Genomic DNA, 71,523 nt, shown 5'->3' on the forward strand with positions numbered 1-71,523 from the left:
TGCTGATGTTCAGAAAGGAAACACCAGTTGTCCTTAAATAGTCAAGCATTGTTCTCTGACTTCCTGCAATAATCTCTGCCTTTTTACCCAAAAAGATTCCTAACTCTGTGGGTCCAATACTTCTCTAGTGTCTGCCCGCTGTGTGTTTGCAACATTTGTGATTTTTATCCTTTTTCTTTGAACAATCCTGTGCCTAATACATGGCACGTGGCATTTGGTGGCTCTGGAGGGTATGGAGTGGATATTCCATGTCACCTCCAGGATAAAATATCCATGAGGTGATACCTGTCTCTAAAGTTTGGTGTCACCAGTCTGGTGAGTGCCAGGGAGACACAGGAAATAAAGAGCTGCCCCAGGAATGGGGCCCAGGGCAATGTGTGGCCACATCAACAGTGACTGATGGGATGGTGAGGACAACTGGGGACTTCTCTCTTTAATCAGCAGTGCCTGAGCACTCACAGCAGCCACTCTTGGGGAAATCTAGGTGATAAAACCGTGGAGGTGTGATTAAGAGGGCAGAGCAGCCCAGAAACACTTGGAGTGAGGTCCAGCGTGGCTGGGCATGGAGGCTTCAGCTGAAGGTGACCTGCAAAAGCTGCTCAAAATCTTCAGAGCTTTTTAAAATAGGGAATATTGCTGTGGCTGGAGGATGGGGCTGGCAGATCTTGTACCTGATGAGAAGATGTTGCCAGCAAAGGGGAGGCTGAGCCATGGCTGGAGACACCATGATGATGGGAGATGATGGTCTGGAACCTGCCAGGGTGAGCATCCAGCACCACAGCACAGTATTCATTGTTCTCTAGAGCTGTCTGGGAGAGAGGAGAAAAAACAAAGTAAAGCAAGAGGGAATCCTGTGTTCCAATCTGCCACCTGTATTTTTCTCCTAGGAATTGTGGCGTATTTTCCCATTTTAATTATCCTCTTTCCATCTAGATCTTGTTCTTCTGTAAATTAGTGACTGGCATAAAAAGGGGAGGTGACAGACACAACCCAATTAACTTTTGCTGGTGATTCATCCTTAAAAGTCTCTGCACATTCACAGGGCTGTGATGGGACATAGGCATGGAATCCTTTCCCCAACACCTGGCCAACTTGGGTGTTAAACGTGCACACCTTTTTGTGGCACCTGATCCCTTGCTGAAGAAGAGTTCATCCTGCACATTTCATTTCTGCTGAGGAGCACTGACCCAAACCTGTCCTGTGAGATATCACAGGACCTGTGATATCTGGTTCTCCTCAGTCTTGAAGAACTTCCCTGTGTGGAGTCCAGGGACACAGGCAGTGGCAGGTAACAATGGATGTGCATTACTGATAAACTGAAGAATCTGCCACCAAAATATATTTGGAGGCCAATTTGACATTTTACTGATGGGTTGTCCAACCTGCATATTTTATTTAAGTTATGCTTACAAATACGCCGTGACCTCTGAACACTTCAGTAATGGGTTTGAGCCAGGAGTGAGTTTTGTTTCACTGAAGTAATTATTTATTCACTTAATGGGGACTGATGGTTCTGCTCAGCTGGGAGCTGTACATAATTAAAACCATGGTCCCTGCCCCAGGAGGCTTCCAGTCTGAAAGATGAAGCAAAAGCTGTGCCAGCAGAAATTGCAGGAGTCCTGTGTGCTCAGACTGCAGGTTCAAAAAATTACATTTAAAAAAGAGAACCCAAATGTCAGCTCTTCTCATACAACTTGAGACAGGGCATTTGGAGCTAGCATGTATTTAACAGAGGTTTCTGCTTGTATGGCTGCAACACTGAGAAAGAGATGATTGCTATAGGTCAGAGGTGCTCCCAAAGGCTGTAAGATAAATTCAAACTTGGAGAAAAAAAATGTATATATATATATACATTTCCCAAACCAGAGCTGCCCCCCTTAAACCTGGCCCAGGAAAGTGTGGCAGCCAGTGCCAGACACCTTGCCCCAGGCAGAGCAGTGTTGATCAAAGAGACCTGGGCCAGAGCAATCCTGACATACAGCTGTTGTGCAGTTGCCAGGAGCCACTGCCTTTCCCCAGACCCAAAGAAGGGCTCTTGTTCCTGAAAGCTCCACTAGTTTTTCACTAATTATATAAATTGGCTTAATAAAAGCTGTTACTTCTCCATACAAATCTTGTGTCTCTTTGAATAGGTTGGCACATTTCCTAATAGAACCAGAAACTGCTTCTTAAACAGAAATTTGACCATTATTGTTATTAAAATAGGAAAGGAAATGGAGGCTCGTTCACAACAAAGTGATATTTATTGCTCAGTTTAATTGCCTAACCTAAAGCACATGACTGGGGATTTGAAGGGGCTGATTTGCAGTTTGGTCATCCTTTGAAACAAAGCACTCAGGGTGAAATTGCATGTTGGAGCTCACTGACTGAAATGGCTCAGGCAGCTGAGAGAGGAGCAGAACTGTTACCTAAGCACCAGCAAGACTCCTCAAACATCTCACACTGGGACTTCATGGCTCAGTCTCTGGGACATGTGCAGGTTTTATGGCATTAAGACACAAAGGGAACAACTCAAACAAGCATTTTCTGCCCAGCCCCTCCGCAGCAAGCACTGAACCCAACATTTTCCAGGAGTGATTCAGCAGCATTCTGCAGGGGGTGGGAGCTGCCCTGCTCCAAGGTCTGTCAACTTGCCATAAATCCAGCATGATGGCAATGAAATGATTTTTCTTCTGGATGCCTGGAAAGCTGCTTTCAGAAGTGGCTATACGGACAGCATGACCTCAGGGGCTGGGAAGGTTTGACTCTTGGGCACAGGAGCTCGTGGCTGTGGGAATTCACCAGAGGGACACCCTCTGCCCACAGTGATGGCCAGGAAAGATGCCCATGTGAACCAGAACCCCATACTTCAAACAAAAAAAAGTCTAAAGTCCTTTTCCTATCATTGAGAGCAAGGATTTTCCCTAAAGTCTCCCTGAATGTCACCAATACCCTGCCATGCCAAGGGCTCCCAGCACAGCTCCTCTGCGGCCAGGTGGGTGGGACCCGAGGGCTCTCCAACAGCACCGTGCTTTTCCTTAAGTGGCATCTTGTTTATTATAATGTAACTGTGAGGCTCTGAGCTATTCCCATAGCACTTTTAGTAATCAGCCCTGGTATGTTGAAGGGCATATTTGTCATGTCTCAGCCAGTCTCTCAGAGAAACAGTCACGGGTCATGTTAGTTACCTAATTTATATGTCAGGGCTGGAGGAATGAATCAACAGCATTTTTTTGTATTTTTCCAGACAGTAGCTTGATATTCCCGGCATGCTGAACCCTAGGAGTTCCCTTGCTTTTGTGATCATTTGCAGTCCCTCCTCATTTGGCTGATGTGGCAGTAATTCAAGCAGAAAAATGTGCTATGAGCACAGAGAGACAGCATCTCCCTCCCAGCTGACCCTCCAGGGCAGCTCCTGTGTGTGCAGCCCGTGCTGTGAGAGTGTCCAGGCACCACTTTGGGGGATCATCCCAAAGGCCAGGAGCAGCACCCCGTTCCCATGCAGAGAGGGGTTATGGAGTGGGCAGAAGCAGTGCTGGGAGGCTCTGTCAGCTCACTCTGCTGCTGCACACACAGCCATGGTGCAATTCCTTCAGTGCAAATGCCACTCCTGTGCTTGAAACAGGTGAGGAAATTTTGGCCATGGAAAACAGAATCTGCCAGAGCTGGACCATGCTGCCAGGGCAGTGGTGGGGTCACCATCCCTGGAGGTGCTCAGATGTGTACATGTGGCACTGGGGGACACAGCTTAGTGGTGGGCTTGGCAGTGGGGCTGGGTTGATGGTGGGAGTCGATGATCTCAGAGGTCTTTTTCCAATATTAATGATTCCATGATCCTTATTCCATTAGAGCTCTCAGGGGGTGGCCACAATGAAAGCAGGGAGCTGAGGCAAGAGGCCAACACATCCAGCCCATCCCAGTGCTGGGGCCAGGGGCTGCCCAGCACTTCCACATGGATATTCATGCTGGGACTGAACACAATCCCATCTGAGAGGCAGGTCCTCTCCAGCAATGAATCTGGGTTTGTTTATTCCTATCTGGCCGTGTCTGGGGAGATGGATATAGGAAACTGTTCCTGATGGAAGCAATATCTGCAACACAAAGCAGTGGCTGTGCAATTCCCTAAATCCCACGGGATCCCTGTACATCCAGCAGGGAAGGGGACCCTGGCTGCAGTCTGCAAAGCAAAGAGCAAATGTTTCAGTGCTCCTGGGGCTTGAGACAGCTTTGCCCAGGCTCAGGGCTGTGGGGTGACCCAGGGCTCCCCACACTCCTTTAGGGGTGTCCCTGCATTCCCAGAGGGCTTAACCTGGGATGTGAGGAGGGGAGCAGGGCAGGGATCACAAAGCCAAGAGGAAGATGTTTTACAAAGATCCGGTTTGCTCCAGGCTGGCGGTGAAATAAAGCACAAGGCTGTGTCCCCAGGGGCCGTGGGAAACACGGGCAGGTGGGGAGGGGAGAAATAAATCCCAACAGGCACAGCCTGCCTAATGGGGAAACGCAGAGGAGCAAATTATTACCTTGGGGTTTTTTTGGTTTGGTTTTTTTTTGCTTTTTTTTTTTTTTTTTTTTTTTTTTTTTTTTTTTTTTTTTTGCAAGACGAAAGATCACCCATTAACTGTTTCTGGAAAATGCTTTCCAAAGCCTTTTGTGCAGTAATTTTTCTTAGAAGGGCTGTCCCAGCTCCCCAGGCATCCCGGGCGCTGCCAGGGGAACGCCCCTGAACTTGAACTCGTTTATTTAGCTTCGACTTTTCTCTTGATGGAGTACCTGGACTTAGCCCAAACCTCAAGAGTAAGTTATAGCCAAATATTTTTGAGGTTGGTAATGAGATACCAAAGCTTTACTTTTTGAAGGAAAGAGCCCTGTCCCGAATTCCCCCGCACATGTGGGGCCGATGCTCCGGGGGCAGGGCTGGGTATGGCCGGGCTCTCCCCCAGGGGAACCCAGCACTCACAGATCTCACTGCAGAGCAAACATCTGGCCATTTCTGTGCTCACACACCCACAGCTCGGGGTTAATTGCCACAGATCGTGGCCTTCCCTACCCTAAATTCCTACTTGGCTCCTGAAGTCTCCCACTTTCCAGCAGCCTAGAAAGATGGTGTGACCTGCAAAGACTCTGTATTTGTGCGAAATCCTGAGAAAGGATAAGTGCCTTGAGATCTTCAGGCTCTGGTGCAAAGCAGCATTATAAAAATCTGCAGCTTCCCTGGGAGAATAGTCAATTAGCAGCCAGATGCCCCCCCCCAGCAAGGGAAAAGGTAAATTGCTTTGGTTTCCCCCTGGTACTTATGGTTAGTGCCAATCAGATCTGGGATGGTAAGAATAAAATATGATTGAAACTTCTGGCTCTTGCAAAAAGCGTATGTTTTAATTAAATTGAGAACTAGCTGGTTAATCAGCGCAAGGACTAATGGTCTGATTAGCAGGAAATGCCTGGTGAAAAATAGACCCTCTGTTCTGCTGGGCTGGGGGGAGATCCATGGGCTGGGGACACAGCCCAGAGCCGGGGGGGCTGTCAGGGCTTTGCAAAGGGCATCCAGGCTCCATGGGAGGACCCCCGGGAGCAGGCACATCCCCGACCCCCAAAAACGCCTCTGGTGGGGAGGCGAGCAGGGAAGGATGTCCTGCTCCCCCTCAAGCGTGTCCCTGATGAACGCCCAGCTGCTGAAAGCCTTTTCAGGGTTTCAGGGGATGAGGGGATGCCAGGGGGGCAAGTGAAACTTCTGGCCTCAATTACCTTTGAAAGGGAGAGTGTAAGGATGGGGGAGACAGGACTGCAAAATCAATTTGAAATTTACTGTGCCAAGCGGGTAGGAAAAGCCAAAACAACAACAAAAACAACAACAACAAAAAAAAGCGCCCAGCACCATGCAAGAAATAAAGTTTTAAAATTAAAGAATCAATGGAGAAACGTCCTTCTGGCCACCCCTTCCCCCACAGTGCAAAGCACAGGCTTCCTTCTGATTAAAGCTCCGCCTGGAGCATTTTCGGTGGCAGGAGGCCAGGAGAAAGCTTAAGGTGCTCTCTGCAGTTTAAGGTGGAGCTGTGTCCTTCGCCTTCCCCAGCAGCATCAGGAGATGGCACGGCGGAGCAGCATCCTCGTGTTGACACGGTGTCACCCCGGGCACGGTGACACCCCAGACATGCCATGGGGGCCCTGCTTTGCACCCCAACCTGAGCAAGGACAGGCTCCCTCTGGAAGAGGAGCCTCGCTGGGGTTTTGATCTGCTCTCAGCTGCCTGCCATGGCTTTCACCAAAAAACGAAACGGGGTGTGAGGTGAGAGGGAGGGGGTGCAGCAGTAAGACCTGCCCCACTGCTAGGAAGAAGTGTTTGGGATGGTCCTGCTGATGCTCTCACGCTGGGGTTTGCTCAGAGCGCTGGGATTCAGCCCCAAACCCTGCAGAAGCTTTGTCCATGGTGGTCCCCAACACCCCTGCTCTCACAAGGGCCAAACCCCCAGCACGGCCCCTGGGGATCAGCGCTGGGGCATGAACACCCCAAGAAACCCCTGGAGGAGGAGAGCTCTCACCTCTGTGTCAGAACAGGCTGGGGAGCAGGAAAGGGGAACTGACCCTGCCCCAACACAGAGGGGCTCCAGACACCGGGACCAGCACAAGCAGCCCATGCAGAGACCTGTCCCTGCTGCAGGGGCTATGGTGCCTGCTCCATGCCCTTCCTGTACGCAAGAGGATGCCTCAGTGAAAGGTCTGATGCACACCAGAAAGGCTTTATCCCACCCAGCATCCCCATCCTTGCCAGTGAGGGAAGGAGCTCTGGACAGCCTTGTCCCAAAACCACACGGGTGTCTCTTTCCAAAGACAACTGCAATTTTGGGAGAAGGCTCAGCTGGGGCTGCCTGTGGATTTGAGCTGCCCTTGGATCAGCCAAGCCCCTGGGGACTCCCCCCTGTCTCCACAGAAGGACAGAGGGGAGGGAGGTGCTTCTCCTGCTCTGGAAGGAAGCAACAGCGCCGTGAGGTTAAGAAATAACACACAGAGGTGATGCAAGTGCCAGCAGGATTTTCAAAATGGTCAATCCCAGCACTGAGCCCTCTAAACATGCACAGTGCCACCAAACCTTCAGTGTCACCCCCCCCAGTTAAAGGTGTCGTTCAGCATGTTGGCAGCATGGCAGTGTCTCCCATTTGAGGCTAAATACGTGAAATTAGACCTGGTCAGATCTGAACCAGGCTTTAAAATGGCACGTGCAGTTTTTAAATTGTGCCTGCTACAGAATACATTTTACAGAGATTTTTTTTTGAGATTGCATAGAGTAATATAATATTAATATAATAGAATCTTATAGAGATTTTGTTTTGGTTTTTTTTAACGTAATGTGAGGAACCAGGTGAAAAATGCTGTGCAGCTCTCAGAAAGCCCCAGATCCATCTGCATGGAGCCACCATTGAGACTGGAGAGCTGCCAAGTGCAGAATGTATAAATCATGAATCGAGCCCCCCCATTCCCCTCCCTAAATCACAATTGTTTTAAAAAGAAATAAAACATATTGGTTCTTTTAATTTGCCTTTTGGAGCCTGTGCCTGTAGGCACATTTTCCAGCTTTTCAAAAACACAAAGACTAGAAACTTCTCATTTCTCAGTGAAAGCTGAGCCTCACTTAATTACTTGCATCCAAGAGCCACAGCTTTATGAAAAATTCCAAATATCAGAAGATTGGTATTAAAATCACGGGGGCTGGCAATGCTGAGATTCCAGTCAGATGCAGGATATTCCTTTTATGGGTGTCCAAGAGGAGTAGGCACCAATGGGATGCTTTTCAAGAGTGACAAATATAATGAGTTTTGGTCAACTGACATAGAAGATAGACCCAATGTCTATGTTCCTTTGTCAGGTTTATCCTTGTTTCACAGTGACACTCAGCCCTCACTGGCTTTTAGTCATGGTGACAGTGGTAATGCACACAGGGATTTAACTGGGAACAGGGCAAAGGTGGCTGGCATTTGCACAAGGGTTTTGGCAGCCACAAAGCAAAGCACCTGGCAAGGGTGACTGGGAAACAGGGAGGTGCCAAGGGGAGTTTGGGGCTTAGAAAAGAAAAGCTGAGGCTCAGCCAGCTCTTCAGAGAAGCAGCCTGGTGAAATTATGTGGTATTTGAAACATCTTCAGGTCTCAACCTGCACCCCTATCAAAGCACTTCCATTCACCTGGGCTGCTCTCCAGGCTTTGGGTTTAACATTGCAGCCCTGACCCCAAGAAGCATCTTGGGATCTCAGAATCATTTAGGTGAAAAGACCTCCAGGATCATTGAGTCCAGCCATTACTCCAGCCCTGACAAGTCCATCATCATCTCCTTAAATGCCATCTATGTGGTTTTTTAACCTCTCCAGGGTTAGTGACTCTACCACTTTCTTTACCAGTTTGCTCCAATGCTTGAACACTCTTTCCATGAAGAAATTTCTTCTAATATCCCATCTAAACCTCCCCTGGCACACCTTGAGGACATTTCCCCTTGTCCCATTGCTTGTTACGTGGGAGAAGACCCACGTTACCCCTCACCTTACATCCTGTCCTGCCTTGGGGTTTCTCCTTGGGCTTTCAGTACTCTCTGTGGCAGTGTGGTTTCTTCTGGATTTCCTTCAGTGGCCATGTCCTCCCAGGCAGGCTTGGTGTCCCAGCAGCACAAGCACATTTCGTGTTGCTATTCATGGGAATGATGAGATAATGGCCTGAAATCTTGGTTCCTCTAACACAATTGAAAATGGAGCAAAACTGCAACTCTAAAAAGGAAGTCTAAATTAGGTTGCAGAAGAGAAAAGGATATTTGACAGCAGGAGCAGGCTCTGGAAATGCAGTCATTGTTTCTACTTATGGGTTTTGAAATGTAAATAATTTAACACCCAGCTAAGCAGAGGAAAATCTGCTATTTTTGGTTTATTCTGAACAAAGACAGCTGTGTATTCTAAAACATACAGTTCAGCATTAAAATAATAATAATACAGAAATAATGCTGTCGAGAATGTCTTTAGGTATTTACAACCCAGTGCCAGGGTCTGGGCTGGCTGTGCCTCGCATTACACTGGAACATTTGCAGCGACCTCGAGTCTCACCAGGTCATCAGCATGAACCCATAAATAAATGACTTGGTTGGGCTAATTCTGAGGCTTCATTAAAAATTTCAGCTGAGGGATAAAAGCACAGGGAGAGGTTACAAAGGCAGCCCTCAGTGAGATGGCAGCCTGACTCAGCCAGGCTGATTCCCAGTTGGGTGATGGATCTGGACTCAGAGATGGATCCTGCTCTCATTAACGAGGTTCCCACGGCTGCAGCGAGGCACCAGCTCTGTTCAGTCCAAAGCAGCACGGAGAACTGGATTGCAATTCAAATCCTGGTCCCCATTAAAATAACAACAGCTGAAGCAGGCACACAGACGTGGTTCTGGGAGCCAAAGATGAAGCCTCTTCCTTCAGAAACCTTATCTGACTTTCTGTTTGGGAATTGGTGCAATTAGTCCTGGTTTGCTTTTCTGTCCTCTCAGCTCTCTCAAATACACATTTTTTAAATAACTTGCTGAAGAAAGGGTTAAAACCCTCCCAGCTGTATAAAACCTCCTGCAAATGTCACTGCCTTTCCAGCTGTGCTTGCTGCCTGCTGATAGACTCAGCAACAATTTGATGAGATTTTGGTGGGATTCGCTCCTGTTTTTCTGCTGGGTGAAACCAGATGTGATGATGAAACCCCATCCACTGCCACAACAAGAGTAACCACAATATTGGGAGTAGCTGCTGCCCTTCCTTCAGTGTTCACTTGGCCTGGCCACATGAGACTGGGAATATTGTGCTTAGACAGGAAATCTTTGTAGTTCAGAGATGTACTGCTGGGTCCCTCCTCCTGGTCCAGGCTCTGCAGAGAGGACACAGGGATCAGGGAGGAAATTTTCCCCAGCACAAGGGCTGAGTGCCCACAGTGAGCAAGGGCTGCAGCTTTGTGGGCACATCCACCTTCCAGCATTCCTGCAAAGGAGGGCAGGTCTCTCCTGGGGGTGCTGATCACTTCATCCCCATCCCATCCCCATCCCCAGCTGGTGATGGTGGTGCAGTCTGGGCTCTCCCAACAACAAGGCTTCACAGGCCTGGCTGGGGAGGTGAAACCTGTGCTGGCACCTGCTCTGGCAGTGCCTCAGACATCTGGGCACAGCTGGGATGAGCCAGGTGGCATCTCCTCTGCCACGGATGGAAAGGTAGATGAAACTCCTTTAGAAATAAACAGGTATATCTTGGGTGGCCAGGGTTTCCTACACAGCACAGAAAATCTCCCTGCCATTGCCAGGCTGCCTGGCTGTAAACACATTGTCGAGCTGGAGGGCAAAACATAGTGGTGCTGATTCTTCTTGGAAAACCTGACTCTGGGTGTGGGGAGCACCTGGAAATCTTCCTCCCAGCCCTTATGTCAGTCCAGCCTCACTGGAGCTGCTGAGGCTCATTGAAATTCAGGGGGAGTCTTCCCATTGAGCTTTGAATAAGGTCATTTTTCTCTTCAATGTTCTTTTCTTTTTTCTTCTTTTTCTTTTTTTTTTAAACCTATGCTCAGTCTGGGGGAAAATGTATTTAAGCACAGAAGGGCTGCATTTGCAGCCGCGCTGCTGCTGTCTCCCCAGCAGCCATGTGGCTCTGGGAGAGGCTCCATTCCCACAGGGAGCCTGTCAGAGGGGATAACCTCCAGTGCAAAGCTCCTCAAGCACATTTCACCTCACTCCAAACACACCCAGACCTTGTGGGTCCAGCTGGGTTGATGTGGAATCAAATGCTGCTTGGGATGAGCTTGTTTTGCGTGTAAGAGATAGTGAGGGGAAGAGGTGGGCTGATGTGTCTAGGATAAGGTTTTTCTTGGTTTGGGGGTTGGTCTGGCTCCTTTCAGTGCATGCTTTTTATCTGTGTACCAAAATAGTAAGTTAGGAGTTATATAAAACATGTTATCCAGGGGATTTGGAGCACCTCTCAAAAAAGAGTGGTTATTCCCAATTTACAGATGGAAATGAGACTTACCCAGCGCTGCACACAGCGGTGGTGACTGAGCTGAGACTGTCCCCAGATGTGTTTGGTTCTCTCTCCTCAGGGCCACCACACCTGTGCTATTCAGTCAGCACAAACCACAAAATCAGACCTCCTTTGATCCCAGACCATCTCCCCTTCCACTTGACTCCAGGCATAAAAGGGGCCAGCAATTAATGCCCATCAGCCATACTCCAAAATGTCTGATTTTTGGGATAAAAGTCCTTTTTGCCACTAATTTTCCCTGACTTTCCTGAGATTGGAAAGGGTGAAAGGTCCATGGAGAAGCCACAAAGCAAAAAACTTCACCATTTCTCCCCCAGCCCTCTTGGCAGCTTTATCAGCCTTGCCTGCTTTGCCCTGGGAGATCTTTGGGCTAAACAGGCAAGCTTTGAGTGCTTCCTATTTCATCCCCTTTCCTGCTGAGCATCCCTGCACCTCCCATCCCTCCCTAGCACCGAGACTGCCAACACAAAGGTGGGTGAGTGAGGAACAACGAGTGCTCCAGATATGAAGCAGATGGGATTGAGGAGTCTGGTACAAATTGTGTCTTTTTTAATTCATTGAAACTCTTGTAATCCTCCCATCCCCCCAAGATTTCTCCCCGCACGCTTCATTAGAGAGCTGAAAATGAAGCTGCTCCTTTGGAATCCAGGATTTTGTGGTATCAGCCATAGGTGTGACTTTGCCCCACGTTATTAATAAAGGTGGTGAATATAGCAAATGGTTTCCTGTCAATGTGGGCTTGGATGCTGGAATTATTTCACTGGGTGAATTCCTCTCCTTTCTTCATGCTCCACCTTTCTTTGAGTGTTCATAGAGTGCATCAACCGGAATTAATGTCTGCAAAAATTGACTTTTGTAACGGGATGAAAATCAATAGAAATTTTCAGTTTCTCTTTTCAGGTTGAATCAGATGAACATTTTGAGCCAAAGTACCAGAATGTGTCACGGGTTGAAGAGAAATGGTCAATGAAAATTATCCAAAATCCATGTTTTGACATTTTCCATTGTAGTGAACTTATCAGGTCTTGCTAAATCTTGTTTCCTTTGACTATGAATCACAACACATAAGATTTCATTTCCAGTTACTTCTATAATGAATGTGTGTAGGGTCCTACAGGGCTTTTCAGGCTGCTGGCAGCTGAATGCATTTGCTCCCCTTTTCCCTGCAGGATAAATTCCTTGGTTTTCCTATTTTTGGTAATAAGACTTGCATAATACACCACAGGCTGGAGGGTCTTTTTGACTTATGCGAGATTTCCACAGAATAAAATTATAGATTTTGCAGTAGCTTATTTTGCTAAAAAAATGTATTTTTATGGAAAATTCCCAAGTTGCTCCTGAGCTGTGATATTCACAGAAACGCAAATTGGGGTTCATGGAATGTACTTTTAAAGCATATACCGATTTTTATTGATTTCAGCCACATTTTGACACCTGAGCCAGGAGGTAAATCTCAAATCCTGTGATCTATATTGATTAACCATCTAGCTCAAAAAAGTAACACTGAAAAACCAGACTCAATCATGAGCATAATGAGTTAAAAACATTTCAGATAATACCCAGCTCTGGTGAAGTAACAACCTGCTTGCAGAGACTCCACAAGGAGAAAGAAAATCTAAATTCATTGGATAAATTATTTGTTGCAAATTATTTCTTCAGCTCTAATTAGTAATCTTCATTTTACACAGTAGGCCTCTAATGACCTGCTTGACAACTATGATGTCTGATAGACAGTGGGGATTTGCATGAAAATGAGTTTTGTTTTCTCCCATCCCAGCCATAAAATGACAACGGCGAGGCAGCTCGGCTTTACTGTGCAAAAAGGGAATACCCAGGCACCCAAGCTCTGGGTAAGAGAAGATAATTCTGCTATATTTTGGGAAATAGAAGGGAAGAAACCCAGGAAGCACTAATTCAAACAAAACCAGGAGGCACTAATTCAAACAAAAAAATAATAGCACCCGGCATACAAAGACTAATCAGATGCAGTTGCTAAGCGGAGTCATGTGAAGAGCAGATGATGGAGCAAAAGCAGAAGATCCTGCTCTCAATAAAAACGTGGTGACCCAGCTCTGAAAGGTCTTGCACTGCTGTTTTCTGGGATTGAATAATCCTTTGCCTTTTTATGGCAAGGGTTTTGAAATGTTGGACATATTTCAGGAGCATTATCATCTCCTGTCTGCTGAAAATTGACAAGATTTGGATCTTTCTCTGGCTTGTGTATCTTGAGCCCAGACAGATTCAGGCAGAAGATGATCTCTTGCCAGTCACGAGCAGCTCAAATAAGGTTAAAACAGAGCAAGAGAAAACCAGGGTAAGGCAACAAAGCTGATGCCCCTCCTGGAGCTCCAAGGATTTCTTTCTCTGGGATTTGCAGTATTTTTTTTTGTTATTTCAGCAATGTTATTCCCAGCCCAGTTCAGCACATCTTGTGCTTTGACAGCTCACTGCACCTGGAAATTATTATTTGATAAAAACTGGCAACCTCTCTCATTTTGAAAGGGTTTTTTTTTGGAAATGGGACTTTATTCTTACCTGCCTCCTGAATTTCTGTTGGTGTAAAAGGATGTTGATGTAAAGTGGTGTGAGAAGCACTGCAATCCTGCCTGCACAACATTCATTCAGAGCCCTGATCTGGGGGTGCAGGCAGGGAAAAGGTTGATGGGTTGTATTTTGGCAAGTAGGCACTTGCACATACATAGTCTGTCACATACAGACAAGCTGCCACCAGAGTCCTGTCCACTTATTTGATGGAAAATGTGAACATGATGGCTTGAATTGCTACAGTAAATCAATGAGTAACTGAATCCAGAATCTGACCTCAACAGCAATCTCATCCAATTTTTCTCTAGTGCTTTTTTTAAAATTATTTTTTCAAAATAATATTGTAACTATATAAATTTGTTAAGAAAAATGCAGTTTTTAGTTGTGATCATGCCATTTACTCGATTCTTTCCTTTAATGATTTGTCAAATTATCTCCCAACAAAAAAAAAAAAAAAAAAAAGAGATAAAAGATGTAATAAACTGCTTTCAGCCACTTCTCTGTAAATTGATCCTGCTCCTTCTTCATGTATTGTTGATCTTCTAATTTAATCACTTGTCCAGAGGGCACATGCAATTTTTTAGGAAGTAAAAATGTCACACAAGAAGAAAGAAGGAGGATGAGAGTGGAAATATCTTCCCTTGCCAGGCTGTGTGTCTTTCAGGGGAGGCATCACCCAGCACAGGCACTGCCTTGGGCTGGGAACTGAAGTGATGAAGAGGAGCCTGCCTTCATCCTGCCAGCATCAATGTCACCAAGCTTGGACAGGGGAAGCATAAATCATTCAAGGGCCAATGGACAGGCAGCCAGGAATACATCAACACAGCCAGAATGATTGCAAGAGTTTTATTTCACCAGAAAAAACAACCTAAAAGTAGTCTGGGGAGGGAAGGGGGGTGCTCTGTGCCAGCAGCCCTGGCCAGCAGTGCCACCTCTGCAGGGCAGCAGCAAAAGTGATTTTCCACAAGTGAGGAAGTGAGTGTGGGCAGTGCTGAGTCACAGGAGCAAGGACTGGCCACAATCTGCAGCCTTTAGCTGCTTGGCCATGGCAACCTCTGGCTTTCATGTACCCAGAATGGCAGAAGCTCAAGGGTGAGGCATGGCTGTGCTTGTGGATGCAGCACTTTAATGATTTATTGAATTCTTTTGTGTGTAGGTTGGGTTTGTTTTGGGTTTTTTTTAGGGTCAGGAGTTGCTGCTTTAAAATGCTCTGTAAAAAGCAGATGTGTAAATTGATTAACTTTTAAAGTGCATTTTCACAGGTGGCATGACACCTGCTCAGCTCTGGTGCCAGCCCAAAGCTGCAGCCCCCATGGTCACCCCACAAAGGTGATCAGCCCTTCAAAGCTTCCCCTGTGAAACTCAGCCACCTCTGTGGGAGCTCTGTACTGGGATTCCCCAGCCACAGTCTGTGTGGAGGGGACAGAGCACAGCTCCTCACTCTCAGTCCCCAGGGTCCCTCTGCCAAGGGACCAGAGAAGATCTGCATCCATGGGAGAGGGGATTCCAGGGGATCCTGGAATCTCTTCAATTTCTGCACGTGGATGCAGGGGGAGCAGCTGTGGGGTGGCCAAGGAAGGGATGGAGAGCTGCAACATGCAGCAGTTTGGAACAGGCAGTGCAGGAGGAGAAGTGGCCAAGAAAGTCGTTTCTAGGGAGTTTCCATGAACATCTGCAATGTGCAAAGCCAAGCTGGGACACATGCCCACAGCCCGATGTACAGACATCATCCAAATCTACTCCAAATCTTCTCCAGGCTTAGCTGGGCTGATCCAGGCTGCAACATCTGACAGTTTGTGTCCCAAGACCAGCAGAGAATGGGGATGTCCTCGGGTTTTCCTAACCTGGGACTGCTCCTTGTCCCCATGTCCTCCCCAGGTCTCTCCTGGGCACAGGCTGAAGCAGCGAGTGGGGCTGGGACTAAAATAGAAAGTGCCTAGAAAGTGATGGTGGCCAGGGTCTGAGTCTGTCTCCACAGGGTTTAAAAAAAGTCATGTCTCCTGGGGTTTAAAAAAAGAAACAGGCTGTGACTGCAGGCCAAGTCCTCTGTTGGTATAAATGGCCACAGTCCCCCTCAGCAGAGTTCAATCTATTTATACCAGTGAAGAATTTGGACCATCAGATGGAAGAAATCCTGTACTCTGCTTTGGCTTTCTGAGTTTCTGCCCTGCAGAGCCACAAGGCTGTGTGTCCACAGAAAGGAACAATAAAAGGGAGCCTTTCCACTAGCACTGCTTCTCAAAAATTGTGGATACAGGGAAAGTCAGAGTTTTCATAGGAACACACCCATCCTGATTGGACTTTCTTTGGAAACTGTTTTTCAGCAGGCTTGTACCATAAAATTCTCCCCAGCAAAATTTGTCCCCTGCTGAAGCAAACAGCTGAGTTCAAACCACGCAGAGCACCAGGGATGGGAAAAATGAAGGGCAAGAAACCCAAATTCCAGCTCTCACTCTGCCTGTGGGACTTTCACCAGCAGGGAAACATCTTACTAAAGAGTGATTTGCTCATCCAGGGTGTTCCTCTCTCCATGAGGGTGGAGAGGGAATTTGATTTGCTTGTTTGCTTTAGAAAAGCTTTGAAAATCTTTGGCTTCCTCTCAAATTCAGGGCAAGAGCTGCAAAAATCTAAAAAAAACCAAAAAAACAAACCCTAACCCCAAAACCTTCTTGCGTTTTGAAAGCTTTTTCCTACCCTGTTCCAGAAGGGACCATTAATTGTAGAGCATTTCAATTGCAGAAAGTCTGACTATTGAGTCAAAGAGTCTTTTTGAGCCTAACCAGATGTGTGGGGCTTTTGTAAGTCGCTCTCAACATCACAGCAGCTCAATATAGTTAGCATTGCTCCGAATTTTCATTGCCTGTGGCTGTAAATATGTCTGTATGCATTTCATTGTAGAGACCCCTGCAAGCATCTAGGAACCAGAACTTTCCCTCCACACCCCAGCCACCAAAATGAGATTATGCACTGATTGCATAATTACTGTATAACAAGGTTTGCTCAGCCCCTCCGTGCACAATGCCTGTTTTCATAGCATTTAATAGGAGAGACATAATGGGCACCAGCTTGAATAGCCGCATGCCAGCGAGGCATTGCATTTCCCAAAGCAGCTTGAGTCTGCAAAATCTGGTCCAGCTGCTCAGCACACAGAAGGGTGACAAGAGAGCGACTCCCAGCCCATGCTGGGACAGGAATTGGGGTGTGCATGGGGGAAAACCCCCCTTCCCCAGACTGAGGTGGGCTGGCTGGCTTGTAGCACTGGCTGGGCTCTTTCTTCAGGCCACCACAAGCCAGCAGCATTAATGCTGTGGCCTTCACATGTGTTTTGCCTGCACCAGCATTTACAAATCTGGACTGATAATGCTCTCACTAATTTTGCTCCGTCTGCTGCTGCTCTGGTCTTTCCTCTTTGCTCTGAGTGAATGATTTAAAATGGCTCAAATCCCACACAAGGCTTGTTTTTGTAATGAGTTAGGCAGCAAATTTGCTCATGTATTCAGCCCTGGCTTCACCCTGAGTGGTATGGATCTGGAACAGCCCATAAACAGCAATTTGCTCATCTTTTAAGCTCTATTGTTTAGGCAATGGGTTTTACTCGGATGGTTGAAGGCCAGCCCTCTCTTAGCACAAAATGTTTTCCCTGCTCCAACAATAACTACAACCCTTTCTTTCTGCTTTGCATTTATTTGCAATTAAAATAAATGGACCAAATGCTACCAGATGAAATGAGGACGACATTCCTTGTTGACTCACCCACAGCTCCAACAGGTCCCCTGGCCCTGAGGTCGGCCACTGCTGGTCCTCTCCACCCCTTGCAAATTGCTGATGTCTTGGCTCTCCTCTCTGACTGGGTCTTTCCTCAGGCTGTCTCTGGAAGGGGCATGTTGGTGGTGCACAGTTTTTACAGCAGGGTGGTGTCCAGTTCTGCACACACAGGCTTCTTCTGGGGAATGTGAATGGGGAATGAGAACTCTGTCACTCTGTCACCCTGTGACAGAAGAGCTGTCTGTAAGTGTCTGCCTGTTCAAAGAGAGTGGCAAAGCAAAGATTATGGGCCTGAGCTGATTGAAGGTAATTTTTTTAAGGGTTGGGTTGAAACCCTTAGGTTTCAGCTGCTGTCTGGGGAAAAAAAAAAAAAAAAAAAAAGTGAAGCATTTAGAGAAAAGTTCAGGCTCTTTAATGTCAGACACATACACTTTGGGGAAAGAGGTTTTCCTTATCCACCATCTCCTCCAACTCATGGCTCAAGGTCACTCAGACCATGCTCCTTGGTTTGCCAGCCTGCAGAGCTGTGATTTGTCTCTGGTTTGGCAAGTGCCTGGGGAAGTGCCCAGAGCAGCTGCTGCCCCCAGCACCAGCTGGGCTGGCAGTGGAGCAGGACAGGACAGGACAAACTCAGGGTGGTACAGACATGCTTGTGCCACGCTGAAGAAATCCACCTTCCTCACCATTTTCTTTAAGTGATATAACCAGCAGAAAGCTATTTGGAGAAAGGCTTTCTAAGTCTGAAGTGTGCTAAGGAAGGCACTCAGGCTGTTGGGAAGGTAATGCCCCTGTTGAAATTCTTTACCCTTTCTTACTATGCTCGCTCACTGCCATAAATTGATGAGCAGCTTTCATGGAAAGGTTGGCAAAGAGCTTTTCTGGTGTATGAGCTTTACGAGCTATGCCAAAACCCTCAGCTGCACTGAGCCACTCTGGGATGGAGAGCAGTGGAGATGAGATGGATTTGGGATGGATAGCCCTGGAGATGGATCTGGGATGGAAAGCAATGAGGTCCCAGTCAGCAAACACATGGATGACTCCCAGGCAGACCTTCATGCCGAGTATGCCACTGGGCCTTTCATATCCCCACAGAGCAGATATTTTCAAAGTTTTTGCTAGACATTAGAAAAAAATCAGATTTTTAAGGTCCTTCTAGAGGGATGTGCTGAGCAGAAGAGGAGTGTGGCCATTTAGGTCGGCCTCTGTGCCACCGGGGTGCTGGCAGGCTGCATTACCAGGTCAGCCCCATCCCAAACAAGCCGAACATCCCAGGCAAGAGTGGTCACGGTGTTTCTAATTCATCTGTTTTTATCAGAACACATGGGTGGCTTTGAGCATGGATGCATTTGGCACCCAGGCGTACCAACCCCGTGATTGCTCCCAGCTGCAGGCACAGCCCGTGCCCCAGCCACGCTGAGAGGGCAGGGGAAAAGCCACAGCCAGACGAGGAGCTGGCTGCACAGAAAATGGACATTTTGACAGGCTCCCATCTCATACTGGAAATGTTTTGATTTCGTTTCCTCTGCAGAACATAAACAGATTTTGAAACCTCAGAAGCTGCCATGAGACAAAACCCGCTGTTTCCTGGCCAGCTCTAATTGCGGCTTGCGACCAGCCCTTGCCTATTGAAGTCAGAAGTTACACAAGGGAGGATCCTGGCTCAGCACAGATTTGTGTGGAGAAATGTGATTTGTCACTATCTCTTTAAGCAAAGTTAACTCTTCAGTTAAAGATTTCTTTGCCTCTCTCTTTACTACCAGCAGATAGCTGCAGAAAGTGTCCTGCAGGCTGTGGGGATGGGGAGGGCTGGTGTGAAGGTGGCATGTGATGTTAGTGTGGCAATGCCCTGCTTTTATCCCCTGGAGACTGGGATCTGAGTACAGCCATGGGGCAAAAATCCTCATACCCCAGCACAGCACAGCCACCCCAAGGATCCAGCTGAGCCTGAAGCAACATCATCGCCTTCCTCACGTGGGAAGGGTGCTTCCTTCTCCCTGTCCTCTAAATCCACAGGCTGAGACTTTTTGAGTTGTCTTGGAGATTTTAATGTCAGCAGAAGAGCAGGAAAAAAAAGGAAAGCAAAAGGAAAAAAAAGAAGAAGAAATGAGCCACTCAATTCCTGCAGACAGCTTTGAAAATATCAACCTTGACAGCTTTGAAAATATCAGCCTTGTATTTCTGGGCAGCTCATGAGCTCAGGAGTGCTGACAAAGTGGCCAGAATTAGGGAAGAGCAAGAAAAATGATGAAGTGCTTGGCCAGAGGGGCTTGGCCACAGTGGGAGGAGGCAATGAGGGTTGCATGGCTGCATTGGAAAAGGAAAATATCCATGGGGCAAAAGGGGGGCTGGATAGAGGTGGTTGGTGTTGAGAAAAAGCCAACGGTGGCAGCACACCAGAAAACCTTTCCTCAGTCTGAACTTCAACCCATTGTGAAACCTTCCCTCTGGGGAAATGCTGGAAACCCCCGAGGTCATGTCAACAGCAGTGGGGCTGGCTGGGGCCAAAGGAGGAAATGCAGCTCTGGAGAGAGCTGGATTACCTGGGCTCTTCTGATTTATCTGATCACATCAAAGCAACCCATCCTGCAGTGCAGGCAGGGACTTGACTGGCAGCCAGGTTTGGCAGAGCAGGCATGGGAAAAGCCAGTTTTGCAACTGGTTGGTAAGTTACAACAGGAGTGCACAGACCCACTGCCTGTACAGGCACTAAATCTACAGGCCAATGGTTTTTTTAGGATCAGGGTTTCATCTGAGAAATTCCTAATTTCACTGTCTGGTACCAAATAAGTTGATAGCACTGCCAAGGATTTATAAATATAGGACTTCTTTCAAAATAATCCGCACTGCTCTTGACCTGAATTCAGGCTGTTAGTGTTTTCATCCACTCTCATGACAATTTTATTTTATCATCCCCATCACTACACAGATTTTTCTGCGATGACTAATTTTGAAGATGGTAAGCTCACTGCTGAAAAGCAGCATCAGAAATGTGTGGTTATCTGGAGCAATGGGTGCCAAAGGCACAAATCTTACAGCTGTGTGAGGGGAAGTGACAACAGTCATCTGAATACAGAATTATTTGCATCCCATCTTTGTCCTAGTGCCTCTGTAAAAGAAAAACATTCCTTTTTTGTTGTTTTTTTTTTGAAATGTCTGAGGAATAACAACATAAACCAAAAAATCCCTCCAACTTACTGTTAAATATCCTTTGTGGTGTCTGTAGCAATCCCTTAAAGGGTTAGCTCTGAGCACTTCTTAATTTTACAAGGATAACACAGGAAATGACTGCAACTGTGTTGGGTAAGTACACAGATTGTTTTCTCAATGAATTCTTTGTGTCTTTGATTTCCATTTATACTTCTGCATTCTGGTGCACCTAAGAAAATATTTCTGGGAGGAGCCAGGGAAAACTGAATTTTTTTCTCAGAACTGACATTTTGAATATTTCCAGGCAGCTTTCAAGTTGACTGAAAAATGAGGGTCATTGTTTGGGAGAAAAATTACCTGGTTTATTCCACATTTTCCCAATATTCAAATTTAAAATTTCCATGGTGTTTAGGATCTCCAAGGTGTTTATTTCTTGCCTGGGCCCTGCAGTGCTCATCTGTGCTGCTCTTGAGGAAGGATGAGAGTTATGTGATGTATCAGATCCATTGTGAATGAAATTATCTGAGAAATCATTGCAGACCCTTTTTTTATTGCAAGAAAAATGGAATTCTTCCCTGCCAGAAGGCAAATAGAGCTATCATGTTTTGACCACAGCAAATCTTCAAACAGGGAAAGAAGAAATCACGATCCGTGATCGCTTTTTCACGTGCCATTGATTGCCAGGGTAATCCCATTGCCAAATCCTTCGGTATCTGAAAGCCCGGGCAATTGTTATTTTTAAAGCTTTAAACCACAGACTGTGCCTCCTGAAACCCTCAATATTGACTGTGCCAGCTCTTAGGTTTCACTTTTGAACGTTTATGGAGATTTGGGGAGTTTCCAGCCCAGCAAGCAGCAGGGCTTGTTCAACTTAAGGCAGACACTTCCAAATCTCAGTGGGAGCAGGGCACACATGTTTGCAATTATCATATAAGAATAAAAAAAACACCCAAAACATTCTTAGAGGTTTCCAGACTTAGGCCTAAGTGTTTACAAAACTGGTTTCAGCTTTTAAGAATGTATTTCCTGGCTTTGAAGCGGATGCCCTTGACTTCATGGGACGTTGGATGTGATCCCTGAGTGCTCCTGGAGCTCCAGGGTGGGTCAGAGCAGGGGCTGATACCCAAAGCTCCAAAGGCTGTGCCAGGGACAGGAGGGCTGTCCCAGCCTGCCAGCCCCATGGACTGCAGTACTTTTTTAAGGGTTGTTTGGGGGTTTTTTTATTCCATTCCGTAGGATACAAAATGCTGCGCTATTTTCCAGTCTCTGGGGAGGTTTTGGCCAGCCCCAGTTAGGAGGCACTTTTGTATTCAGTGGTGTAAGAACTGAAAACTTCAGAGTATCCTCAAAATCACAGTGGGGAAGCAGAGACAGTGTCCTCTCTTGGGACACCAGTGCTGGATCACTCCCTGATGTGCCTTTCTCCATGTTTTTTCCATAGCCATTATAAACACCATAAACAAGCACCAGTCCAATCAGTCTAGATAGACTTTATTGTATATTAACGTTTGTATATTAACGTTTTAAATATATATTATGTCCTTTTTGCCCTCTGTTTTTTTTCTTCTTCCATTAGCAGAGAAAACTGCCGTTATATTTTATTTCCCTTCACTCCAGTACTTGATGTACCTCCACAAAAACCTGCAGTTATTCCATAAAATCAGTCACTGAGGTAAATAATAACAATCTTATCCCATAAACCTGCTGAAACTGTTGAAATACAGCAAAAGATTAGAGCAATCATTATTAATATAAACTATAAGAAAACAGAACATTAGTTAAATCTGTTACAAAAAAGGATTTTTTTTTTTTTCCAAGATGGTTTTAATTTCGAATAAATAACAGAAATATTTTTTCTGGGAACATGAAGGATAGCTTTATAGCCTCAGTCTATCAGAAATAATGCCCCACTGGCTCTGTTCTCTGCTGCACACGCTGAAGAGCTCAGACTCCAAAGCACCAGCTTATCTTCTTCAGATACAGGCTGAAAATACTGATAATGAACATTTCATAAAAGCACAAAGACCTTTATCAAAGGGAAGAATGCATAATGCATTTTCAGCATTTTTATTATTATTATAGCACTTGCCTTTACACAGTTATTATTTGATGTTTAGGTTTGCTTGAGAGGAACATCTGAAAAAGATCTTCTAAGTCAAATCCAATGCTTTTAAAAGGCACTTAATGAATTTTTCTTGCTGTGTTTATGTTAGAGGTTATTTGTTTGGAGATCATCTGTCATTTTTTAGTACAAAACATTTGAATTTTTTAAGTCTATTAGTGAGATTACTTGTGCAATGGGTGTATTTTTCCCCAGACTTGCAGGAGTCTCCTAGATGTTGATTTAGTGCTTTTGAAACCTGCCTGGCTGCTCTGGACACCATTTTTTTTCTAAATTGGTGGAGATAAAGACCCAGTTTTTGCAGAACATGCCTGATGTGTGTGTACACACCAGCACAAGGACCTGGGCATCCTCAGCCCCTCTGTGCTGCTGGGACATGGAGAAGTTTGCAAAATCCCCATGGGAACAGAGGTTTTGACCTCTCCATGGGCTTCTTTTGAATTAACCCACTGTGATTAGATGGAGCCTCCCAAAATACCCATCATCTGGGCTGTGGAGAGCAAGATTCTGGTTTTTTCACGGTAATACTAAAAATCATTTTTTTTTCCCCTTACTATTGATTCCACCCTATAATTTCCTGAGGAATTCCTGTAAGATTTCCCTGAGGAGCTGCACAAGGGAGTGGACAATCATTTTCAGGTCAACTCAAATACATCATCTTAATTATATACAGCAAATTTTCATGCCCACTAGTCTCACCTCATGATGTGAGAGGCAGGAGGCTGACACAGCACCGGAGCCACTCCACCTGTCATGCTTCTCCTGCACATGGGGGAAGTAAATAAAAGCAATGCTGGGATCAGGAAGGGTTCTGTGCTTCCCTCAGCCTTCCCAAGCTGGTGCCCTGCTGGTCCATCACTGCAGGGTGAGGTCTGGGAAAACCACTGGGAAGGGTGGATCGTTTTCCACCGGGGGATTCAGTTCAGGCACTCTTCTACATCACCCTGACAATTGAATTTAACTGACAGAATACTAAACCATGTCACATTTGTATTAAAATTAAATAGTAAGGACCAGACATCTGAAAATCAGGCAGGGGTTTATTATTTTTTCTCCCTTTTTAGTGTCTCTTTTAACATTACAAAGGCTGCCAGAACCTGAGTGGTTTCAACACAGAAAACGTCACTTTAAATAGAGAAGTTTATCACTTCAGCTCTCCTTTGCCTCCCTTCTCTGACCAGTGGGTGTCTGGCAGCACAACTTCATCTCTCATTAGCACCGAGGCAAGAGATGAGGCCGTGCTTGGGCGATCTGACAGTTCAGGCCCTTGTTTTTACAGATTGCTTTCAGCAGCTGAACTTGTCAGACATTTTAGGTAGAAAGAGCAGAAATGAGTAATGGAAGTATCTGATTATAGCCATAAAATTCACCCAACCCCAGAAGGACGCATAGCTGCTCCAGAAAAACCCAGGCAGGTATTTGAAGGTGTTTGCAGACTCTGGGGCTGCCAAGGTTGCTGCCAGCAGTAATAAACTCCCATGATCCGATGCCAGCGTATGCCCAGCCCAGCCCAGCCAGCTGTATTAGCTGGGAGAGGTGTGGAGGGCAGAAATTCCCTTTGTTGATTTTCACTCCCAATGGCAGGGTCTGCACAGAAACCAAATAATCCAGGGCTGTCACTAAATCTTAATTCTATTGCTGTTCCCTTGGGGAATTGGCGTGAGTGGGGTTTTCAGCACTCCTCGGGGTCTCTCTGGGGAACAACTGTGTTCTGAATCCCCATTGCATTGCTATACCAGATAAAGCACTTAGACCTCTGCCTTTGGCAACCAGGAGAAGCAGAAGTGGCCAGAAAACCACAGAATCATAGAATAACCTGAGGTGGAAGGGATTTACAAAGATCATTGAGGCCAGCTCCTGCCACTGCACAGGACAACCCCAGGAATCACACCCTGTGCCTCAGAGTATTGTCCAAATGCCTTTTGAACTCTGGTAGAGTTGAAGATGTGACCACATCCCTGGGGAACTGTTCTAGTGCTCCACCACCCTCTGGGTGAAAAACCTTTCCCTAATACCCAACCTAAACACAGGGAAGCCTCTGCAGCACTGGCCCATCTGTTCCTCTGTCATCTGAGCCAGCTTGGTTTCACTCCTCAAGGTGTGGGAGTTCAGGAAGCAGAGGCTTTTCTCTTTCCTGGCCTGAATTTTACCTTTTTCTCACATTTTGACAGCACTGACAACACCTCTGCATTTTGCTGTGTTTCTGCAACAGACAAATGGGGATGGTTTCAGTCTAGGATTGAAGCAGGAGGGATTTCTCCTCCAATGCTCAAACTCCTAAAAGTGGGTATGTGTGTCCTGGAAGGAGAAGGATGGTCTGATCATGGTGCATGGACACGTAGAGGAATGTCATGAAGCCAGACAGCACTGGACTGCCTCCAAATGCTGCTCTCAGTTTCTTCCCCAAGTTAATAGGCGAGTGGCCACATCTCCAGCCAGAGGTCAGACTGACCTTGGAAAATGTAGGCAATGCAGCTCACCCGGTTTGTAAACTGAGTCCAACACCAGGAGCTGTAAGATGAGGTGGCCCAAGACAGAAACCTCAACCCCATGACCTGACTTGGTCAGCCCTCCATGACCCTGAGACAACTAAACCCACACTTTATCATGAAACAGCAGATCCTGTGTGCTTTTGTGGTCATCCCAGCCAAGGTCAAACTGGCACAAGGGGTTTAATGCTGAGGCTGATTGAAAAATTTCTGTTTGTTGAGCTGACTGAGAGGCTGAAGATGCTGGAAGGAGGAGAGCCAAGGCTGACACAGAGCAAGGAAAAACTAATGGCTTTTAGTGTTTCTCTTTTATTTTGCCCAGTTACTTGGAACACCTTCCTTTGATGATGCTTTATGCCCTTTTTGCTTTATGGCAATTACCTCTGATTGTTTCAAACTATTCTCATTCAGAAACAAAGCACGATTATCTCTTTCCAATGTTTTTCGCGGGTTTTTGATTTCAAATCCATCCAATAAACCCTATGTGGATTAATGAGCCTGCCAAGGCAGTTCTTAGGCAAAAGCAAAGGCAAGGAGACATTCCTGCTTTTGCTGCAGCTCATCAATGCCCATCAGGCACCTCATGCTGCTATTCCCTGCAAATAATAGGAAATGGTCCCAAAGAGTGAGTGCTGCCCTAGCAGGACCCTTTTTTCCCAGTTATCAGAGGACACCTGATGGTATTAGCAGCAGCAGAGCAGTGGTGTTTCATCTCCTGTGGTTTATGTGCAATTACAGGAAGGGCAGTTCATGCCCAGCGCTGCCAGCAGCGGTGCCTGCTCCACCACGTTCGGTCCCGCTGCCAGCACCTCCCTGCCTCCCATCAAAGAGAAACGTGAGGAGCTGCTTCACCTGATCTGAGGGAAGCTTTTGACACAGTTAACTGTAGCATATTAATTAACAAACTTCAGCACTGAGGCTCCTCTGATGCAGCTCTCACAGGGTTTCACAGCTGAAGTGAAGGAGGAGGAGGGAGGGGATGTTCCCAGCTCTGGGTCTGTCACCTTCACAGAGATACAGCATCCAGGTACAGCACCGGGGTGCTGGGAGGGGGTGGAACTGCAGCATTCCCCCTCACCTGGCCATCCTCACCCTTGTGTTATCTTGCAGCCCTGGTATCCCACAGAGGGGCATCTGACTGTGATTTCTCTGTGAATTTCTAAGGAGACAGGGTTAGAGCAGGGGCTGCCTGGCCCTTGTTGCCCCACATCCCAGCTTGGCTGTGTCCATATTTAGACCCATTGTGCTTCCGTGGTCCTGTATTCCTGCAGAAACCTAAACCAAGGGAAAATGGGGCAGTGGATGACAGCAATGTCACCGTGGCCCCAGTGCACAGCAACTGCAGGCCACGGAAATTGGGTCAGCTTCTTCTGGTGTAAATCAGCACTCCTTTGCTGAAGCCAGCGGAGTTAAAAGAATGCAAGAAAGCCCAAAATTAGGTCAATCAGATGCACAGCTCCTTTTATGCAGCAACGTAACCCTCTTCTTTCTTCCTACTATTCTGCACAGTCAAGTAGGTCAGAAGTATCTCCTGTCAGGCAGCTGGGTCCACTGAGGTAGCTCTGAAATATTCTCCAAATCAGTGGAACATCAGGAAAAGACATCCCTGTCCCCTCCTGCCACCGTGGTCTCTGATCACAGGTGTGAGGGGGAACAGGCTCTCAGGGGAGGTTGATGAAGGTAAGGATTAAAATACCCCAAAAGTCTTAGTCTGGGTTTAACCAGGCAAGAGGTAACTCACATTTCTAAATACCCCATTTGTAGCACTTGCCTTCTGGGCAGGGTTTTGCCATGGTCTGTGCTTGCAAGGGACATCACAGCCACGATGAGGGGCTATGCTGCTGGCCCCCAGCAACCCCTGAGCCACCTGCACTGGAGCCTGGTCCCCGTGTGAGCAGTGGGATGTGCTACTGCAGGGTCCCACAGCTTCCAGTGCCACTGGTGTTGGGGCATGCTTTCATTCCCAAATGAGTGCTAGAATAATTGAACCAGACCTCTCCTCAGAAAGCAGGGCAGCAGCTCCTCTATTTCTCTGCAGGCCTCTTATACACAACCTCCTGTAGATATTTTACACGCCTTGAGCCAATGAGACCAAAACAACTGCTAACACCCACTGGAAAAGTAGCATAATTGAAACAAACTGGAAATAACATTATTAGTGAAGCAACCCGGCTTCCTATTTTCATTCACCAGGAGCAGTGCCAAAAGGTAATTCTGAAGCTGGAGAAACTCTGTGAAGAACCGTGGTGGAGTCAGCAGAGCAGCGCAGGGAGGGTGAACGTGGGTGAGAAATTGTCTTGAATCGCTGAACACGTTGTTTGAGCTATAATGATTTTGTGATTCTGACTGAGAACTTTCTGGCTGAATCATAAAATAAATAAGGGTCCTGAAGCACCATGGCTTTGTACCAGCAGCCAAGGAGATGAAATCATGAGACTTTCAAAACCAGAGCTGCTCCCAAGTTTGGCAACTCCCCTCTGCGGTAAGGAATGAAAGCTGTGTGCCAAGTCAGTCACAAATTATAAACAGTCCGAGAAACGGTGATTTCTTCTGCACCCAGCCTTTTTCAACATTCTCTTCTCTTAAATTGTTCCACATCTTTTGCCTGCCTTACCTCGTGCCTATGTGTAGTCTCTAGAGGTCTGCAAACATCTGAAGTAGGTAACTAACACGTGTTAGCACCAGTTCTCCCCCTGGGTGTTTATGGAGTGTGACAGGATGGATTGTGAGGGGTCTTAATTGCTTATCACACTGAGACACTACTGTAGTCACAACACCCATGTGAGACACTGATAGTAGCAATAAGACTTTGGTCCAACAGCACTAAAAATGAATAATACTAATTTCTACAATTATTTACCACTCACAAGCAAATTACTCATCTCTTTGCCATACCTGAGACAGCAGATGCCACAAAATACCTTCAGTGCCATCTAGCTACTAAGTTACTTGGAGAGATAAATCTGCAACTTGCACTAATTGCCATAAGGCCCATCAGTGGCAATGTCCTGTTGCAGCAGCTGATGCTCTGCCCTCAGGGGTCTAATCAGGATGGTAATGAAAGCCACAGAGATAATTCACAACCAGAGAAAACTCTGCTTTAAATGGATGCTTATCTAAAGTTCTGCAAAGTGAATTCCTCAGAATGATGACTAAATGAATAAATAACTACATGGACCCTGAACCCACAGGATATTTCCTTCCACTTGTAAAGGCACTTCAGTATCTCCAGTCCCTCTGAACGTTGCCAAGAAGGAGCAACAGCACTTTTGTGGTTTAGCTTTAGTTTCATGGAGACGTGAAGAAGCTATGAAAAATACTCCCTTTGCTTTCTACTTGCCTTGAGTTTCATGTCCATCTCTATATCCATCATGTTCCAGGACCTGTGTATCCACCATGGAGTTACTGGAGTATTTTTATCCCTGATCGTGTCTGAAGTGCTGGATTTTTTATAGAAGATACAATAACCTTCAAAATTGCACAGACCTGTTTCACTGGTGGTGGCTCCACTGGCTGTCTGTGATGAGTGCACCCTCAATTATGTCCACACTGCAGCCAAGTGTGTGTTGTGCCACGCTGGTGGCAGGCTGGGAAGTGGGGGCTTACTGAGGGATACAGCAGACATGTAGATTTCCCTAGATAACTAACTCTGAACAGAGCTGCTTTTTCACTTTTTCCACCCCTGGCCCAGACTTAGGACTGTTGCCAGGCGTTTTGGTGTGTCCTGGACCAAGTTTCTTAGCAAAAAGCTAAGAGAAGCAAAACAGAATTCATGTCAAAGAGTGGCTGTTTTTATGACATACTGTATTTCGGTGAGGTTATTCCATTTATGGTGTGATTTGTCCAGATAAAACCTGTCTAGAAATGACTTTATGGTCTGGGTATGATGCTGATACAGGATGCATGTGTGCTTGTGCTCCCACAATGTCAAACAGCAACGCTTGGACAAGGATCAGCTCCAGGGATGGAGCAGGCAAGTGTCCCTGCCCAGTCTGCAGGTCAGACCCTGCTCTGGGTACACACTCCTGGGAAGGTGAAATCAGTCACACTGAGGGAAGATTCCCTGGCTGTGGCAGCAGCACACATCTGGCAATGATGCCAAACCCACTGATGGCAGCAGGACGTGTGTCAGAAGAGATCAGTGCCTGTTGGAGCAGTGAGGACTTCCTCTCTCGAGGCTCTCTACCTTAATGCTGGAGAGTTTATCCAGGCCAGACCAGATTATCATGGAATCACAGAATCATCAAGGTTGGAAAAAAACATCAAGTCCAACCATTATTAACCCAGTAACACCATGTTCACCATTAAATCATACTTTCAGGTACCACATTACATACACATGTATGTAAATCATACATTCAGGTGTTTTTTTTGCAAATCTCCAGGAGCAAACAGCACCAGCCATTACAGGGAGCCCAAGTCAGCTTCTGCTGGCTGACAATCTGTCTGTAACGTCAAAGTCAGTGCAAAAGTTTTTGGAGCATATTAGTAATTGAAACTAGTGCTGAGGACGATACTCATTTCATATGGATGAACCTCAGCAGTGTGAAGTGGGTCTTATAAAGAGCATCTGCGTGGCACCTACAAGGAGAATTTTAATTGTTCCTTAAAGCTTTCACAGCAAAAGGCAGACCTGAGCATGGCAAAAAGCTGGCAGTTCAAGCAGAGAACGCCTGCAGCCCTCAGGTGTCCCTCTGAGCTGAAATTAACATATAGACACTTAAATAAAAATGAGCCCAGCACAGGAACCTGACACCACATCTCACTCCAAGCCCTGCTGATTTACACCAGCCAAAAAGAGACCTGACCTGCAGGGCCAAACCTGGCCCATGGCTATGTCCCGGCAGCTGCAGTAATTTAGAAGCTCTGTCAGTGTCAGTCACCAGTGGATCTCGTTGAAAGCCAGATTTATCTTGTAATCTGCACTAGAGGCGTAAACTGCTACTGCTGCTCCCACACAAAATAAATCAGCCCAACGCAGCCCAGAGCTGGTGGCTGCGAGCTCCAGCCCTCACTGTGATTTATACATCCTTATGTTAAAGTCAGCAGTGGCCAAACGTGGGCAGGGACCTTCCCATCTCACCTCCAGGCAGAGGGACTCCAGCAGCAGGGGCAGGGGGGACCTGCCTGTCCTGGGGTCAGCCTGATCCGGGCTTCCAGTGCCTGGCCAGAGCTTCCCGAAGCTGAGGGAGCAGGAGCGAGCGCTGCTGTGAGGAGGGTGACTGAGCAGCGCTGCTGTCCTGCCTGGGGAGGGGACCCTGCTTTGCCGGGGGAATGCCTGAGCACACGGGGTTAACTCAGCCTTCAGGCTCATCGGTATTTTAGGCATCTTCCTCTGGTTCTGAAACAGAGGCTGACAAAACTCAGGAAGAAAGACAATAGTATAATGCACCCAAATGTAGTCCCAAGGAGCGTAACCTCCAACTCTTCACATCCCTACTGTGAGCTTATGATTTTCAGTTCTCCCCTTTGGGATTTTTTTCTTATCACACAACATAAAGAACATTGTTTTCTCTTTCAGTCCTGCACAGCACACACTGCCACTGCCCTGGCACTGCCCTGGCACATTCCCTCTAGAGACAAAGCAAAAGTCCCAGCACGTGGGTGAATTCTGAAGCCCACCCAGCAAAGGGAGCACAGGATTTTGGTGTGCATCAGCAAATTGGTGATTGCCACACTTCCAACCAGGGCCACAGCAATGAGGTTTTGGCAAGTGGTGACCCAGGAGCCAGAGGAAAGACGATGCTGTTTTCCTGGTTGGTGGCAGCCCGTGAGAGCCCACCCTGATGAAACAAGGATCCAAGTGTTGTGCTGGAGTCTGCGCATTCCTTGGTGTCGGGTGAAGCCACAGGGGCTTGGCAGAGCAGCCACAGCTACACCCAGTCCCTCCACAGATACTGATGGAGTCTCAGGCAGCAAAATAACACCCTGGCAGTGCCAAAAGCCACAGCGATTAGCAACGGTGTAAGTAATCAAATAAAAACTCTTTTCCACAGCCGAATGACCAGATTGTCAAGCATGCAAAGAGTAGCAGCTAAAATTGATTGCAGCTCACATGGATAATTTCTGTCAGAATTATGTTATTGTATTAAAACAGTGATGCATATTGTATGGCCGTGCATTTCTGCAATAAACATTTCACATTTAATTTAAAAATCTATGAGTCATTAGAAAAGTTCTCTCATTATGTCACACAGACCTTTATTGAGTCAACAGTAGAAGAGACTTTAACAAATAAAGTTCAAGGAGTCACATGGATGTGAAATGCCTGAGCTGGGAATGGGAGTGTGACCTGAGCACCGTGTGACAGTGGAACAGCCCATCCTGGGAGCCATGTGCTATACAGAACATGGACATCCCTGCTTGCACTGGAGGCTTGTTGTGCAACAGGCTTGTAGTAGCAGAGGAAAAATCAGCGTGTCTGATCCTGAAGCCCTTGCATAGGTTTAACTTCCATGAGGTTGGACTGGCACTTGCAACACAGGTATAATTGCCAGCTAGGTGGAGGGTTGCATCAAACATGCAGCAAGGGTGATTTCCATTGGCACTTGCTGTGAGCTGAGGGTCTGCAGTCACTGCGTTTTACAGCAGGGAGACTCACTCATTCTGATTAAACTCACCTCCTCCCTGTGTTGGGAAATCTCTCCCTGCCACTCATGGAAACCTTTCGCACTTCCCAGAGGCCTTTTTCCCTCTGTAGTCATCCGTGGTTCCAATGTGGGCATCAGCACCACATGAGAACAGCCAAATGGATCTCGTTGTTTGGGTCCTTTCTCCAAGCCCTCTGTACTGACAGCAGCTGCTGCACTCTGCTCGCCGCATCTCAGCAGCGTGGATCAGCTGGACTCGACTGTGAGCTCGGCCAAAAAGTGGAGCTCAGTGCTTGATTCAATGTGAAAACCACCATCAGCTGGGGACCAGGTCTGGACAGGCAATGCAATTTTTTTGTCATATGGAAATGGGCTGATCAAAGTGCTGCTGGCAGGTAGCGTGGTCGGGCAGTGCTGCAGAGTGCTCGGCAGGCCCGCAGGAAACCACAGGGCCCTGAAATGAGCATGTGTTTGCCAGAGTCAGCAAAAGCAGCCTACAGACCTGAACTTCATTATTTCTTATTTCATACACTCTTTAAACTGATCTCTTCTTTACCTTCCCCCAACTTTTATATCCTTGAATTTTACTGGGTAATCTTTCCCCTCCGTGGACAAGAAAGGTTTTAGAAGCTTTAAGATAATAAAAGCATTGGAAAAAAGGAAAGAGATGGGGCTTTCAGGTACTGTGCAATGGCAATTTGGAGACAGAAGTGCTATTTCTGGTGCTGATGTCACTCTGCCTTGGGAACCCTTCCTCCATCCTTTCCTGCATGAGGGGCTCATGCTGCCACCTTCTCTGCAGAGGCACTTATTGCCCATCCAAGCACTTCACACAGCACAGAGGAGGTGTTTTCATTACATGCAGGAGGAACCAGAGATCTCTGTTGCTATCTAAACATTAGCAGCTTTAATATTTGCTGTTCTCAGGGTCCTGTCCAGCAGCCCGTGGAGTTTTCCACATGAAGACAAAAAAGTCGATCAATACTGAGCACAGCCACACCATGCTATTCATTCCTCCCTGAGAGGGGGTTTTACCAAAGCTGAATCACAGCAAATGCCTGCAGAAATGATAGTGATTCCAGACTTTAGTGGATATCACTGAGAAACAGAGTGGTCCTATGGATTTTCCACCTACCATCAGTTACTAGCAACACAACATACTTCACTCCTGAGATGCACACTTAGGGTTGGGTTGAAAACAGATAAAGGAGAGCAGAGCATGGTGGTGTTTGTGTGTGATCAGCACAGGAGCCAACACAGCAAGAAAGGCACTGGGCAGGGTCCATCCAGTGATGCTCAGAGCCAGGGCTTTGCCCACTCCTCCTGGAATATGCTGCTCAGTAAACGGAGAAAATGCCACAGGGAGTAACAGCAGAGCGAAGCATGGATCAGATAAAGACTAATGGCACGCTGCTCTGACGCACAAGGCGTGTAGGGAGCTCCTGCACATGGTGCCAAAACCTCACTTAAAAAATGCCTTCACTAGAGCATGGGGATAATAATCTGCTCCTCAGTGTTTGAGATGAATGGAGGATGCCTCACCATGCCTGTCTTGGCAAGGAAATGGCCTCACCTCCCCAGTGGCTCAAGTGAGGGTTTGCTCAGCTCAGAGGGGGATTGGCAGCCTGGACCTGGCAGATGTGTTGCTGTTGTTAATCATGATCACAACTGACATGAAATGTGCGTCAGCAAGGCTTCCCTTTCCACCTTGAAAACCACCCCAGTGGTCCCAGTTGAGTGCCTGGGACACCTGAGGCCAGAGCCAGCCAGCACCACCATAAGCCCTTGGATCTGGCACCACCATAAAGCCCTCAGTACCAGCAGCTCTAATTTGGGCAATTTGTGTGAATGATGGGTGCCCTCATATAGCCCGTGGGGATTGGGCTGTGCAGTAGGACACGAGAGAGAAGAAAACAGAGGCATCAGTGTGTGTGTCTGTCTGTGTGTGTGGCAGTTCAGGCACCACGTCACATCCCTGCTTTATTTATTCCATGAAGTATAAAACCACACAGAAGATGTTTGAGGTTATCTGAATCTTGAACTCCTAAACAAATGATCAACTTCTGACTAATTTCTAAGAAACTCGGGCTTCTGTGACCAAGCTTCCTTTACAGTCATCAGTGAATTTTAAATTACAAGCTGAGAGGATGTAATTTTCAATGAAAGACGACTCCTGTGCATTTTGTGGGTTTGATTTAGTAGCTGGAAGATGATACTGAAATATTTGAGTCTATAACAATTAATGAGCATATTCTGGGGCTTATAGCTGCATCACAGTTCCTACCATGGGTCTCCTTTGTTTTTTTTAACTGCTAACAAACACAGAGGTTGTGTATCTCCCCACCCAGTAGCTGCCTCCACATTCATGCTAACTTTAACAAGACTCACTGTTTTCCAAGGCCCACGAAAGGCCTTGACCTATAAAATTCAATTTCAAATGGTAAAAATCCCCTGGCCACTGCAGACGCTGGTGACAAACTAATGTGTTATGTTCCATAACGGTCTGTTTTGAGTACTGGCTTGACCTGTAAGTGTTCTAGATACAACCTGACTAAAATGGGTTTTATTATTTCCCATTAGTGCCTGCCGCAAGAAAATCAACGGGCAGTCCACAGGGGAAATAAAAGTATTTTCTCCTCTAGATAGCATCTGCTGCAAATGTAAACAGACCCTTTCCCATCTCTCTCCTCCTTTCAGTTTCTTTCCAACCCTCTGATGTGATCAGATTTCCCAAGATACGTGCTTTTGTTGCAAGTCCTGAGGCAGGGTGAGGGCAGGAGATGCTCCCCCACCCCACAGGACCTGCTGCTGTGGTTGGGTGGTGCTCCATCAAAGCCCTGGCCCAGCAGCTGGCCAAGGAGATGGCCTCTCATCGTGCTGAACTGGCAGCACCAGAGGAGGACTGTGGCTGAGCGGTGTTTCCCATACTTGCAGTTGGACTCACTGACATCAGGAACTTTATTTTTCATAGAATTGTAGAATGGTTTGGGTTGGAAGAGACCAAATGCCCCTGCATTTGGCTGATGGCACTCCTGTCCTGGGGTCAGCTGCACTCAGGCACCTTGGCCACACAGGAACACCCAGCAGCTCCAGCCTGAGCCTGCCCAGTGCTGCCTACACACCCCAGGACCAGCACAATCCCCCTCAGGCTGTGCTCCCTCCTGGCTTTTTCTGCCCTTCATCCTCACTGCTTCCCAGCAGTGCCACCAAACTCGTTTGCCTTCTCATTTCCCAAAACTTTTTTTCTTTTTAAGGCAAATTATGCAGTTAAAAAAATCCCCTAGCATTAAAACCTGCCTCACGTCGTCATGTCTCAGTAAAACAATGACATTTTCCCCTCTTTGATGCTCAGATCTAGCTCTGCAGGAAATTTTACTACCATGACTCTTTCATCTCTCTCCTGGTTTGAAGATAAATGATCCTTGGACTCTTCTGGACCCACATAAATCACAAAAGCAATCTACTAAGAGAGCTGCCTGTGGCACCGACTTCAGCTGGAATTGAAAAGGACAGTCAAAAATATCCATAGTGCTTACACAAGGAGTAAGAGAGCTGGGGTAATCCAATGCCTTCTCCTTTTGGCAAGCAGGGTCCATGGCATGGAGAAGGGGACAATAGTAGGGACATGGCAATGGGTGAATGACAGCCCTGGGATATCAATCTTGGAGACACCAGGGATCACTGGAGAGAAACCACAAAACTGAGCAACTTCTGAGGACATGGCATTTGCATCCAAAGACAAACAAGTCCTGGTTCATTGCTGGGCCACCAAATTTGGTCCTGGGGGTCAGATGCTTGTGACACCATCCCTTTACTTGCACATCTAGCTTTACTTGCAACTTAAAGGGGGTTTGCCCCTAATCACTATCTGAACAAGGGACAATGCCAGAGAGATGGCACCTTTGGGGACTCACGTTTGGGAGTCAGGAGAGGCAGCTCACCTGAGGGTCCAAAGCGATGGAGAAGACAACCATAGCACCAGAAACTTGGCTTGAGAGTAGGGTGATAGCCTCCAGATAAGACTTCTCCTGCCTGGAAACTCCATGAGAAACCACAGGGAAAAAAGGACAGCATATTACCTGGGGAAAAGTACAGGGTGTGTCCCACATTGCCTCGCTTGAGGCAGATTTGGCCTAACTGGAGCAGGGAGCATGTTTGGTTAATATCCCGTACACTGAGCCTGCTCGGGAGATGGCTACAGGATGGACAACGATGGCCAGCACTCAGCATGGCTTCATGGGGTAAAGGAGAGCCTCTGCTCACAGGGTAAAGGAGATCCTCTGCTGCACAAAGGTTTAGGTGCAACTGAGAGTGTGGTCCTTGTCCCCAGGCACAGCTTCACCCTGGAGCACCCCGGCAGGCTGCAGCTGCAGAGAATGCTGCTCCAGCAGCTGCTGCTCCAGCAAGCAACTGCTCCTGGGTGACTTGTGCTGTCCCATGGGTGGGGTGTGGGCTGCAGAGCTATTTTTGTGTCTCACCTCACTTTCACCCGAGTACAACTGGATACCACAAGCCCCATCAGCCCTGAGCAGAGTGTGCACAGCACTGCTCATGCAAAGCACGGTGTGCTTGCAGGCAAGGAGATGAGGTTTCTCGCTTCTTTTTTTTTTTTCCTTAAGCAAATTTTTGAAGCTCTAATTGCCAAGTAGTTGTGTTGCTCATTACTCCTTGAATTTGGGAACATCTGCTGAAATCATTCATGCAGGGTTGCTCCCCATTAACACAGGTGTTATCTTGAAACTGGATCTAACACAGATGCCCCTGACACTCTGCTCCTTCCAGTTTGATACAGCACTTAGTGATCCTGTTTCCAGTCATAACATTCCAATCCACACCAAAATCATTTGAGTGCATACATGTACCCAGCTATTAAACAGTTTTTTACTACAGTAAAGCACCACCACCCAGCAGGGACCCCCTTAGCAGTGAGGGTGGGATGTGGGGACACTTGGCCTAAAGCATTATGGATCATGCCCCTCTGTTGGTATTGCACAGCCATCTCCCACTTTTCCATCTGCTTTATTCAACTCTGACCACCTTCCTATTAGAGGTGCAGAAACAGGAGCCAGGATGTGTCATAAGAGATGTTTTTTTGAATAACTATCCTTTTTTCCATCATAGAGCTGCGAAGAGAAACAGCATCTCTCTTGAGTTCTTAGCCCTTCTCATGAAATAATGAAATCAATAACTCAAAGCTCTAAACCCTGCAGGTTTAGGGATTCCCATGCTTGGATTTCTCTACAGGAGGCTTGTGAAAATCAGGCCTGATTTTCACAGCTGCTTGATTTTTCCCTTTTCTGACTTGGAAAGGCTTGGCAGTGTTTGCATTGCATTTTACACATGTGGAATTACTGATCTAATTTTGGTTTCTTCCATCCTTTTATTTGGGTACAGACAAATAACATCCTTTCGCACAGCGTATTTGTGGGAAATGATAAAAGGACGTCAGCTCAGAACAAAACCTCATGAGCAGGAGGACAACAGACGGAGGAACTGGTCTGAAAAGAAATGGATGGAAAGACAGAATCAGGAGAAGAGAAGGGGATGAACAACTCCAGTAGGGTATTGCACATGAGGAAAGCAGAATGCCAGCTGTGACATTCTGTTCTCTAAAAGACTGATTTTCACAAAGTTTCTGTATCCCTGTTGACACTGTGGTTGCTGGCACCATTGGACTCTGCTCCCCTGAAATTAAGCTCCTTTAGGCTGGAAAAGACTTGCCATCATCGAGTCCAACCATTAACCCAGCACCAGTGGTGCCACAGGGGAGGCTGGCAGGGCAGGGGTGTTAACCTAGAGATGAAGTCAGAGTTGTGCACTTGAATGTCTTTTCACAAACCAAGTGTGTTGATTTGGCAGAAATTTTCTTATCCTTTGGGTGGTTTTCAATGAGAAAAATACAGCTGGGCTTCAAGGCTTACTGAGTTGCTCAGGGAAACAAGTCCTGCTGCAGTCCAGCAGCCAGGCCTAGCTAGTGGCCAACATCAGCTGTCCTGCTCCTGTGTTTGGGAAGGGTTTTCAGAGTTGGAGAACCATAGATGCAGCCTTCATCCCATATTCAGTTGTGTGTTTGTGATTTACCATGCAAACTTCTGTGGGCTTTAGGGTGAAGTTTCATTAAAATGTCCTTTTTCCCTAACTCCAGAAGATGGTTACAAAACACTCTGAAATTTGTTTTTCACTCGTTAGGGATTCCAGAACTTTGTGCTCATCTATCTTATGTTATTTTTCTTTCTATTTGTGGTTTTGAGGTCATGGCTTCAGAAATGTTAACTCTTCAAGTAAAGTTCTGAGCCAAAACCAAATTCTTCTTGGAGAAAATACTGACCTTTCCACTGGTGCCTCACAACTGAAAAACATGGAAATGGATACATGGTAATTGATCTCTCCTCTGGTCAAAAGGTACCTCAGCAAAGTTACGTCCTCATGGAAAATGCTAAATGATAGTGTTGGGTGGACAGTGCAAAAAAACTGTCCCACAAATATTTTCTTTTCTTAAATCTGCTTGGCTCTGCTCATGGCTCACCAGAGTTTATTTTCCACAAATATTCTAATAAGAGCTTGTTGGCAAGAATATACATAGAAACTGCTCAAGGTAACATCTGAGGAAACTATTTCTGAAGGGCTGTTTTAAGGCCAGCAACCCTAAACCCCTGCTATTTTCATGTTTTTGGAATTACCATCCCCACGGAGAGAGCAGCATTCCCCTTGGAGGAGGCCAGGCCGGGGGATGTGGCTCTGAGTCATGAGTCAGATCCTTGTTCTGCTCTAGGGAAGATGCTGATTAACCAGAGACAGCTGGAGCACTGAGACTGTACGGTCAGAGGAAGAAAGCTCTGCCCTGCTCCCTGCCTTATGTGAAGGCAGGAGAATCAGGGATCTCCTCTCCTTCCCCACATACAGATGACAGCTTACAGTGATGTCCCAGATGGTATTTCAGGCACAGCAGCAGTGAGGGCCCTGAACATGTAGGTTTGGGTCACTGGTCTGGCTGCATGCCACTGCCAAACCAGGGATAGCAAAATTCCCTTCCCTGAGCACTTAGGTGAACGAGATCCTGCTGGAGCAGGCTGCAACACAAATCCTCCAGGCAGTTTATATATAGCCTGAGAGAATCAAAGAACATTATTTTAAGTTCATGACCTAGTCTTCATATTCCTTATAGAAACCACAAGGCAGCTGGGATCAGACTTGCATTCACCTTCTCTTTCTGGAGCTTGAGCAATGAAGCAGATCCTCAGGGAAGCCCCACAGCAAACTGGTATTGCAGAACTGGCCTGCTGGGGCTCCATCTTCCAGCTCACTGCAGAGCTTGACATCTTCAACTCTTGGCTTCATTTTGATTCAGAAGAGAACAGCTGGAACTGTCCTCAAAACTAAAAGGAAGACCCTTCTGGATAGATCGCAGCATTTAATTTTTATTGAGACTCACTTATTTTCTATTATTATGCTATATAATAAACAGTAAAACTGGAACGCCATTCCAGAGTGAAAAATACAGAATCATAAAATCCTGAATTGAAAGGGACCTCAAGGATCACGGAGTCCAACTCTTGGCCCTGCACAGGACACCCCAGGAACACCCTGTGCCTGAGAGGATTATCCAAATGTTTCTTGAACTCTGTCAGGCTTGGGGCTGTGACCACTTCCCTGGGAGCCTGTTCAGTGCCCAGCCACCTGCTGAGTGAAAAACCTTTTCCTAATGTCCAGCATAAACCTTCTCTGACACAACTCCAGGCCGGTCCCTCAGGTCCTGCCCCTGGTCACCCTCCACTTCCCCTCATGAGGAAGCTGCAGACCCCCATGAGGTCTGACCTCATCCTCCTCTTCTCCAGCTGAACAAACCAAGTCATCTCAGCTGCTTTTATGGCTTCTACTCCAGACCATTCACCATCCTCATGTCCCTCCTTTGGATGATCACTAATAGCTTTACATCTTATATTGTGGCGCCCAAACCTGCACACAAGCTGCAAAAAGCATGGTAGCCTCCTCCTGTCATTGCTACTGATGCTACAGGGTGGAAGGGCCAGGCAAATAATTTTGGAACAGGAGATGTGAAGGGAAAATCACCAGCATTTTTGCAGAAATGTTGCCTGAAAGCATTTTAACAACTCTTGGTTTTTATTATCTCTCAAAAAATTAAAAGGGAACAAAGCTTAATCAGAAAAAAACAAAACTTACAGAAAAGAGTGTCTCTTGCAAAGAGTGACAATCACAAGCAGTTGTGATATTAGCAGCCACCCCTTCAGCATTCTGGTTACGTAGGCACTGAATGAGAAAGGCAGAAGGGTATGTTTGGAAAGGAAAGCAATTTTTCACAGGTTCCTCCCTCCACAGTGGGAGACCACAGACTGAGAAGAGCTGACTACCCTTCCGGTAGCAATAATGCAACCGCGCTATTCATAGCGAGACAGAAAAACACCAGCTGATTTTCTTTGCATCATAATCTGGTAACCTCGGAATTAACCTTGCTGGACACAGATCTGTTAACTTTCACCATGCTTCTTCCATTAAGCTAGTGAAGTCTGGGACAGAAATAGCTGCCCACAGCTGTTATGAATTGATATGTTCCCTGATGATGCTTGGCGCTGCCTGCAGAAAAAAAGTTTCTTATTTTATTCTCTGCCATGAAGTCAAGCTTTTTATTTCTTTCATTTTTTCTCTTTTTAATATTTTTTCATTGCAAACTGATGGTATTAGACTGCTGTGCTATGCTTTGCTTGGAATGGAAAGCAGACATGTTCCTTGAGTCTGCTCCACAATGGTAACTCCATACCTGATATTTTCGGTTTAGGAAAGGAAGGGTGGAGGGTGTTGGCAGGGCTGGGAAGTTACAAGTGCATCAAGTTACACTGGAGTATGCCCTGCAATTCCAGTGCTAACAGGGAGCTACAGACCCTGAGATGTCCCAGCCCAGCTGGCAATGACAGAAGGGCATCAATCCACTTGAGGCCACCACCCTGAGAACACCAGCTCACACACAGCGGCAGCCACGGGTTCAGTGTGTGCTCAGAACGGAAATCCCCAAATCTGCAAACAGCACAAAAACAACAAAATCCCCATATCTGCAAAGCCACCTCTGCGAACTGGTTTATGTATGTACCAAACAAATGCAGATCTTTAGAAATACATTAACACCTGCTTAGGACTGCTTGGGCCTGGCCACCCTGGCTGAAGGACACTGAAGCACTGGTTGAGTGTCACATCCACAAAGTAAACCTTTCATATATTTTGTTGAGCCCTGGTTGAAAAATTGACTTAATTACCAACAGTCAGATTGTGTCCTTGGGACATACAGCACGTTTCTAGAAAACAAAGTATGGGAAGGTGTTTAAAGTGAGAACAGTGACAGCAAAACCCACATGAACTCCTGACTTGCTGGCGAGAACATTTGTAGGGTACAGACAAAGCAGCCTGGGTGCCAGGATCATCTGCTCAGCACTTGGCAATGAGACACCCAGACACGAGGGACCTGCCTGCAACCGTCTGGATTGCAAAACACCCAAACCTGCCCATTCAAAGCCTCAGCATTTTGTGAGACTGCATCACTGCAGGGCATCCTGGGGTGGGAAACTCACCTGTCCACCCCAGATCCAGGAACCCCACTCTGTGTCCTGTGCTGTGCACAGGCTGTCCCCATGGGTGCTCTCCCAGCTGGCACAAAACCAGCTGCACTCCCCCACCCACAGATGGGATGGTGTGGTGTAAAACTCATCAGGGGCTTGGTTTTCTCCCTCGTTTCCAATCCTACCTTGATTTAGAACAAATGAAAGCATTGAGTGTCTCCAAAAGCTCCAAATAACTCATGATTTCTGATCTTATGCCCCTTGCTTCATGAATTGCTACTGTGTTTGCCTTCCCTTGTCCCACATCTAGAGCAGAGATTACAAGTTGCACCATCAGCAGCCCAGCAAGGTCTGTCACAAGGAAGGATCTGAGTCATCTTCCCGGGAGAGTATTTTAGCCATACATCATTGTTTGTTTTCAGGCAAACCCATACAATTATGCAACATAAATTCTTTTAAAGCATTTGGGACTTCAGTTCAATTTAAAATCCTGTAGGTTTTATGGCCAGAGTGAGGGATACAAATGTGTGCATACAAATGAAGATTTGGAAAGAAGTATGTGGGGAGGATTAAAGGGCATATGAAGCCTCATGCACACTGGGCAAGCTCTGGCCAGGCTGTATCAGAACATGGGAGACCTGAAGGAAGAGCCCGTATGAAAAGCTGGATCATGATACTTATGTCTCCAGAGCATGTTTTTTTCTCTCCCAGTGCAGTGAGTGTTTTCTGTGAGCACAAGGCCTGACTGTGATCTCCTGCAAGTGCGTTTCCACAGGCTTCAATAGGGCCAGGTGACCTTGCCTAAATAGAAATAAATCTCCTGACTGATGCTGGCTTAAATGGGAATGAAAATCCCATCTATTTAAAAACAAGGATCAGTTACACCAGGAGTAGAGGGAGATATTAAAATATCTCCAATCTGAGTATTTTCTCACTCCAGGGGAGTGTAAAGCCAGAGGTATAAGGCTGCCTGTTCACTCTTGGGCAGCAGGATGACCAGTGCCACAGCCCTGGAGCCTTGAGGCTGTTTGTTCATTCTGCCACCTCAGACAGAGGCCTCAACCATGTCTGAGATGCTTTTACCACCACCCTCTGCCTCCTCCCTCTCCCAGTGCAGGGGACCACGGGTGGGTCTAGTCCCTTTGGCCTCACACAGTGACAAAGGCCCCTGTCACACCTTTCTTTTCTTTTCCTTTAATCAACAGATGGAATACAAATCACCCTCTTCCAGCACAAACTCCGTGTGAACCTTTCTGCTGTGAGCAAGGTGTAAAGCCCAGTTGTATAACCTTGAAAGCTGCTCTGCATCCACATCCAAAGAGCTTAGCACTGAGCACCACCAGGACTAGTGTGGAGTGTAACCACTGGCCCCAGGGCTTGTGGAGCAGGAGGCAAATGGTAGGAAACAGTCCCACATCATGTTCCCTGTGCCCAGCTCAGCCTTGGCACTCATCTGTGCTGCTTGCTGTGGTGAATACATGTACTAAAACATTACCAGGAGCAGGATGAACGACAATTGTAACTCAGCACTTGCAAAACCCCCAAACTGTTAACAATAATTTATTATTTATTTTATTTATTATTATTATTACCATCATCATCACTATTTAAAGACCCACTCTGTGCTGTTGTGCAGTGCATGACCCTCATTTTACAAAGAAGGTCTCAGTCCTTGTGAACTGCAGACCTCAGCGAAAGCCAAGAGCTAGGGATGCAACAATGAAAAGCAAAAAAAGAGATCCCAAAGCTTGGCTGAATGCTTTCCTCAAAATGTACTCTCATGATTTCAGGGGGCCTAGCAAATAAATCAGAGTTTACAATGTTTGCTACCTATTTACTTCTGCTTCTGTATAAAGGAGTGTAGTCTACAGTATTATTTTTCCCTCTCTCTTTTTTTTAGGGGAATATACAGACAGCTTTGCATCTCTACATTCATTTTTCACTTACAATTTAAACTCCACTGAAGCTGTGGGAATTATTGACAACCAATACTGAGGCAATCCAAGGCCAGACCTTGACCTATTGATTTCCCCGAGATTGCACAGGATGTATGCAGTTCATTGCAGAATACAGTCTTTGTTTGTTTTGTTTATTACTCAATATATAACCATGTGGAATAAAGGACACTGCCGAACTGCAGAAATGCCTGAGGATTTCTCTTTAATTGAAATCAGGACTGAGAACATCCTCACAAATCAAGAGCAGCCAGCCTTTGAGAAAATTCACTGCTTTACAAAGTTTATTTCCAAATGGGATTTAGCTTTAACTCTTTGTGTCTCACACCAGCTCAGCAACATAACTTTTAATGATTTCTCTGAAGTGGCTACATGCTGCTCAGTAGTCTGGAAACTTCCACACACAACAGATGCTGGGCAGGACTCGAATTTATACTAAAGTTGTGGACAGTAGTTGATAAAAATCGAGAACGTGTAATTATTAGAGAAAATCTGTATTTTTAAAAAGCTTCTCCAGATGCTCTTTAAAATCCTTTGAAAGGATTTTGGTTCAGTCCATTAAGAACCTACAGGCTCCCCTTGTAGAACTATGACCAAGATCTGAATTTTACTTAAGTCTGACAGTGCTCTAGATTAACTTTTAGTTCAGAGCCCTCTAATTGCAATGCAGAGAGCAGTGCAGAGAACACTTAACTCCATCAGCAGTTTGGCTCCAGCTCCAGCCCTCTCTGAGAGAGCCCCCGCCCCTGATAAATGGGTGCCAGCCCCAGCAAGCAGAAGGAACATCTCAGCTCTGATGTACTAATTAAAGTCCCCTTGTTTCCCACACTGGAGCTCCCTGTGTGTTATGAAACAGCCAAACAAGAGTGTTCCTGCTTAGCTAAAGATTTCACAACGGGACTTTCCTTCTTCAGCTGTAATTTTCCAAACTCTCATTTCCAGAGGCTCTCATTTGAGGGCGTTTATTGGATTGAGATGTCTCATAATTATAACAAAAGGGTTCATCCCTCCAGCCTGTTGTGAATGGGCAGCAGCAGGCTGCCAGAGGATCAAGATATGAAGATTAATGCAACAAACTTGAATTCTTTTGCTCTCTCCCTCCAGTAACAAGTATGTGTATGTGTGTGTGTGTGTATGTGTGGCTGGGAAGGAAAAGAAAAGGCTCCTGTGCTCTGGGATAATAGCAAATGCTACTGAAGAGGAAAAAGGGAAACACTGTTTATCCCTAGCAGAGAGATAATTGATCTATAGTCTGCACACAACTGGCCTCAAAGCCGACAGCAGCCTCATGGAAGGGACTGTAGCTACCCAGAGCCCAAACGAGCCTGTCAAACAAAGGCTTTATGGGGACACCAGGGAGAACAGAAGTGGCACATTTCATTCCTTCATAATAAATCTTCTATCTTTATTGTGCAGAGATGTTTTGCTCCTGGGTGTGCCGTGTTTCAGAGCAGGGCCTGCCCCTGCCACCCCACCCCCCCCGAAATGCTTGATGTTGACCCGGAGTGTCCAGCCTGAGCTGTGTGGCTTTATGGGGTTTATTTTCACTGTGCACAGCCAGGCCCAGCTGTTCTCTGCAACCTCAGACAGCTTCTGGGCTCCAGCTCTATCACTCTCTATTTTATGTGTGCTAAAGGTAATAAAATAACCATTTCTAAATTTAACTAGCATTACATAATGCAGCTATTTATTATGTAAAGCTTCTGCTTACAATGCCCAGAATATTGATCACTACAAAAAATGCAATTCAGCTAGAGCTCATTTAAATTAATGTTACTGTTTTCCTTTCTTTTTTGTTTAAAGGATAAATCAAAGATCTAATTTGTCCTCATGAATTCACCCCTGCAAAGCACACAAGGCACCGGGCAGCGTGAGGTTTGCTGTCACTCAGGCTCATGTGCAGCTCTCGGCTCAGAATCTGGCAGAGGATATGCCAAGATGACAATTTGTTCATTATCCAAACCACTGGAAAAGGCAAATAAAGCACACTAACCTGCATACTAACCTGCTTCATTTCAAATCAGGTCAATTTTTTTTTCTTCTCTCATCTATAAAGCAGCATTGGCAACCACTTAAGAATTCCAGCATTATGACTGTATATCATCATTATCACCTACAGGAGATGATGAATAGGTATTTTCTTACAATAGCACACGAAGCTAGAGAAAATGAAAGATGTTTTCCTATTCTTCAGGCCTTTTGGGGGTAGAAAGAGGGATGGGAAAAGAGAATTAAATATTAACAGAGCAAACAGATCACTAAGCAAAAAACAATTAAATAGCACAGCATCCATTCAACAGTAACACCAAATCATGATGCAACCACAGAGCGTGGGGTGACATTCTAATCATGGATTAAAGGACTGATTTGTGTCTCATGAGTATTCATGGGCAAAACCTGATACGTGCAAACTGATCTCGGGGAAATATGTTTTGTGGGAAACATGAGGTTATACCAGTGTCTGAGCAAAATGATGATGCCTTTTCTAGACTGTGCCTTAGGGACAAAGGAAATATTTACCTTTTTATCTCCTACTTTCTTTTTTTCTTCCAAGGAGTTGTTTTCCTCCTCACTACAGAATGAGACACGGGGTTTTTCCCATCTACCTGCCCATCCTTACACTTGCCTGTACAAATACAGGTGATCATAAAAAGTCATTCCTGTCATTTGATGTCACCCAGAAAAGCAAAAGTTAGGAGGGACCATGGAGCAGGCCACTGTGGGCAGTATTCATCTAATGCACCCAGGAGCCAGCTTTTCCAAGGATGAATCACTCCTACAAACAGAGAAGGAGATGGTGTAAATCCAGCCCCACAGCAGTTGAGCTGTAAGCCTTTGCACGTGGCTGATCCATGGGGAAGAAGCCTTGGGACAGCAAACTGGAAAAATGTCCTGACTCAGAGGGAGCACCTTTTCTGCACCATTACAGGGGCCTGGCTCAGCTTCAGTGCAAAGGTTGCTGTTAGTCACAATCTTACGTAACTTCTTTTCTTCCACTTACCATCAGCTCAGGACACAAAAAAATTTAAATATACTAATGAGCCAAATTATGGGCTCCTAGAGAAATTTCCTTTTTTGACCAGAGAAGACCTCAAGAAACCAATGAGTCTCATACTGACAAAAGGCCATCTCAAGTGGTGTCTGAATAGCAGCTATTGGTATTGATGTTTGCTTTGTGCAAAAGACTTGGGAAATGATCCTTTGCAATATTTTCCACTAAACAACTACTCCATGGAGGAAGCATGACTTCAGTGCACTGAGGAGGCTTTGCTGGGTATCCTAAGGCATCTGACTTATGTAGCTGTAGCCCTGGTATAGCCGACTGGTTTCCTTTCCCTGTTTTACAGTTTGGAAAGTCCCCAATTTCTCCATCTACATCCTCATCTGCTATCAATCATCAATGTCAGTGCAGGACATTGTTTGTTAATACTGAGATCGCTCTTCTCACTCAGCCTCTGAGCAGTTGTCTTCCTTTCGGCACAGTAAAAAATCCAGCAGCTAAGGCAGTACATTTTTATAATCTTAATGGAGCTCATACTTTAAATTTTAAAGGAGCTTAAAGAGTGGGAAAGCCCCTGTGGAAAATGCAATGTTTTCATATGCAAGTCAGGTTTTTGGTTGTGTATTCGCTGCTGTTATTTTCAGTAGCCAGTGTTTCATTTCTGTTCAGAAGCAAATGCAAGAAAGCAAGTGAGCAATTTATAATGAAATAATCAATGCTGGTGGTGAATTCGCTGGTGCCTGTGCACTTAGCCTTGCCTATGATAAGAAATTTCTCTTGGGGGCAGCATTTCTTACAAAGATGGATGGATTTATTTTCTGTCTTCAAAATGTTTAACAGCACATCTAGATTTCCTTCTCCAGCCATACTGCTCGTTGCGGGGCCAAGAGCTCCCCACACTAATGCCAGCAGGGGAGAATAGAGGCATCTTGAGGTGGAACAGCAATCCAAAGGCAGGCCTCTGCCTCTTTCCTCTCCCCTGAAATTCCCCACTTAGCAGCTTTGGTGGGGCACTCTGTGACAATCTTGCAGTTCACCCAACCAACCTGTCATGGGATTTAGGAGTCCCCGTTCCCCAGGGTGGGCTTTGTGGGAGCACCAAAACATAGGCTACCAGCACCAGGGATCACTCATGCTGGGGACTATCTGAAGCCCCATTTCCACAGTAAGATGAAGCACACAGAGCTGACTTCAGGCTGCTGAGAGCCCTAAGTCACTTAATGTCTGCCCACGCAGCTCTGGCTCCTGCCCTAAGCCTCCAAGGGGCTTGTTTTACTGGCATGGAACAGGTCTGCTGGTGAGTGTGTAGGCTGGGGGTCAAGCCAAGGTGACAGAAAATGCAGCCCAGTCATTCTCTGTGTAGGTCAGACGTGGGAAGCTGCCCCACAAACATGCCAAGAGGTTACAGAGCTATAAATGTTTAATTGGGTTTCTCCACATCAGTCCCAGAAAGTGAAGGAAGCCTTGCAAGGAGGATGGGAGAAGCAGATACAGTGTCTGCTCTAATGCTTAGGGCCACGGGCTCTCAAATCCTGTGGGTGTCTCAGGAGCACATGGTCAAACTGGGTGAAAACACAGTCAAGGATGGCTAATTAGGAGCCTGGTTGGGAGCAGTCTGTGAGGGCTGCTGTGAACTTATCCTGAAGAATATGGCTGAGGTTCAACATCTTGGAAAGAAAGTGCTGATGAGCGAAGGACTGAAGAAACCATGCAGTGTATTGTGAGAGATGAGAGTAAGAGCAGAAGGGTGTTCCAGCAGGGAATAGTCCCAGAAACCTGAACAAATACACAGCACAAAATAAACTGAGGAGCTTTAAACCAATGGAACTTCACATTCCACATTCAAGTGGAATGTCAGGAGTTCAGTATTTATCAACCAAGCTGAGAGGACAGTTGTACTCACAGCTCACTTAACCACGGGAGCTCCAAAATAGATGCTTCTGAATGCAGACAGAGAGAAACCCAGGCCATTTTTGGAAACTGCCCTCTTGTTTTTTCTCTCTTTGAAACTGAGGTGACTGATTTTCACCTTGTTTATGCAACTGTAAATCAAAAGCAAATTTAGCAAAGGCAAGAAGGTGATGTGGGTGTAGTGTTCTGGAATGCCCAAGAATCATCCTTATTGTTATCATTACGCTGTAACTGAATGTGGCACTATAAATCAGCCCACCCTGCTCATAAGGGAGTGTTTGGTAACACTACACCTTTGTAACAAGCCTGAGACTGGTGGGGTTTATGAGCAACCCACAACAGTAAATGCCTGAGCTCCCCCTCTGTTGCGAAGAGCTGTGGCTCTTTCCTTCCTGTCACTGTTGTGGCTGAGCCACAAAACCCCCTCTGCTTTATTCCCTGATATCCAGATCTTTTAGTTTTGCAGTGCTTCTCTGAGCAGGCTGCATGTTCTGCAGAGTTTGGGTCTTGTTCCAGCAGTTTCCACAGGAGGAACAGAAGACCTTCCCTCAGAAATGAAGCATAACAAAGTGCAGTCCGCCTGAATGTGGCTGGTGACCTTTGCTCAGCATTCATAGGTGTGGATGGTTGAGAATCTCACTCCAGAGTACACATTTCTGTTCGGTGAATAATACGTGTGGAAGATGCTTCTGGCCTTAAATTCCTCTTCTCATCCATTGCTCCATAGGACCATTTCCTCTCTTTTGTCTTCTTGCTGGGAACAATTGCCTGCCCTTTCCTGCTGTGCAAGATGCTCCTGCTCATCTCAGCAGCATCACTGATCTAACCTGGGGTAGCCCAGTGCCAAAACCAGGAGGCTGAGCTGACTTGCAGAAGCCTCACTGGAGATAATCAAGCATGTAAGCGGGGCTTACAGACATCCCTGCGTCTGGAAACGACTGCTGAGTGAGACAAGGTGCCAGGCAGAGAGAGATCCCTCATCCTCAGCTTCCTGGGGCTACTGTCACCCCAGGGCACAAAACCACCAATGCTTTCTTACAAGACGCTCCTGTGAGGGCTTTAGAAGCAGGGCTCAGACCTGACACAATGTGGGTGTTAAAGAGAGCTTATCCTGCAGTCTGTGTGTGTGTTGAGAGCAGACTCCCCTGGCCAACAAAGAGGCCTCATTTTGCCTGTGGTCTGCCTTCACATCCTTCACTTCAATGCCGGATCACTGTTTTCCAGCTGCAATACTCTGCTGGTCTTGGGGGAAGGGAGAACAGGTCCTTATCTTTAGTATCAAAAAAAAATCAGCTATAGAAACACCATGCAGGGTGTCTAGCCCTCCCCCCATCAGCCTACAGGAGTAAACATCCTCACTTAGGTGTGCCTTTTACCATATTAATAGCTACTTCCCTTTCCGTAATCACTCGGTTATTGCTCAACAAAATGCAGCAACGTTAATAGCCAGTGACCCACAAACTCAGTACGGCATCAAAGGTTGCCAAGTTATCTCACGCAACGAACTTACTTTTGATGAATTGGTACCATTCCCTGGAACATTCTTACAGTAATTTTAAGAGTCATAACATCTTACCATGTGCTGCTTTAACTTTTTGACATGGAGCTAAAAATAGCAAGTGCTGCACAGCCTGGGAGAACAGCTTCAAGTTCAGATCTGAGCCGAAAATCCCCAGCGTTTCAGGCTGCTCGCACGAGTGTTTTGATTTCAACAGACCATAAAGACAAGGTTAAAATGAGAAGTTTGGATATGAGTCCCAAGCAGGAAGGGGACCGGTACAAAGAACATTTACCTGACTTCATCTGATTTCTATTTAGAGAATCACAGCATCAAAAACTGGCAACTGATCCGCAGGCAGAGGCCAGCTCAAAATGATCAGTGATCATAAGCAGATGCTGCTGAGGCTTTGGTTGCTGTGCTGTTTGCTGTCTCAGCCGTGTCACCACACGGGTGTCGTTGTCCATCTTGGGTCTTGCTCACCCACTACATAACACATGACACTGCTCACTGGCCTGACTGGGTGCAGAGAAGGCACAGCGGTCGGTTGGGTTTTGCCAGGTGCTTTGAGAGCCCTGAGTGGAAGGTGCCATTATGGCTGGTATTGACTGTGGTGATTTGCTGTCTCTCTCCTAGCTCAGCATCCTGCTGGGAAGGCAGGCACTGGGGGAAGTCTTGAGCTCAGAGGGCAGATGTGGGCCAGGAGCCCCACCAAGCAAGGTACAGTGTGAGCTCTGCGTCCTGTGACCCTACAGGAGGCCAAGCCAGGATTCACAGCCCTCATCCATGGCCTTTCCTACACTGCCTGGGTATGGGAGAGGATCCCTGCGCTTTTTGTGTACCTGATTCTGAGAAGACATGGAAGCTTGGACTATTTCTGTGTTATGTTTCCATAACGCCCCTCCACCACACGCCTGCAGTTCCTTGATCTGCCCTGGCTAATCTCACGCACTGGGCTGTTCCAGCCCCTCGGGATGTGGGGTGGCTGCATTGGAAGCGGCGAGGAGGCGGCTCTGCCTTGTTTACGTTTGGAGCATGAATGCCTGCTCGCAATCCTGTGGGCTGTTCCGGTTATCAGGCACGGCACTGCTCTGCTGCCAGCTCCCTCATCTTGAGCTTGTAGCGGGTGATGCGACGCCTTAGGTAATCCAGTGTGGGAAGGGTGAACACCCTGCCATTTACTGGTTATTTATACACTCAGATTGGCTTTCTCTGCCTGCCTAGCTCCTTTATTTTTAAAGGGGAAAGTGAACACTCAAAAGATGTTTTTTGAAACTGTTATCTCTCCCCTCACCTTGAGGCAGCCAAGGGAATTTTCAGCTCTAGCTCCAAGACGTATCAAAGTAGCCATGAGGCAGCACCCCTACCACTGGGATTGAGGTGAAGGGAATATGGGGATAAAGATGATGACCAGGCAACCCAGAGAGGGGAGAGTAGCCGTTTCCAAGGGTTTAAGGGCTAAGCATGGAATATCCTTTCTCTAAGGCTTAAAGGCACATATTGAGGCTGTGCATGCTGTGAAATGAGGTGGATGGGTGCAGATGGGATTCCTTGGGTTTGGACTGGCAGGTGGATAGGTGCAGATGGGATTCCTTGGGTTTGGATTGGAGCAGCATGCCTGCTGCTCCATGCTTCTTGCCATCCGCTGTTAGATGTGATCTGTGCAGGCACTGTGGATCCCACTTGCTAAATCCTGGGCAAGCTCACATGTGATGTTTTGGGGTAATTCAATCCAAGCTTGTGTTGTGTTTGCTGGGCTGTAGACAGGAAGGAAGATTGTCATGACAGAATCGTCTTCTCCTACCCATCTGTCCACTCTTCCTTTTAAACAGAGATTTCTGGTGTCATTTTCCTCACAGACTACTCCCAGGCAAACAGCACAGGAGAAACAACAGCAGAGTGAAGTGCAGCACTGCCCTGGTCCTGTGCTTGGATATGCTTTAGGTAACCACGCTGTTCTTTTCCGCCACAGGAGGCTCCTTGGCAAAGCCAATAAAATAAGAGGAAAATGTTTTGTTCTTGCACTCTCTTTTGTGCCAGGAGCTCTCAGCGCTGTACCCACAACAATGAACCAGCCTCACAGTGCTCCTTTGGGATGGATTAGCACAATCATACACGTTTTGGATGGCGATGTTAGGGCCAGCTAAGGTCAAAATCATTCATTCCGGTATGTCCTGCTGCACTATAACTGGATCAGCCCACCAGGGTACCTAATCCATGGGTTGCAGGGCCCTTTCCCTGACTGCTCACAACCTCAGCAAGAAGCATAGGATGCTCAGCTGTTCCCTGCAGCTATTTCCCAGATGCTGAAAACACCAGGATTCTGCTGGGACTCATGCAGCAGAAAGTGATTATCAGGCTGAGGCGAGAAGCTGGAGAACCTGATAAATTCCCAGTTTCTATTTACTGTTCCCTGAGGACCTATAGAGTGGGAAAAGTGCCCTCCTGGGTGATTTTTCCACCAACTGTGGGCTGGCTGGCAAAGGACCTGTGTGCTGCCAGCGGTGTCTTGGGACATGTCACCAGAGGGCATTGCTGAGACTCGCAGAGCCCAAACTCGGCTGGGATTGCACCAGCAATGCCATGGGACTCTGAAGTGGGGAATTTTGTGGATTTCATTGCTAACACTACATGGAGCCTACAAGCACCGCCCTAGACATACCCCGGAACAGCAACAATCCAGACTGTGCAGAGGCTGGGGTTGGCACAGGAGCTGTACAGGCAGTGGAGATTTAGGATACACCTGGTGCTCCTCGTCTGCACATGGCTGTTGCCCTTTCACGGTGCCAGGAGCCTAGGAGTAATGAGAATTATAAAAAAAAAGCAAAACAAAAAGGAATAAAAAAAAGGTGCATAAATAAACATGCATCCGCTCAATGTAAATTAAGGCCATATTGCAGGAGAAATTGAATCCAAAGAATGCAAAAAGTCAAACAAACAAACAAGCAACCAACCAAAGAAAACCAATTATTTTTTGGAGGAGTCAGGAATGAGTAAACAAAACAATGAGTGCCTCTGGCCTCCAGCATCTGTGCACTGGCACTATCACATCTCCCCAGGAGCAAGGCCTGGGCTTCCTCTTGGAGTCACTCCTGCCTCACCATGATGCCCCTCTACTCTGTGGCTTGTTTAACTCACTTTAAAACAGTTTAATTGTGACACACGGCCTGATGAACCTGGCACCAGTGTTTTTTGGTTAAAGCCATAGACAAATCCCAGAAGGATGAGGATTTATTTTTCCATTTTCTTTGTAGCATCCACTATGGAAGAAATTAATTTCTCCTCCTCCTTCATTGGCCATGCAGTTTTACAAGATCTCCCTGCACCATTTGAAAACCAGCATAGATAGTTGGCCTATTGTGAGAAACCACAGGGAGTTTTTAAGCTGTACAGTAACCAGCTTTAGCTTCACCAGGATGAAAATAGACAATAGCGAGAGGAAGGGGGTTCTGGAGAACTCCAGCTCACTGTTTCAAATTAGGAAGTGACTTTGGTTCATTCCATCACTACAGCGCATCTTCACAAGCAGCACAATTTGTTCAGGTCCTTGCTCGGGCTCTGATTCCAAGAAACCTCCCTGCTCTGCACAGCACTTCAGCCCCAGTCCTGCTGAAATCAATGAAGATCCACCCAAGAGCTCCAAGCGGATCTCAAATTTTCCATCCTTCTTTGAGCCAGTATCTCCCAGCTGTGGGATGGGGAAGGTGGAAGGGGTGTCCTGGTTGGCAGTGAATGGTCTCAGTGCACAGCCTCCAGGCTGGAGGGCTGCTGTCTCCTCATACTTTGACCCAAGCTCAGCTTAAGCACAGGCCACTCTGCTGCTTTCAGCACCTTGTTACCCAAACTACAACACAGTCTGCCTGACTTGTAATGAACCAGTCAGAGATGAATTTACTATTTACTGTAAATCTCCTAGCCACTTCCTGGCTAATTTTACAGGTTTTAGCCAAGGATTATTCATGCTTTTGGCTGAGTACTATCCCACGTCAGTGCGGGTGGAAGGATCCGTCCCTCATTTATTGTCCTTCCTAGTTTATTGCCTTTGTTTTTCTTTTCATAGATTAATTACAAACATCTCACTCTGTGAACTCCCACTGTATGGTGGCTGTGTGATCTCAGTGCCATGAATTATAGATGCCTGACATATCACACCAAGCTATTATGATTTTTTTTTCCACAAGCAAGCTATGAATAATGAAGAAGATCTATTAAATTTATAATATTCTCTATCTTTGGTATAGGAACGGGAAGGCAAAGCCCGATGATGCCTTTTATCGTCCTCCCCTCCCTCTCTGGGCTCGGCCAGCTCACACAATGTGAGTCTCAATATGGACTCTGTGTATTTAGGAAAAATTACTGATGTTGAGATTTCAGACTTGGGGTCCCTCCATCAGTCGCACAAGGGTATCTCACGGCTTTATTCAGATCGCTGAGGATTGTGGCTGGCCCGGGGCCGCTGTGCAAGGGCCTATGGCTGACCCAGCCCCACCACGGGCTTCTGTGCCAGCATCCTCCTGCCTCATTTTCTGGCGCATTCTGCGGGAAGGATGGAGGTACAGGAGGTGTTTAAATGGAGGGGTGGAGGGAGGTTGTGACAGGCAGCTGAGAGGGAACCACGTAAGAGTATGAACCCCCATAGATGAGAACCGTGACCCTCAGCCGCTCTCTCTCAGGGGTTTCCCCTCAGCGGCCCCTCCTCAGCGCTTTTTCCTGGGGTGTCCCTTCGGTGGCCTTCACCTCGGGGGTCCCCCCTCAGCCATTTCTCCTCAGGGTCTCCCCTGGGCACGGCCTTTGCCGCCATTTCCCCTCAGGCCCTTCCCCCCACACGGGGGTCTCCCCTCAGCCTTTCCCGCGGGGTCTCCCCCGGACCCCCCCAGGGGCGCGGCCCCGCCCCCTCCCCCGCGCGCGGCAGCCCCGCGCCGCCGGTGACGTCAGAGCGCGTTACTGCCCGTGCCCGTGAATGACTGAGCGCCGGGGGGGGAAGGGGGGCGGGGAGGCCGCGCGCGCGCGGCGCCCGGCCAGGCGGAAATGGGCGCGCGGGCCTCGGCGGCGGGCGGGGGAGGGGCGGGAGGCAGGTGGGGCCGCGCCCGGCGGCGCCGCGAAATGGCGGCTGGAGGGTCTCGGGGCCGCGGGTTCGGGCCCCGCTCTGTCCTGGCGGGGGACGGGGCGGGGTGCGACGTACTCAGGGCGACCTGGGGGCCGGCACCTGCCCTCGGGCACGGGGGGTCCTGAGCAGAACACTGGTGTCTGCAGGCCCCGGGGCATGGGGAGCCCCCATCTGCATCCCACACCCATCCACGTCCTTGTCCCCGTCCCTATCCCTGCCTCTTAACCCATTCCCATACTCATACCAGGTCTTGTCCTCATCCTATCCCCATCTTCGTCCCCATCCCTATCCACATTCTTGTCCCTACTCCAATCCCTGCTCCTCAGGGCCTGCTGTGGGAGACAGAGTGGGGCCCGTGGCCGGTGTCGCACACAGAGGCTCTCGGCAGCCACAGGTGGCCCCACAGGGGTGACCCAACTCCCGGCTGTGGCCAGGCTGTTTCGGGATGGCCTCCCCACAGCTCCCTATTCCTGCCTTGGCCATCACTGTTTGCCCGGTTGCACCCCAGCCTGTTTCTGTTCCCATGGCAGGGTGAGTCCTGCCCTGCTCCATCCTGGGCACAGTGACAAGGGCACTGTCCTTCCCTCAGCGCTGCCCGCGTTTCCCTCGCACACCGCACCGCTCACCTGCCATGGCCCTGCACATGGACCTGCCTCACTGCCGCTCTCCTGGCCGGGGGCCCTGTGCCGGCACCGTCTCTCATTTGGGATCAAACGGAGCCTACCACCTGCTTTTTCAGTGTTCAAACAAGCCACTTTAAGCTTTCTCATGTGTTTCCAACTTGGCTGTGCCACGAGGATTATGGTTTATGGCAGCGTGAGGCGGCCGGGATGCTGTGCATCCTGGCCCCATCAGGCACGGCTGGGCCTCGGTGTCTGGAGCTGAGGCTTCCCCCCAAACCCATAGGATATGAATTCCTTGAGCCCTTCAGATCACCCAGGGTTTCCCCACAGACTCCAGGAGAGCAGGATTGGACACAGGATGATGCCCTTGTGGTGCTGGGAATCACCTGGCCCAGGAGCAATTGGCTCCGTTGGTGCAAAACCAGGGAGAAGATGATGGCACTTAATTTTATTTATGGGAGTAAATAAAGTATCTGTTACCTGCAGAGAGGTTTAATCTCTAGGATATAGAAACACTACAGAAGCAAATGCCCTGGTGCATTCCAGCACACACACATGGCGATTAAAGCCCAGACTGTCATTTGCCACCTGAAAGCTGGGTAAAGCACAGGGGAAAAAGTCTGCAGCGTAGCTGAATCCTCTTGTTCATGCCCAACAGGAAGGTAAGGGCTTTACTGGAGCATCCCGTGTGTGATACCTCTGGGAGCTGCTGGAGCCAAACAAAACGGACACAACAAATGCCTTCTGGATATAATCGTTCCCAGGCACAGCAGAAGGGAAGGAAGACTTTTATAAACAATTATCCATGCAAGCTGCAAGAGTAGCATTTGCAGTAGCTCTCCAGGGCCCTGATAAAACTCCCTGAGACATGCAGAGATGGATAGGATTTATAAACCGTGGATGGGTATTTCCTACATTGCATCTCTCCCGGCAGTATTATCGCATGAAGCTCTCTGCAGAAGACATATATGTTCATGAAAACATTTTATAGCCCTGTTGTGCTGGGATTAATATCAGATAAGAAAGTCCAGACCACGTGTACTTTGTTCTTCCCAGCACATTTCCGAGTCTGCAAATAGAAGAGTCCAAAGGAGAAGATGACTATTAACTAATGCTCTTGCAACTTGGTGCAATTTTGGCATTTCATACACAGTTTTCATAATAATTTACAGGTGCTGCATTTTTTCAAGAGCAGACTTATCTGTGTGTCCGAAGACAGTGTCTCAATCTAGAGATGTACAGATAGAAATGATATTTCTGGGTATACAAAAGCTGTTAATCAGTGTTGGGAAGTCACTGGTTGAACTCAGTGAGGGTTTTGAGTCCCACAAAAAGCACTGTAGGTGCCTGGCCATGGGGAGGTAGCTAATAAAGTGTCACACCTCGTCACAGTGGTGACATTGTGTAAAGCCTTTTGGACACCCTTCTCCTCACCCCTGGAATCTCCCTGAGCTACCCATTCTCTCCTCATTTTTCAGGTCTGACCTCCAGAAACTACCCAGCACAACACAGCCTAGGGAACTTGCTGGACAAGTCAGCCTCGTAACGGGAGGGAATTGAAGGACATGTGATGTTCAGGTCAGGTTAGAAACTCATCTGCCCTTGTGGGCCCAGGCTGTGGGGACAGAGGTGGCAACACAAGATACCAACCCCAGCTGCAACTGCTGGCACCAAGAGAGTCCACCTCATTTTTGAGGCAATCACCCTATCATAACAGCCTGTTTTGTGGAAAGTGTCAGGATTTATTTAATGAATAACACAGATGAACCACCCAACGTAGGGGGATTGGAACTAGATGATCTTTAATGTCCCTTCCAAACCGAACCTTTCTATGACTGTGGAGTCAGAAGTTTCCTTAACAGAAAAACACTGAGTCATCTTTCTGAGGCTCATATGGACCCAGCTGGACTTACACCGCTGTGAGAATGAGGAGGGCCAACTCCAGAAATCCAAGTCTCTCTGAGAGAAAAAGATGATGTTGCTGCCTGGCAATATCTTCCACACACAGAACTTCATGTGGAGCGAGCTGCTGGATGGGTTTAGCACAGGGAACACTTCTCCCTTCAATGTGGCCATGAAATCTCACACACCTTGAACATTTCCCACCACCACCTGCTATGAGCTCCATCAGTGCTTGCCCAGAATATTCCACAGTCACTGGTATGCTCAGAGCCTTTCTGTCTGTGCATGGCAACCTGTGGTATCTTCAGGGAATTGGTATTTGAGGCATCCCAGGATGCAGGAGCTGCTCCTGTGCTGCCTGCAGCCCCCTCCCCAGACAGGAGTTGTCAGATGGGCACCATGCAGGGACACTTGTGCAAGGACAGCTGAACATGTTGTGCTGAACACATTTTGTTTTACATTAGGCTTATAATTTTCGGGCTCATGTTTGGTTTGGAAGCTCGAAGCCATGCCCAAGCCTACAGCTGCCAGCTCTAGGGCAGGCAGTGGTGTAATAGCCATTTAATTCCCCTGTACTGTAATCTGATGGTGGGATGTGCTCCCAGGCTGCTTTTAGGTCTGACTGGGGAACAAAATCAATCACAGAACACCCGTTACAACGAAAGCGCTGTTGGTGTCAATTACCTAAACTCTGCGAACGTAACTCTTCTAATTTCCTGTTAAATCAGTAATGTTACCAATCTCAGTCTATTATTTTAATTAGGACTGTGACTGCAGTTGCTAGGAGCCCAGTGAGCGCAGACAAATGCGAATGTGTAATTAGTCCCACAAACGAGTGGCAAGTTGAATGTGTCAACATCCTGGATGGTTACAACATGGGGTGCAGCGGGAGGCCAGGCCATTTGGGCCAGGTCCTGATCTCACTGGCCTCAGCGCCAGCCCAGCAGACTCCGCAGAGGTCAGCCCGGACAAGAGCTGGGCTCAGGGAATCCGGATCTGGACCCTGGTCACTGCAGCTTCTTGGAGCTTCACCCTGGGTTATTTTTAAAATGTCTGATGTCCCACCTTGTTTGATTTTTTTTTTTTTTTTTTTTTTTTCCCCTCGCTGTAACGCCTCCTCAGAGCCAATTATCCTGCAGTGAACACTGCAGTCAGGTTAGCTGAATGTGGGTGTTCCCAGCGCCAGCCGGCATCGGATTCCAGCCCTCCCAGGGGACCGGAGCTCCTAGGGCGGGTACGGTGCTTGGCTCCCTCCTCTCTCTTCCTAGCTGTGAAAGAAACCTCTCAGCTTCTGTCACATCTGACTGCCTCATGCATCCCCAAAACAGCCGCGCTTTGACAAGGGAGACAGGCGTTCCGACAGCAGAGCAGCGCTAGCTACCAACCTCACCCGAAAACACAAGCTGAGCACAGAACCCCTGGCTAAATATAGAGCCCAGCTGGGAGAGAAAACAATGTGGCATTGCAGATCCATCAAAATTAAGAATGAAAATCTGAAGGCGCTGCTCAGTGACGACCCCGGCTGCTCCCAGTGAGCGCCGTGTGCCCAGGGGTCCAGCCTCCCGCCAGTATCCAGCGTGGAATGGCACAGGAGGGAGAGCAGTGCTTTTATTAGCACTTGGCCATCAGTCAACCGTCCACACTCCACAAATAAATGAACAGGCTGGGTGCGTGTCATCCCAGTTCACGTGTTACAGAAATAACACTGGACTGGAACCAGAGTTAACACAGCTGAGATTTGGGATGTGGCTGATTTGGAGAGAGGGCAGATGGCAGGGCCTCGTTGGACTATACCTGCTCTTGGAGGCAGACCTGATTTACAGCTCCATCCATCTTCTACATTCTAATTTCCCTGCTTTGGTAGGTCATTCTTCTGCTTCACATGGTACTTCTTTCAGAACAAATAGCCTGGGAAAAAGTCAAGGGTTTGGTGTACATTGGATGGACTGATTCGGTCAGCTTTTCAAGATAAAACCAGTATAGAAATAGTATGAAAAAAGTGAGAGAACCCTGAGGGTGTTGTGTGATGGTTATCCCCAGGGACCTGAAGACCAGGCACTGATGCTGTGCCAACATGAGCACTGCAATGCCTTCGGTCCTGGTACCTCATCTGGGTCTGGCTGTGGCTTCATGCTCTCACTCATGGCTTGCGTTGGATGGGATTTTTCCTCCTGTGTCGTGACATTCAAACAGAGATCAGGCCCTGTTAGTTGATGCATTAAGCTTTGAGCCCAGTTCCCAGTGATAGAGCCTTTGCCACCACCTTGCAAGAGCTGCTGTGACCTTGCAGAAGGTGCCTGATCTGCCCTTGTTTTCTGCCCACTTTCCTTTAGTCCTCCAGGAAACAGCTTTAACCAAAGCCACATTGCATGTGTGTTTTATAACAACTATCCACTGTTACTGCCACTGGTGGGTTTTCAGGCCCTGTCCCAACGTGTGTCCTTGCAGCAGAAAAGCCAGTATCCCTCCTGGGATGGAGCTGAGGCTCACCAGTCCTGATGGCTGTGTGCCTGCTCCATCCCTGAGAGAGCCCTGGGCAGAGTGGCTGTCACCTCTGAGTTGTTGCAGGTCAATACACTCACCCAAAGAGCCCAGGGGCTGGCAGAGCTCTCCACTGCCTCCACACCCCTTGGGATGCCTGTTTTGTGCAGGAAACAGGAAGAATTGCCATCCTCATGCCTTTGTGTCCTGAAGGCACAGGAGCCACAGCTGGTGGGATGCTGCAGCCCCCCTCACTCCAGCTTTCTGCAGGAAGGGGGGTGTAAAGAACCTGTACCATCCCAGCTCCAGGCTGGCCAGGCGGATTCTTCATCCCACCACGCAGCCCTCTGAGGTGAACCCTTGATTAAAGTCTGTGTGATGTCACAGATGTGCACAGATACCCTTAGCCCTAGGATTGTGCAACTGGCTGGTAATGTGCATGTTAATAAGGCTATTAAGGTTTACAAATATTCTGTTCTTCCTTACAGTTTATAATTTAATTAATTGCCAGTTAATTGTCTTATTTTCCCCCTGTGATTGATGTCAGTGAGTGGGATTAGGCAGCATCAGATGACAGAGGAAGGAGGAATGAATGCAGCATCCTATGATGGTATGAGAGGAGATGTTTTTATGGACAAATCCTTTCTGACATGGATGAATACCTCAATGAGATATCACAGAGTATCAGCTCAATACATATTGTAATGGGATCATTAGAGGAGGTACCAGCTGTGTGAGGTTTGTATTCACAAGCCACGAGTAAGTAATGGGGAAATATTGGCTCCTTGGAAATGTTTGCCAAGCATAAATCTTTCCTGTTTTTCCTGAGCTGGTGCTCAGTTTACATAAACTGGGAAATAATTCTCTAAGGCTTGTGGGACTGCTCCAGCTACCCCTCAAGTTGGTCACGGCAGGGCAGCTTTGGTGAAGGAAGGGAATCTAAACGCAGCCCTGCTGGGCAATATTTTTCCATGGGGAAAAATTAAGGGTCTCCCCTTAATTAAAGAGGTCTCCCACCAGGCTGTGGCTCCATCCCTAAAACAAGAGGCATCTTTACTTCTAAGTAGGGAAGGGGGGATGGCTGATCAGACACTGCATCTTCTCTCCCAGGATTTTGAGTCTCTCACCAGGCTTTTTCACACCCTGCCCACCCCCAAATGCCTGTTTGATGGTCAGGTCTGTGCATCACAGATGTGCTGGGAATACCATTCCTTCAAGATCCTGCTGTGCCTGCAGACACAAGGGCCAAGTGGGTTATTGAGCTCAGGTTGATTCTTGACCTGGAGATGGTGCAGAAGGAACTTCAGGGCTTTTGCCTTCCCCGAGTCTTTCTGGGTGACCAAAGGCAGCCAGCTCTGTGGGGGAATGGCATTTCTTTAGCTCCCAAAGCCTGCAGCAGTGCCAAGCAAGGGGATCTGGGATAAACAAAAACTCAGGCGACTTTTGACCAGACTTTGATTGCATTTCAGCAGAATAAACCTGGAGCGATTCCAGTGGCTTTGGTGTGACTGGGATCAGACTGTGAAACTGGGCTGCACAGTTCCTGCTGGGGTGGGTGTGCAGTGTGGTTGAACCCCTGCTTAAATCGGCACAAACCAACGAGGTCATTTCTGAGGCTGTAATCAGAACACGGAGCTAGCCAAACCACATCTGTCTCCTTTAATTCATTCCTTCCATTTTGGGGACTTAGCCTTTAGGAACAGCTATCAGTGATTACATAAAAGAGATTAGCCAACAGTTCTGCATAAATCAAGGCCAGTGCAAGATGTGCACTAAGTGCATTGCGAAACCTGGGGCTGGTGGAGGACAAGTTCCTCCTCTCGTGGAGTGAGGCTCCCTAGCACAGGGTCAAGGACAAAACCTTCCTGCTTCTTAAAATGGCCCTTCAGACAAAAACCTCTCCAAACAGAGGTGTGCATGGTGGAACATGGTCTTCCCCCAGGTTGTCTGGAGTGGAATTTTTCACCAAAGGAGATTTTCTATCCAAGATACACGATGGAAACAATGAAAGCAAGGGCTGGAGAACCTTGTTGTAAACCAGATCCTCATGTGTGAATGCAAATAAATATTGCTGCTGAAGGAAAAGCCAAACCAGAATGTGTTACATTTTCTCTTTTAGCACAGTTGCTAAGAAAGTATCTTGATTTGAACACTGTTGGATGACTCAACAAATCTTTTTTTTTCTGTCGGTTTTGTTTTTGTTTTTGTTTTTTCATTTTGAGGCAATTTCATCATTTTTCCCCTGTTTATTTTTCTGTTAACATGCAGGGTGAGGTTGTCCCAAGGTCAGGGAGTTGGAATTTCCCTTCCAGTGTTGTCTTACTGCTCCTCTCCCTTTTTTCTTGCTTTTTTTGCTGCAGGTCACTGCAGATCTATGGTGAGGTTGGTGGGGGAAGGCTCAGCCCTTCTCTCCCACTCCACCTGCCCTGGATAGTGCCAGCCCCTTGACAGGAAAATACCTGGCTGGGCATTGTCCTTCCACCTCATCATCAATATGTCTGCATCACAGCTTCCCTTGTGAGCTTTTAGGGCTTTTTTTTTTTTTTTTTTTTTGTGGGGGAGGTAAAATTACCAAAAGCAGTCTTGTGTTTTTGATGTCTTCATTTTTGAGGAAGTGAACATGAGATGCAGCAGCTGAGTTTCAGCAGAGCTGAACACCAGTAGCTCCTGTTACTGGCTGAGCACTCATCGCTGCTTGAAATCAGGCTGGGAGTGTCTTTAATGGTATTTATTGTTTAAGGAGAATTGTGCATCAAACCTGAGCAAGACCTGTGAAAAAATCTAAGAAAAGGGGATTTACACTCCTCTGGTAGGAAACTGAAACAATGTGCAATTTAAGATCAGCCATTTAAATGTTTGTTGGCTCCTCATGATGAAACCACCTACCCAAAGGCATTTAGAATTATTTTTTAAAAAGTACAAAAATACTTATTTCCTATTGAAATGTTCAGGAAACACATGCCCAGGAATAGAGCTGAAAATGAAGCTGGTTATCTTTCTTCATCCTTTGATCTCCTAACATCGTTCAAAATCTGGCCTCCAAGCAATGTGCCCAAGGATGCACGAAATCAAGGGCTGAATCTTTATCTCCCGCACTTGATCGTGTCTGCACTGCCATTCACAACACAGATACATTGCTCCTCAGCACTAGCCCTGGCTGAGGCAGTCAGCAAGACTAATCCCAGAAATACAGCTCCTGGATGGGAATTCAGAAATGCCCTGCACAACCTGTTTCCTCCCATGCAGGTTGCAGCTGCATTTGGCCCGTGATTCTCCCCAGATGTGTGGCGAATTTAAAGATCTATCCCAGTCCTTGACCTACATGGAGGAGCACAGAGCCAGTCATTTCTGAACCAACAGCCATAGAAAATCGGAGGCCTTTTCATGCTGGAAATTCCACGGGGAGGAAGGAGAGTGCCTGCAGACAGCAACTGCCTCTGTAGTGAAGGGAAGTCTGAAGTTTCCCCTCTGCTTTTTCGTGCATAACAGCATCTGTACGCCTCATTTCCATCTTCACAGCTCCTGTAATTTACATAATGAACATTTGCAAAGCCTGAGATCCGGGTTCACTTTGTACCACATTTACTGTAGATGACCTTCAGCGTATCATCAGAAAAGTTTCCCAGGCAATTTTCCCAAAGGGTGTGAATGTGAAACCTAGATCATCAGGGAAGGAGGAAAGGGGAATGAAAGCAGATTTCTGAGATATCTGTCATTCAAAGGTATGTTTTCGCTTCTACAGCAGAACAAAAATATTTGAATTTAAAAAGGAGTTTTGTCTTTAAAGCAGGTGTTGGTATCAGGTCCCTCAATAAAGTGACTTTAATTAGGTTTGCCTTCCTAGATCTGCAGAAAGACAATTTCCTTGATAAAAGTGCGTTTGAAAAAAATATTAAGTCGAGGGGGAAAAACCCTCAGAGACACAATTTTATTTGCATTCCTTCATAAGCAATGGCTGTAAAATGAGTTTATCCAGTCTGGCCCCCTGATCAGGTAATGAATCTGAGAAAAAAAAGTCTGGTGACAAATAACTGGCAATCTAGCAGAGATTCAGGACTGAGGAGGAATTCTGACCTCGAAGGATAGGAATAGGACATCAGGGTGAGAACAAGCAGCTGAAGCCACTTATGGCTCCTCTGAAGGTGTCAGCTGCAGCTCTGATTGCACCTCCTGATAGTGCTCCAGCAATCACAGAGTGATAAAGCAGGAACTGACCCATTTTTGCTTCTGACACCCATCCTCAATGAACTGTCCTTTTCAGCCCCAAGTTCTTGCAGAGTTCATCTGACAGAGTGTCCTGGGAAGCTGCATCTCCAAGATTACATTGAACTTTATGTAATATTTACATGGGGCAACAGGAAAGACACTTTTATAGGTGTTGGCTGGCTTCTGAATAAGCACGAGTCAGGGATCATCTCTCGTCTGAGAGGTGCTTATGAGTCCACTTTTTGTTTGCTGTTTGGGCAACAACACAGGTTATTGCTCACTGCAGCAATGGAGGATGCTTTGAAAGAAGAAATTCATTTTGTAACTGACTCCTGTTTGTACAGAAAATGAGCTGAAAGCTGAAATGCAGAGCCTTATTCTGGTGATGAAGTAGGGTTCTCATATCAGCTGTCATAAGACTCTTCAGACAGAATGAATCACAAACCCACCATGATAGGCATGCTGGAAATGCTCACGTAGATAAACCTGACACCCTTCCCGTTGCTGTAGGCCAGGCATATATGAAGTGCTGCTTTACATAATAATCTTGAGTAGGCAAGCCAGCTTTTTAGATTGTTTTGTGTTTTGAAAAGAGTGCCCCGTGTGCCCTCCTCTTAGGGCAGGTAGGTGCATTTGCACACTGCCAGGTAATTACAACATGATGGGTATTAACCTGTATCTTCCTACCTCTGGTTTGCTGCCAGTGGTTTATCCATATATCCCTTGGGATTGATGTTACAGCTATAGGGCCAGTGTATAGGTGAGAACTGGAATCAGGGTGAATCTTTACCAGCTTGTTTCTTTTAGTGTGGTCTGGCTCTTGGGCTCCAGTCATTACCTTGGCCTGCAGGCAGATAATTGTATAATTATTTGGAAGATGGGCTGCATGTTGCAAACTTTCCACCTTGGGACAAAAAGGAAAGGGGATGGTTTGGAGGGACAAGAGAAATGCTGCTGTTTGATGGGCCCTGGGAGAGACCTCTGGTCCTCAGTGGCTGCTGTGTCAGGCACAGCAGGCAGGGCTGGGAGAGGAGCCTGTGTGTCAGATGAGGTGTCCAGCACAGCATCATCCTGAGCCAAACAGGGGATCTGTGCAGCTCCCCTGTGCCCTGTGCTAGAATGAATCTGCCATAGTCACAGTTCAGGGCTGCTGGACCTTCCTTCTGGATTGGGAGGGCTTTTGCTTTTACCCTTAAAGAAAGACCATGTGGTTTTTTTTTAAGCATATGCTGGAGTTGTAAACAAATGGTTAATGTAGCTGCAAGGCAGACAGAGAAGCTGTTCCTTGGGCTTAGGAATGTTTCCTCCTTTCAGCCTGCCCTTTTCCTATCTTTCTTTCTTCTTTTTTTTTTTTTTATGATACCATATAGTGTTTAATAATTCAATACATACATAATCCAAAATAAACACACTAATTAACCTTTGTTTTGAGAAATTTAATTAGTTAATGCTTAGTCTCTGTTCAGCTTCCAAACAGTTTGGAGTGGGAAAGGTGCCATGGGGAAAACATGGCAAAATATGTTTAATGCTGAGCACCTTCAATTATTTAAACAGTAACGTGGGTTGGACCAATTAAAAAACAAAGTTGTTATACAGGCATATACATGCTGAAATATCTTGATGTAGTGTTCCCAAACTCCAGCCTTGCTGCAGAATATGTGGTGAAATATATCTGTGCATAAAGCAACTGTATGGAGGAGGGAATGTGGTGGATGAGGAGTGATTGAGCTGCTTGCCAGGAACCCCAGACCTCCCCAGCTGGGCTCAGGGTGCAGCAGCGGTAAGGGAGGTGCTAAAGCTGTTGTTGTGGTGACTGCCCATCCTGGCTGGGGGAAGCTGGAGGACAAATCTTGCCCTGTGTCCCAAATAGATGATGAATTTTTGGAAAGGTCAAATGCTGTGCTCTGACTCACTAGTACTAGTCATCCGTGGCCCAAGTGCCTTCCTTCAAAATATGTTACTGTAGGGTAATAATTTTAGCCAAATCCTCAAGCTTTAATATTCTTCCCCAGCTGAACTGTAAATAAAATTATTTCCTAAGAGCACTTATTTGAGCTTGATTATTAAATACATTGCCAAAATCTGGTCGGTTAATATACTGCCTGCTACTTGAGCTGAAGTATCTGAAAGACAAAGAACGAAGTAAACGAAAAGGAAATCAACATTTTGCTAAATTGCATGTTTTTAAAAATCCTATAATTGAGGCTGCTACTTCATTTCCATTTGTAAAACAGATTGAGTTCCCCTTCCATCTACTAATGGATCTGGTTTATCTCTGATACTAATTGCAGCATTTGCAGGGTTTGCACAGGCTGTCGGTGACAGGACGTAGGGTAGGGAAAGTCAAACAGCTCCTGCTGAGCTCTGGGCTGTCACTGAGGAGTGATACTTGGCACTGAGCTCTGCTGAACTTCAAGCCCTTGTTCTTTCTCTTATGACTCCAAAGTCTGGGTCAATCAACCAAAATAAACTTGCTAATTCGTTTTCAGGATTCTCTGCCTCAGGTCTCACTTGAGAAGCAGTGGGAAGGCTCAGGTGATAATAAAGCAACACCAGACAGTCTGGATGTTTAATTAAACTTGTCCATGCTCTCTTCTGACCCAGTGACTGGGCTGGAAATGTCACCAGGACAAAGGCTGCTCATGAGGCTTCCATGTGGGCTTTCCTGCTGCACAACAGCAGCAGGAAACGTGGGAGGTTGCAGCTCTTTTCTCATTCTTTCAGGTTATTGTTGGGAAGGGAATTATGCTCTGAAACCTGGGGGAAAAGAAAACAAGTTTGGGTTTCTTTAGATGAATGAGCCTTTTCTTGGGCCCCGCTCTAGCAAATCTGTTGACACACACCTGAATTAAGCACTTCTGGGTGCTGGGTCTGGTTCTGGAAAATGCCTGGTTCCTTGTTAGCAGCTGTTCAAGAGCTCAGCTGTACACCTTTTACTGCTGGGGTGAGAAAGCAAAGCACCTTTTCAGAGGTATTGTACCCAGAAATGTAAGCTGGAAACCTCTATTATCTCCTACCTATTGGTGTCTGCAGCCCAAATACTCTTCCTGGTACCCCTGTGCACAGATCTATGATAAAAGTTTCTGTGAGGTGTTTCAGCCTCTAGCATCAGCATCTACACCTCCAGAAGCAAGCTGAGGATTCACCTTTTGCTGTCCATCCTTTCATTTTGCATTTACACACAGAAATTTTTGTATTTATTTTTTTTTTAAGGCACTCTTGAAAGACATCCATTGGATTTCCAGCATGGCAGAGGGAGCCCTGTCTACACAGTGGCCTTTGAGGAACAGGTCTGTGGGCTCCATGCCACCAGCACCACAGGGGAGCTTGTAATAACCACACCAGCACAGTCCAGATGTCTTGGGGAGGATTTGGTTTCAAGACACATGGCTGCAAGTTCAGGAGAACTTGGAGGGGGGAAGGGGTTCTGCTCTAATATACATAATTTGTTTAAAAAGTTTGCAGGTGTTAGAATTTTTATTGAAGGCAGGGAGCTGAGAAATCGTATCCAGTCGGTGAGGTAATGGTTTCTCTACTCAGGGAGCGCACACAATCTGCATTAAATAAAGGGCAGCTGTGTTGCCAGCTGAATTTTATATATATGAAAACTAATCTGAGCCATACCAAGCCAGACCTCCACTCCTGCAAATCCTGGGAGAGAACAAAAAAATCCACTGATTGCTCACAGCTTTCCTCCAAAAGCAGTGGGGACTTGTCCCCCCAGGTGTGGGAGTCCCTGTTGTCACTCCATGGTCTGCATGTCACTCCCGACAGCTGTGGGGGATGAGCTGTGGGGACCAGGGATGCTGCCGTGCTGGAGACATCCCTGCAGCTCATCACAGGCTTTGGGGCAGTGGGAACAGATGCATCCCCTGTCAGCTCCCAGCTAAAATGCCTGGGACGTGTGGTCCCCCCACCAGGGCCGGGTAGAGCTGGGTCCTTGCCTCAGCTCCACAGCAGGGAGCTCTCCTAAGCCAAACACCAACAGTGGTTCCCATGGAGCTATTCAAGGGCTGCAGTTTTCTGTTTCCTCATTCTCTGGGCTCAGTTCTGTTATATGTTGAAGCCCCAGTAGAGAATTTCTTTTTCTTACTGTATTTTTTTTTTTTTTTTTTTTTATAGACAGGTTGTAATGTCAGGATATGAGGTTGAAAGGGCAGGTCTGAGTCAACTCTCAGATGAATTCTGAGCATTTCCTTTCTACGTGGATGAGTTCCAAGAATTTATCTCAGTTCAATAAACCCCACTTATTTCTGATGCTCATTCAAACAGACTTTGAATCCCTTGCGCCCACAGACCAGGGCTGGTCATTTGGGTTCTGCAAAGCTCTTTCCAGAGAGGTCAGGGCACGTGGAGTCAGTGGGGGGATGTTTTGGGGTGACAGCTGAAGTGGGCTTATTTATTTTTATATATATTAACAATATTACAGATTTTAAATACATATACATATATTTATATAATCTACAGCCTGTAAGGCTCAGGTATCATCATTTCAGGTACTGCCTGCATCCAGTACTCGGGGCAGAAGGCCCTGGCAGACAGGGCTCCTGCTCTAAGGGTGTGGGTACAGGCTTTGTCCTCAGCACAGCCCCTCCAGGAGTGTGGCACCTTCCCATCACACAGCAGTTACATAAACAGGGCTAAAATTAGAGCAAATGACACTTCACAGGCACAACATCATCCCCAGGGGCTCTCAGGATTTCTGGCAGCTGGGGCTAAGGGGGGCACAGCAATGGTTTGGGGCTCTGATGCTGGAGCCCCCACATCCTCCACATCCCTGAGCCTGGACTGAGCGAGTCCCACGGGGTCTTTTTGACTGCCTGAAGTAAATTTTCTCTTATTTCCCTCCAGGCTGTCTTTTCCCCTGTTGCTGAATTTCGCTCAGCATAATGATTTCAAGGGCACCATTTTCAATTTCCTCTGCGGAGCCAAAATTAATACTGAGTTTATGCCACAGCCTAGCAGCGCTTTAAGCATCCACCAACGGTGTGCATATTTCACAATAATGTAATGGCTCCTAAACCCAAATACTGCTTAAACCACCACGGTACTCCACCGTAAATATCCACAATTCCTGCCTGAACCACAGCACCAGCAATGACGACTCTGTAGGTGCCGCTGATGTGCCCATTAACATAATTTTATTAGCACCAGGGGTATGTTTGGATGCTGCTGCAGGGCAGGAAGAGGTGCTGGCTCTCACCTGGGAGAATGGAAAGACTTACAGCTTGCATTTTTCTCTTTCCCTTTCAGCACTGCCTCTCTAGGGCAGCCCCTCTCACTCCCATCACTTCCTCTCATCATGGCTCTAGGCAAGGCTTAGATCCAGACAAGAAAGTCTGGGTCTATTTTCCTGGGTCCCCAAGCCTTGTGGGAAAATTGCTGAGATGAAAGTTTTTAGTTGAGTTATTCCTTTGGTTTATGCCCTTCTGTTTATGCCTCACCCTTTACAAGGGAGGTGGCCATGTTTTTTTTTTAAGTAATACATATAGGTGGGAAGCAGAGAGGGAAATCTGTCAAATGAACAGGTTCTAAATGATCGCCAAGCTATGGATTGACCATGTTTGCTGCTTTGGGATGGTGATTTTGACTCTGTTTAAAAAAGAGCAGGGGGATTACAAGAACCCGTGTGTGCAAAAGTACACAAGCCATTAATTATGGCGACTGCTGCGCGATAGAATCTAGCAAGAGCTAATGGAGCTTGAGAACCCTGTGGAAAATGTTAGCAAGAGCTGTCAGGATGTTTGTCTTAGAGCTGCTCTGGATGATCTCATCTCTCCAATGTTTCAGAGGGCGAGGGGTGTGCCGGGTCAGCTGAAGCTGGCGGGCAGGCGCCCCAGCTTGGGAAAGAGGGCGATGGGGTGGGGGCTCAGGTCTGCCCAGGCAGAGAGAGGGGCACTTACAGAGCTCCACGGCTGGAGATGAAAAATAGGGATGGAAAGAGTAGGGCTTGAGGGCATTTGGAAAGCATTGTGTTGTGTCTTTTCTTCCTGCTCCTCTGAAACAGCCTAAATAAAATGTCACTTGGCATTGCATAAGAGGGTGATGCAGGGCCTGGGGAGCAGCTCAGAGGGACAGCACTGCAGCCCCAGGCGAGGGCCCGCAGCGGGCAGGAGGGATGGAGCTGGGATGGGGAGCTGATGTGCTGCTGCATGCAGGGCAAGAACCACTTCCCAGGGGAATTCCTGCTGCTCCCAGCCCTTCTCCATGCTGTGGCTTGCAGACACTATGCCTAGAGGACCAAGTGATGACAATCAGGTCAAAAATGGTGGCTTGGCCATGTCAGAGCCAGGGGTCAGCTCTCTGTTCTGATTTATAAGAGATCTCTCCCTGTGTCCCAGAGCTGCCTTGGCTTCTCATTCATGCTGGCGATGACGAAGGCCGTGTTTAAGCAGCATGACCGTGCTGGCACGGGCGGCTTTTGGGAGCAGGAAACCGCTCCCTTTATCCTCACTTGATCTTTCGAGTGAAATACGTGCGGTGCCCTTGTCAGCACTAAGAGCCTCCTAAGGAAAGAAAGAAAGGTTAGCAAGCAGAAACAGATGTTTACCTTTAACTTCTGGCTTTGTGTGGACTGGGGAGACTGGGGGAGGGGGTTTTACAGGGCAGGAGAAAATGCTCTCTGGAAGCCTGAGAAAGTCCTGTCAGATCGAATCTGCCTTTCCCTTGATTTTGCTGTGGTTTTTATTTGGCCCAGTGTCCTTTCATCATTATTATTATTATTTAAACACACCATTCTCTTAAGGGAAAGATAATTGCTTTTCCTTTCTTCTGCCTGGGCTTCTCAGCATGATTAAGATATAGAAACCAAATGCCTGGACATGAGGGTGATCTAATAGGCACCAACCAGGCCGAGTCACTGTGGCCCAGTTTAAAAACATGGCACTTTTCCAGAATCTATTTGTTTCTCTTAATATGGCGATTTGTTTTTCTATACTGCTCTCTATAATTATCACTGTGCTGTGTATTCACTGGCTCTAGGCTCAGTGTAATATAAATCTGGAATTAGTCTATTGAAGTCAGTGTCAGATACATTTCCTTTAACATCTAAACTAGGTCTGAGGCCCATTTATCCTACTGTAGTTCCAAACTAACTACACTGAAATAAATACACCCCAGTGTTTTTCAAAAAGCCTTTGCCACGGTCCTTGCCTACACCTTTTACCCTTAGGCTAAACCTTGGGCTAGGGATTAGAAAAAAAGTTTTATCAGAGAAGGTAGTTCAGATTAAGTATTAGAACCACTTTTTCATTAAAAAATTGGTGAAACATTTAATTAAGTTGCCCAGGGAGGTGGTGGAGTCACTGTCTCTAGAAGTGTCCAAGAGGCCTCTGGATGTGGCACTTGGGGGACATGGTTTAGGGGTGATTGTGGTGGGCTGGGTTGATGGTTAGACTCAAGGATCTTGAAGGCCTCTTCCAGCCTCCATGAGTCTGTGATTCTGTGAAGGTGACACCTGTGGCATCTTGCTGTGCCTTCAGAATGAGCCTGCTTTCACCCCACACTGAAATCCGGCTGTGTTTGTCCTCGATGGAGAAAGGATGGCTCAGAGCCAGTGCCTGCCCCTGCACTGCTGGTGATGAGGTTGGTGTTCCTTCACCACTTGAGTCCAGCCT

The 71,523-nt window shown here is 47.0% G+C and overlaps 3 long non-coding RNA genes across 4 annotated transcripts in view; all 3 read right to left on the bottom strand.

Moving 5' to 3' along the window:
• The window catches only part of LOC111933347 (uncharacterized), a 17,895-nt gene extending 9,184 nt beyond the window's left edge, over positions 1-8,711 (bottom strand). The window contains exons 1-2 of the long non-coding RNA XR_002866653.2: positions 8,503-8,711; positions 672-809 (exon numbers count right to left, since the gene is read on the bottom strand). This is a non-coding gene — a long non-coding RNA (uncharacterized LOC111933347). The remainder of the gene's footprint in view (positions 1-671; positions 810-8,502) is intronic.
• A 13,545-nt stretch (positions 8,712-22,256) lies between these two features.
• LOC147651350 (uncharacterized) lies at positions 22,257-54,471 on the bottom strand. The gene is made up of 2 exons (XR_015274311.1): positions 45,184-54,471; positions 22,257-40,249 (listed from the first exon to the last, which is right to left on the bottom strand). It is a non-coding gene; the product is annotated as an uncharacterized LOC147651350 (long non-coding RNA).
• A 200-nt stretch (positions 54,472-54,671) lies between these two features.
• Positions 54,672-60,414, bottom strand: LOC111933207 (uncharacterized). Of its 2 annotated transcripts, XR_015274312.1 has the most exons (5): positions 59,997-60,414; positions 59,803-59,858; positions 59,326-59,391; positions 59,015-59,128; positions 54,672-58,488 (listed from the first exon to the last, which is right to left on the bottom strand). It is a non-coding gene; the product is annotated as an uncharacterized LOC111933207 (long non-coding RNA). The 2 variants fall into 2 exon arrangements; XR_002866565.2 differs by having other exon boundaries at positions 59,803-60,414.
• Positions 60,415-71,523: the final 11,109 nt, after the last annotated feature.

This window comes from Cyanistes caeruleus, chromosome 10 (assembly GCF_971803275.1).
Source record: "Cyanistes caeruleus chromosome 10, bCyaCae1.hap1.1, whole genome shotgun sequence".
NCBI lineage: Eukaryota > Metazoa > Chordata > Aves > Passeriformes > Paridae > Cyanistes > Cyanistes caeruleus.